This window comes from Vigna angularis, chromosome 8 (assembly GCF_016808095.1).
Source record: "Vigna angularis cultivar LongXiaoDou No.4 chromosome 8, ASM1680809v1, whole genome shotgun sequence".
Taxonomy (NCBI): Eukaryota; Viridiplantae; Streptophyta; class Magnoliopsida; order Fabales; family Fabaceae; genus Vigna; species Vigna angularis.
The window spans coordinates 26,326,158-26,398,246 of NC_068977.1; the positions used below are offsets into that span (position 1 = coordinate 26,326,158).

The 72,089-nt window shown below is 34.4% G+C and overlaps 2 protein-coding genes and 2 long non-coding RNA genes across 6 annotated transcripts; 1 reads left to right on the forward strand and 3 right to left on the reverse strand.

The window, feature by feature from the left end:
• Nucleotides 1–13,631: 13,631 nt before the first annotated feature.
• Nucleotides 13,632–19,027, reverse strand: LOC108343705 (uncharacterized). Of its 2 annotated transcripts, none has more exons than XM_017582043.2 (3): nt 18,741–19,027; nt 15,353–15,562; nt 13,632–14,132 (listed from the first exon to the last, which is right to left on the reverse strand). In XM_017582043.2, exons 2-3 carry the CDS (start codon nt 15,533–15,535, stop codon nt 13,869–13,871), a joined length of 447 nt encoding a protein of 148 aa, XP_017437532.1. In that variant the 5' UTR covers nt 15,536–15,562; nt 18,741–19,027; the 3' UTR covers nt 13,632–13,868. The 2 variants fall into 2 exon arrangements, with proteins under 2 accessions (XP_017437532.1, XP_017437531.1); XM_017582042.2 differs by having other exon boundaries at nt 15,353–15,566; nt 18,741–19,026.
• Nucleotides 19,028–36,852: 17,825 nt separating this feature from the next.
• LOC128193565 (uncharacterized) lies at nt 36,853–38,990 on the reverse strand. Its single transcript, XR_008244888.1, has 3 exons — nt 38,920–38,990; nt 38,743–38,806; nt 36,853–36,943 (listed from the first exon to the last, which is right to left on the reverse strand). It is a non-coding gene; the product is annotated as an uncharacterized LOC128193565 (long non-coding RNA).
• Nucleotides 38,991–44,597: 5,607 nt separating this feature from the next.
• On the reverse strand, nt 44,598–46,735 carry LOC128193590 (uncharacterized). The gene is made up of 3 exons (XR_008244921.1): nt 46,665–46,735; nt 46,488–46,551; nt 44,598–44,688 (listed from the first exon to the last, which is right to left on the reverse strand). It is a non-coding gene; the product is annotated as an uncharacterized LOC128193590 (long non-coding RNA).
• Nucleotides 46,736–64,324: 17,589 nt separating this feature from the next.
• Nucleotides 64,325–69,017, forward strand: LOC108344188 (receptor-like protein EIX1). Of its 2 annotated transcripts, none has more exons than XM_017582653.2 (2): nt 64,325–67,774; nt 68,729–69,017. In XM_017582653.2, the coding sequence occupies exon 1, from the start codon at nt 64,370–64,372 to the stop codon at nt 67,700–67,702; it is 3,333 nt and encodes a 1,110-aa protein (XP_017438142.1). In that variant the 5' UTR covers nt 64,325–64,369; the 3' UTR covers nt 67,703–67,774; nt 68,729–69,017. The 2 variants fall into 2 exon arrangements, with proteins under 2 accessions (XP_017438142.1, XP_052723247.1); XM_052867287.1 differs by having other exon boundaries at nt 64,325–65,138.
• The last annotated feature ends 3,072 nt before the right edge of the window (nt 69,018–72,089 follow it).

Consider the following 72,089-nt stretch of genomic DNA (forward strand, 5'->3'; position numbering starts at 1 on the left):
ACTATTTGAGATAGGAAGGTAAGAAATATTGTGGTGCTTATTAAAAAAGAAATTTTATGAAAAAAAAAGTTATGGTAGGATTATTATATATTTAGATAACTTGAAACAAAGAAGAAAAAGTAAGCTAATGTGGAAAAAGAACAATAATACAACAAGTATAGAAATATTAACACATAAATCATTCATATCAATCTTAGCACGTACAATCTTGCTAGTTATGCACTTGTGGTGGTCTTTATTGTTTTTCAAAGTCATTGTTGACGAGAGGGTCGCACCTCCCACAAAAGTTGTGCATAAAAGAATGCAGTATAGACTAGGAAGTGACTCCTAGGTCGTCTCTCAAGGACCAATTTGTGGTTCAGTCTCAGATTAAACACGAAGGGGGTGGGGGTTTAATAGAGTTTTTGTTTTTGATGCGGTAAAATTAAATTTGACTGGAAATTAAATAAAACAAAATTAAAAATACTGAAATAAAATTTTAAACACGGTAAAAACTGAACGGTAAAAGATGGTAAAAATAGAAAACGTCTGAAAATAAAATGAACGGTAAAATGCAATGATAGAATTTAACAGTGTAGAAAATCATGAACGGTAAAATTCAACGGATAAAATAAAAACACTTAACTGAAAATGAAATTTATCATGCATTCAACACTTAAATTAAAATTCTTGAACAGTACAACTAAAAATGAAACGAGCAAAGGTGACACTCCTACTGCTTCAGAAATTAAAACTAGGCACTGTTTGAAATTAAAATACAGAGAGCTATTTGGAAAAAGAACAGGCGTGGGTGTCTTCCTAATTCCTACTCCTAATCTCTAATGATTTGCTTCTCTTCTCTGCTGCTGCTCCATTTTATAGCCACTTCTCTGACACATTCCCGTAGGAAGTCTGCCTACCATCCTTGTTTGCAGCAAGGTTTTGTTTTTGTCTCCATAGGTTCCTGATTTTCTTCCCCTCCAAGCCGTGCCAAAAAAGTAGGTAGGGGCCCTCCATTTTGCCAACTTGTCTTCTTCTTCCTGCCGTGTACACCTCTACTTCCTCTCCATCCAGCTCCATCTCCTTCATTCTTTCAAACGTGAACCAATGGAGAAAAGTGAGGAAGTTTTCTCGGTGGTGGCTGCCCCATCTCCAAATTGCTTGTCTGTTTGTAGGTGTGTTTGCCGGATGGATGCTTTCTCTGCTGTACCACTTCAGCTCCTACTACTATCCTTTCACCTCACGGCCTCCTCTTTTGGCGGCTGACTCACAAGCTGCTGTGTGCTTCTTCATGTTGTTGTGGATTCTTTTTGCTGCACCGTTCTTTTCATGTGGGCCGTGACGTTTGCCAACCTTTCTACAATTCCAGAGAAACCGTGAACTCCTCTCCTTCGTTCCTCATCTCCCAAGCTCTTCCACTCCATAGAAGCTTTTCCCTTGAACGTGAGCTGCTCCCCCGTGATGCTTCCCATCTTAGGTGGTGGCTGGACTGCCATCTTCTCTACTTCCGAGACAATGAATCAACTCCTCTTCCTTTCCACGTCCGGCCCCTCTTCACTCTTGGTGGCTTCTTCTTCTTTCAAGGCCGTGACACCATCTTTCTCTTCTCCCCTCAACGTTGCAGCTGCTGGATGTTGGTGATGCTTTGCTAAATGTTTTTCTGAAACCGTGAATGGCTTTCAACTATATTCCTTTCTTTTAGTTTCTATTATTGGCGGCCCCCATGTGTTGTCCAACAAAGAAAATAAATGTTGCAAGCTTTTTCCAATTGCCAATTCAATTACAATTCACGTTGCAAGCCAAAGGTGTGGCGGCTCCCACATTCAAAAAGATGTTTTTGCTGAATGCTTCATCAAAATAACTTGTCCATGTGCCTAGGATATGTAACCGTGACATGGCAAGGGAAACAACTTCCCAACGTAAATTTCCACTAAATGTGGCACCCTCTTTGACTCCAATTGCCCTTAAATTTGCTTTGTCCTTTTGCAAGATTTTTCTTTTGAAAGAAATGAGTTGCAGATATGTAATTGCCGTGAGCTTCCAAGTGTGGACATCAATTTTTGCCAAATGCTTTCCAAAACCGTTTTATTCACATTAATTTTCATTGGCAAATTTTCTTCAATCCAAAAGATAAAAGACAAAGGGGGCTGTGTGCCATTATACCGTGATACTTCTAGAGGAAAGGAATGAAAATGTGCTTCCTCCATCATTTTATTTGCCAATTAATTCCACCAACAAAACCGAAACCCAGCTTCATGAACCAAATATCGTAGCTTCTTCCAATTAATACAGTGTGTAAATGAATATTCTTCCAAATGTCCTAAAATATTTACAGAATTTTCCCTGCACTCAATAACGTAAATAATTAGTCTCAGACAATTCAAATTAATTAAAATAAGAATTTCTGATTGAATTAAGCACAATTAAGAAAAATGGGAAAATACTGGACAATTAAGCATAATTCTCCGATTAATTCTAACACAATAAACTAAGTGAAGTGAAGAAAATAATGATTCATCAATTGTCAATGGGTTTCACCCTACCACACACAAGGTTAATCCTTAACATCTTTGGTCAAGGTAAAACCCCTAAATTGGGACCTTCTGCTCCTTTCACCACTTGCCCCACCCCTCTTTATTTGAGAGTAGGTGGTTATTAAAGCGACAAGATAACTCCCAATACGGAGTTCTTATATCAATACATGCACTACTAAAATCACCACTAGAAACTTCTTGAAATTTCTTCCACAACATATATCACACATATTCCCAACAATGTTATCACTCATTAAAAATTTCATAATACATCTTAAACATAGATAAAAACCATGGTAAATCTATCTCAAACAAAACATAAGAAAATTACAACATATACACTAGCGCTCCATAAGAAAATTGGTATTTCCCTTCATAGTACTTGGGGGTCAAACATAGTTTTAAATGTTAGGGCACACACCAATTGGCTTAATTGATCATATCTTTGTTTTCTAAAGCAACTCGACTCAACCAATCAATTCAACAAGGCAACATTTAAAAAAAAAACAATATCAGCAAAATCAAACATTATCATACAACTCATTTCTTGGGCCAAAGTAAGAGTAATACGAATATTCCAGATTATATATGTATACTACAAAGAATAGGATTTTGTGAGTGTGAACTTAGAAACAGAGAAAATACGGATAAGATAAATATCCCACTCTAAGTAATAACATAACTTCCAAATTACAACAAATATTATTACGAGTGTAAAGCACAAGCAACATTTAAAATTCCAACTAAACAATAATTAAAGATACCGATAGAAGGAAAAAAAACAACAATTAAAGACCGGAAACTAGAATATCATCATTTATTTGATTATCACTGTCGATTTATACAAGTACACATGGACCCTGACCCTAAGTGCAAATAACAAGCTAACCACAATGAATCCATCGGGCTCTAGGCCCTCCACACAATGTAAAAGTGAGTTATGAGGTGAGCTTTGGTACTTGAGTTTCGATGAAAGACCCTTCCAAAACACATTTCATCCTCTTAATCCCTCACAATCACCAACATAGTATCATATTGATCACACACCTTCTTCATTCTTGTGTTGTCGCGGAATCCTAATCGCCTAAACATAGCAAAAGAGAAGATCTAACCCTTCTAGAGGAGTCGCAATTCAAGAGCACGAGGGTTTTGACAATATGAACTCTGCCCTTAATGCAAAGGAGAAGAAGACGCTCCAAAGAGAACTAAGAGAATACATGAAGCAAAGGAGAAAAAGTGAGAGAAGACGCGCAGAGAAAGTGAGAAATGATGTGGGGTAGAATCCATACCAGTTTTTAGTATAATCGGTGTAAAAAATTATTTTTTATACCTGCTCTCTGAATATAACCAGTGTAAAATTATTTATCATTTATATTTTATACTTTTTTTAGTGTAATCAATGTAAAAAAGTTTCCCTTATTTATCATTCTGCCACCGCATTATTTTCTATACATGATAAATTTCAATATATATAAACAGACGCTATAAAAAGTCTATTTTGCACTTGTTTATTTCTGTGTTTTAACTATGTAATATACATTAATTCTTTTATCTTTTATTTTTTACATTTTATTTGCTAAGAGAAACTATTTGAGATAGGAAAACAAATATTGTGGCGCTTATTAAAACATGTATACAAATTCTTTTATCTTCTTATAAATGAACTTTTAATAATATCATATATAAGGAAAACATGTATACAAATTGAAAGAGCTAATTTCAAACCGTTAGAATAAATAATACGTAATGTATACAGTGATTATGATATATATGTTTTCATAGTTTTTTTAAACTCGGGATTAAGTGATTCAAAATCAGCCAAGTCTTGTATATCAGGTTTTCCAAATCTAATAAAGATGATCTCATTGTGTAAAATTCGTTAAGGTAAAATCCACAGAAGATAGTCTACTAAGGTCTAATTAAATTTTCTCTCCCGTATGGGTTACCATAGCATTCTTTATACATAAGTTGACTTCATCATATGGATAAAATTTAGCTCGTTTTTCATTTTCTAACGTAACAAGTAAATTAGACTTCTAGACATTACCTCTTATTCGAAAGACAATAGCACATCATCTGAATATTCTTGGTTTAAGAAAACCTTGACAGCAACACCTTGACATCAATGGAACACTTTAAAAAAAGGACTTTAAATGACAGTAATTTTAGTTGCAACATAACCAATAGTGTAATGTATACAAAAACTTAAACATCTTAAGCAAGATGAAATTTAAAACATCCAGGACCACCATTGAGACAAGATGAAATAACACCCAGGAAATTTTTAAGTTGAACTTGGAACATGTTACCAAACAGTAATTTAAAAATCTAAGTGATATATTTCTACCTGGTATGAATAAAATGGTTATTGCTAATCCAGATACAAATGCAAATTTGACTTGAGAAACCAGCATCTCCCATACACCCAATTAAAATAGATATTATAAACTAATAGATATTCACAAACGCTTATTGAGAAACTATCGTTTGAAAAAACTGAAGTTAGTACATTTATTTCATTTTTCCTAATAGATTAAGAACGCCTTTGACCCTAAATAACTCTTTGCTTAAAAAGTTGCCATATACGTTATCATGGAAAATAAATCTAAAATGTATTAAGTTTTTCATTATTAGATATCTATAATATATAACTAACCCCTCTTAAATCCTTTTTACATAAATCTTTAATTCAAAATAGCACACCATGACTAGTTCATTATTAGATGCCCAATAGATTCTGTGCTAAAGCAATGCGTAACACAAATAAAACAAACAGAGCAATGTGAAGCCTGAAATTTAGTAACTTATTTTCATTCCACCTTTCTTTGTGGACAATAAAATCAATTTCAAAACTCAATATTTTTTTTCTTTGTCTTATTTTAACTTTTCTAAAGAAATATATATGCATTTATAATCCTAAATAAAAGAAGAGTTGAATTTCATAATCACTTGTGAAATGATGTGTAAAATAAGTCAAAACTATTATCACAATTTTAAGGGTATAATCATAAAAAATGTATGGATAAAAAAAATGTTATAAGGTGTATCACTTTATTAATGGTTATAATTATTTAAGAAAATTTACTTATATAATATCAAATAAAATAAGAGTTTCATTTTCATAATTACATATATGACAAATGTACACAATAATAGAAGAATTGATTTTTTTTATTTTAAAAAGTAAAAATATAGTTATCACAATTTAAATTAAAATTTTATTTATTTAATTATTCATTTCTAAATTTAATCATATCTCTGAATTATTTCTCTATATACGTAAAATCTTTATGGAATCTAGTTACTGATAAAAAATATTACATCTATTAGGGTCTATGTCACGCGTTAATAACTTCCTTATAGCACATTTTTAAGTGTACATTTCTAATGCCGCTGCTTATGGTGTTTTCATAATGGTTCTTCAGAGGATTTGAGCATTGCAAACCCAAACAAGAACTTAGATGCAGGCATCTATTGATCTTTTGAGAAACTGCTGTAGAATGCTGAACTGTTGGGAAAATTGGAGTTTGCTTTAGCAGAATGATATTATGGAATGGGTGACAGCTTCTCTTTCTTGTGTAGTGACTGTCCTCAGAATTGAATTTTCGATACCCTGACTCATAAGAACTCCATGGTTAAGCGTGCTTAGCCTAGAGTAATTCTGGGATGGGTGACCTTCTGGGAAGTTTTCCCGGAAAGTGTGCGAGTGAGGACAAAGCACACTGGAAAGCTTCGTGGTGATCTGTGGGGGCAGTTGATGGTCCCTGTGAGTTGCCGGGACGTTACAGATGGTATCAGAGCCTAGCCTCTCCCAGTACGATGTGGTTCGAGGACGAACCAAAGCGAAAGTTGGTGGGCATGTGACATCCGGGCACTGACGAGGGCGGGGAGTGACGCCGGTGCAAGAGGCATGGTGCAGGGGGCACAGACAAGGAGCGGCTCCTGGTAGGCTTCGAGTGGAAGGGGTACATGGACGAATCGAACATACACCGGAATGAGAGGGATCTGGAGACTGTGTAGGTATGGGACTATACAGTTGAAGGATAGCTTAAAGGAATTGATTTGACTACTCATCACCAAATGCATTTGCTTTTCGGTAGCCTGACTCATAAGAACTCCATGGTTAAGCATGCTTAGCCTGGAGTAATTCTGGGATGGGTGACCTTCTGGGAAGTTTTCCCGGAAAGTGTGCGAGTGAGGACAAAGCACACTGGAAAGCCTCGTGGTGATCTGTGGGGGCAGTCGATGGTCCCTGTGAGTTGTCGGGACGTTACAGATGGTATCAGAGCCTAGCCTCTCCCAGTACGTTGTGGTTCGAGGACGAACCAAAGCGGAAGTTGGTGGGCATGTGACATCTGGGCACTGACGAAGGCGGGGAGTGACGCCGGTGCAAGAGGCATGGTGCAGGGGGCACAGACAAGGAGCGGCTCCTGGTAGGCTTCGAGTGGAAGGGGTACATGGACGAATCGAACATACACCGGAATGAGAGGGATCTGGAGACTGTGTAGGTATGGGACTATACAGTTGAATGATAGCTTATGGGATGGGTGACCTTCTGGGAAGTTTTCCCGGAAAGTGTGTGAGTGAGGCCAAAGCACACTGCAAAGCCTCGTGGTGATCTGTGGGGGCAGTCGATGGTCCCTGTGAGTTGTCGGGACGTTACAAATGCTCTCACGTTCGAAGAAACTAAAAGAAATTAACTTAGTCTACGAATACGACACCAACAAACTTAACTAATTGTGCTCAAACACAAATTCATTACATGTTCTCAATAACATGTATCAATCGACCAATAGTAGTCCAACAAGACAATCGTGCTCAATCACAAACCCATACATGTTCTCAATAACATGTATAATACCAAACAAAAATATACCTAACGAAATAATTGTATTAAATCACGAACTTATACATATTCTCAATAACATGTATAACTCGACCAAAAGTAGGGCAAACAAGACAACCGTGCTCAATCACGAACTCATACATGTTCTTAATAACATGTATAATACCGAACAAAAATATACCTAACAAAATATTTGTGCTAAATCACAAACTAATATATGTTCTCAATAACATGTATAACTCCACTAAAAGTATATCAAACAAGACAACCGTGTTCAATCACAAACAAAAAAACGTTCTCAATAACATGTATAAAACATGTATAAAACTAACTAATTCTCAATAATTGTTTAAAACAACTTTATTGAGGTATCTCTCTAAACTTATTAAGTTTACACTCTTAAAAGAATAAAATTATTTTCTAACCAACGTGGGCCCACGCAAGTCCACAAGTTCCAATTTTCCAGAATTACTAACTCTTTCCAATCTCTCCATTATCACATTTCCTTTTCAATCTCAACTATCAAATATTCAACCACTCATCCTTCTCCCTTTTTAAACTCTAAGTAACCAATAACATGTATAAAGTCGACTCGAATCATTCACCAACAATTAACCAAAAAATTTCAAATTAAATTAATTAAATTTCTACTAAAACACTCCCGCACTCTCATGTCAATTAGAATAATATTTTTAGTGCAACCCCACTTTTCTTTTTTCTAATTTCACAACACATAAGAAAATCACTTTTTTTATGTACCACTTTTTCTCACACTACCATTTTTTTTTACAATAATCTTCTCTCCCATGCTACCAACCCTCACGGTCCCACCATACTTCACACTCTTTTATTTTGCTTTTTCACTCACATTCTCTGCCATTTACATATCAACACTACCACACCCATTTCTTCTTTTGACTTTTCAACTCCAATCCTCTCTCATTCTCCTCCTCAATTCACGTCAACCACATTGCCACCTATTCTTCCCTTTCTTTCTCTATTTCCTACGTAAATCAACACTCACACACTTGCCACTTTGTTTTAATTTTTCTTTCTTCCCCAAAATTACGTAACCAACCCATGTAACACCTTTACCATCTCTCCCTTTTATTCTTCTTGTTTTACGTCAACCTCCATCAACATCTCTCTCCCATTTTCTTTTTCTTTTCCCCTTCCACACTTACGTCAACTTTTTCAAGCATCAACCGCTCCTTCAACATTTTATTTCTTCCAAGACCTATTGCCTCCTCATGGTTTCTTCATGTGTTCACCTCCACATTTCCACTTCCATTATTCTTCCTTCATGTTCTTCTTCCCATGACCCCAAGCTTTTTCTTCTTTTTTTTTCACTATTTTCATCAATCCCATGCACCCTAACTCACCAAAACATCACTTTCACTCCACTCATTCTCATAACTCAATCCTTTCTCTTCTAACAATGGAAAAGAACTCTCAATACCCTCTTACCGACACTCTTGATAAAAGAGTGTAGATAAGTGTCCCTCAATATATGTAAATCATGCTTGATAAAAATAAACAAGATGCACACAATAAAAGCATGGTTTTAAGTGTGCCCATGTCACTTTTTCATACATCATCAACACCCTCATTCATCCAACATGTATACCCATTCCAACAACAACATTTTTTCATAAAATATAAACATGTATAGCCCACTATATACCCCATATAATATCAAAACGAAAATGAACATGTGAATACACATTTTCCATGCAACAACACATGAAACTTAAACACAAAAGAAGAAAGCATGCAACAACATTACCATGTTACCTTCTACCCATCATGCACCAATATCCCAAGTTAAACCCCTTACATTTAACAACCAACATATTTAATGGTCATTCCCTGATAACTTTCAAAGTTTGCATATTTTTATGTGCTTAGGAGTCTAGGATAGTGTATTTTTGTTTCTAATTGTCTAGAATTAGGATAGTTTTAGGTTTTTCTTTAAATTCTCTAGTTTTGCATAATTTTAGTTAAAAATAGGTTTTTAGGAGTATTTTTTAGTTCTTATTAATAATTAGAGAATTTATATTTTTTTTAGAAAATCTTTAATAAAAAAATCTTTCTTTTTAATTGTTAGATTTTATTTTATTTTCTTTAATTTGGTGTTGATTTTTTTCTTTGATGCAGATATGAAATAGAATGTTGGACTGCTGCCACATTTGGAATTGAGCTGCTGAAATTGGGTGCTGAAAGTAAAAATTTGGGTTGCTGCCTTAAGCTGTTTGGAAGCAAATTGGAATATATTGATTGGATTGCTGCTGCCTTGGCCAAATTGGGCTGCACACAGAAATGGCTGACGCAATTGAGAGTGGGCCACTGGACCTGCACTTGGCATTTGAGTCGCTGCATGGGCTGGTTCCAACTAAGTGGAACGGAACGGGATCGTTTTGGCAGATGTCTAACTGCTGCATTAGGGATTTTCGTATCACAACTCTCATTGGAAAGAAAACACTCACGAACAATTTACTTTGAATTTAACAATCTATTATGGAAAATATATATATATATATATATATATATATATATATATATGATAGTTTATAGTTAGATGATTGAACATGTGTAATATATTAAAATTAAAAGTAATTTAAGGGAGAGAAAAATGGAGAAGTGTATTTTTTTCTTATATTCTTATTTAATGGAGAAGTTATTATAAATAATTGTCTTCAATTTGAAAACGGTTTTTTTTAATCTTAAACAATTAATATATGTGGAACCTATATTAAATAATTAAAATTATATAATAACTTTTTTATTGGAAATACTCTAAATACTAAAATATTTTGTTAAATTGGGAAAAAAAAAACTTAGGGTTAGAATATAAATAATTGAGGTCGACAAAAGAGCAAAACGTACAGAAACCGGTGGCCTCTCGTTGTCAAGTGTGTCGTGTTCACAATACAAGTTTTCTACACTTCTCAAAACAAATGTTTGTAATTTAAAAAAGAAATCAACTTAACAAATAATTTCATTTTAACTAAATTAATTAATAAAACAGTTTGAATTGTAGTGGGATTATCTTTATAAAGTGATTTCGTTTCTTTTTCCAGTTTGGTTCAATCTATTCTACATTCATATATAGTTTTTACATATATTTGAATAAGTTTCTCAGTAATATTTTTTGAGAAAATAATAGAAAAAACTTTTTAATATAAATTAAAAATAATACTAAAATCAAGATTTGTTGGTTGACTTATTTTACGATTAGGTTAAGAATTTTTTCAATGTTAATACATATATATTAGAAATATATTTAAATAAAAAAAATTAATTTAGTTTTTTAAATAATGATTCTAAGTGAGTAAATTAAAAATATTGTTTTTACATTAAACTAATAAATTATAATAGTGATTGAAATTAGATTTGTAAACATAATGATTTAAATTACAGTATTTTTTCATATATTTACATTTTTAAATAATATGAAACAAAAAATTATAATCTTTGAATTATCGTTTTTCATTTTAATGAGTTAATTTAATATCTTACACGTGTAATTTTAAAAATAATATAGAAATATAAAAAAATTGACATACCAACTTCTAACTCGCTCTATTTTATTTATGTCTCAACAAATTCACAATTTAAATATGTCATTTTGTTTAGCCAATTTAGTGAAATATTAATTTAAGTGAAATAAATCCACATATATATTAAATTTAAGTGAAATATTAATTTCTCATTATATCTTTCAAAGCCTAAGTTTTACTTAGTATGTTTGGACCTAAAAATTAAATATATATATATATATATATATAATTATATATTTTTCTGACTAAAATGCTTTCAGACTTGAATTTTCTGTCTTGAAGTATTGTTAACTTTGAATCAAATTATTTACTCTATATTTATTCTCCAATTTAAGGCAATCAGTATTTTACCAGAACAATTGCACTAATTGTCATTTGTGTCAGTGTGGTTCATTGGATCACTGATATGCAAGATGGATATCTAGTGTGGTCTCATTCAACAGGTGGCTAATTAAGCATCAGATTCTACTAATATATATATATATATATATATATACGGGGTTTGCTAACGCGCGTACGCCTGTTTTTCAGTTGGTACGTTTTAACAATGTGTACCGGGTTTTAGTAGACAAAAATACCCTTATATATCATGGATTCTAAGTTTTAAGGTTAAGGGTATTTTAATAATTTTCATTCTCAAAACTTTAAAAAAAAAAACCAAACCCTTACTCACCTCTCTCAATCCTTTCTCTTTCATCTCTCTCACTCCAACCTTTTCTCTGTCATCCCTAGTGTAGCTCCAATTGAAAAAATCAGAAACATTTGCCTTTAAACAATTTGCCTTTGTAAAGAGTTAAGTCATTGACATATTCACCTTCAGGCAAAGGTTCATTCAAGATCTCTTCAATTTCACCATCTTCACTAACCTCTCTAATTTCATCATCTGCATATGTTGAATCATCATCTCTAAAAAAAACCCTCCAGGCCAATTACAAATTCTTTTGGATGTCATTATGCTTGTGAAAATTAGATAAAATTATATACGACAAAAATTATAAAATGAAAACTCATTATAAAGTCTTTTTTTGTAAGAAATTGTTTAACAATGAGTGTTTCTGATTTTTTCCAAGCCAATTACCAATTCCTTTGATGTCATTATGATTGTGAAAATTAGATAAAATTAGATAAGGGTTTTGGGGGTTTCTTTTTTTTATTAGTTTTGAGAATGAAAATTATTAAAATACCCTTAACCTTAAAACTTAGAATCCATGATATATAATGATATTTTTGTCTACTAAAACCCGACACACATTACTAAAATGTACCAACTGAAAAACAGGTGTACGCGCGTTAACAAACCCATATATATATATATATATATATATATAATTGTTTATATGAAGATCGTAAAAATATTTATATCTATTGTATTTTCATATAATATTTATGATTATTTATTATTTGTTTATAATGGACATTTCAATATTTATACAATAACATATTATTCGTATAGAAATTAATTACCTGTAAAAAATTAAAATTAAAATTCTGTTATTAAATTAAATTAAATTAAATTAAAATTAAATTAATTTTTATTTTATTAGATTAAATTTATTTAAAAATAAATTTTAGTTTTTTTTAATTTTATTTTAAAAATTTATAAAATGTTTTTTTTTAAATATCTTTAGTATCTGTACAAATATATTTTAAATAAATATTTGACAAAATTATAAAATAAATAACAAATAATTTTTTTTATTGTGGATTGATAACAGATGAGCATGTTATTCAAGCTGGTTGAGAGAGTCATTAGGACATTTGTAAAAAAAAAAAATTGGAAACAGGTGGCAGAAAATAATGGGTTGGTGTCGGTGGAAGAAGTAAACTCAATTTTATTCATTTGTTCTCATGTTTTATTATCTCCCACGTGCCCAAATTCATCTTATCTTGTTTTTCTTCTTTGTTTCTTAATTGAATTTGAATAAAAGTTAGAAAAATAACGACGTTGTTATTTATACATAGTTTCGCATGCATTCTACTACACTAGAAGTTTTTTTCTTTTTTCAAAAAATTCAATTTATTTTGGTTCGTATGTTTTTTTGTCAACTCACCTTTGATTTATAAAGTTATGGGAATGAACACTTGCAACTCTTATTAAAAAAATATTGATATGTTTATCGAGATAATTATGATAAAGCTTATTATTTAAAACTATTTTTAATGTGTTATATAAATAAATAAAGGATACTGATATTATCAGATAAGAATATTTTTATGTTGGCAATTGAATTGTGTATTAATATTAGATTAAAACTGTTTCATTTTAAAAAAAATGGAAAACTAAATGTGTAATCAAATTTTTATAAAGACTAAAACTAAATTTTCATAAAATTGTAGAATCTAAGTTAGATTTAAATATAATATTTATAATTACATTGATCATGTTAAATTGTCCAAAAGAGTAAAATAGACACAACATTTAGTAATAGTTGTTTGTGACGTGGACGATGAGATGATGAATTTTATCTTTAATATTGTTTTAAAAAAATATGAAAAATAAACAAGAGACGAATTGAAACAAATTAACCTTTTAAAGATTCTTAGTGTTATTTTAGAACTATCATTTTTTTGGTTTTTAGATATCTAATAATGATGTCAATAGCTTTTATTAGTACAGCAGGAAAAGAACAAAACCACAAAAAGGAAATGTACTGGGCCTTAGTGGCCCTATACTTTTTATGAATGTAACTCAAACAAGGTTGTTAGTTGGTTCTTTCTGCACCTCCTTTTCTTATTTTTGCACTACCATAAAATTCATATATCTTAAATTATCCCTCATTAAAAATGAACTAACATAGTGTTCAATAAATAAACATGAATTAAATCTATTTGACACTGTAAACATAGTGTTCAAATATGAACTAAATTCATTCATCCTTTACTTGGCATTGAAAATATAATGCAAACTGATTTTATGGAAGGAAACAACATAGTCAGTTGTCTTTTAGTTTACTTCGTCTCTTCTTCCTCCAATTGGTACTCCTCATCGTCATCAATCTCATCTTCATCCTCTTCATCCTCTTCATCAAGTTTACTCATTTGGGAAAAATTGCTTAACTCCAACCTGCCTTCATCTTCTAAAACATCAAGCCCAAATTTTGTGTTACGTTGTTTGACCAAAAGCCAACGCAATAACCGGTCTTCTTTGTTTAGGTAATGCATCTCTTTGTTGATTTCAGGTGTAGCCATCATGCTCATTTGCATCAGCGTCCCCTACATCCATTTAAAAATGAAAATGGCACACATGGATCATTTCCATTCAAACTCAAAAGAAATTTTAATTTTTAAGTCATCGTGTTTCACTAAAGTCACACTCTCAAACTAAATAAAGTTCACAGAAACTTCAGTAGCTGCAAGCTTAAAACAGAACATTCAATAAACATTTCTCAATCATATGTCCCAATTCATGACTAACACTTGTATCTTATAGTTATTATATTTTTGGATAGTTGTTATATTTTTGGGCTTAGGAATATATGATGTAAAACCTTGGAGGGCAAGAATAAGAAGACAGCTCAAAGGCTTTCCGACTTGAATTTTCTGGCTTGAAGTATTGTTAATTTTGAATCAAATTATTTACTCTATATTTTTATTCTCCAGTTTAAGGTAATCAGCATTTTACCAGAACAATTGCACTAATTGTCATTTGTGTCAGTCTGGTTCATTAGATCACTGATATGCAAGATGGACATCTAGTGTGGTCTCATTCAACAGGTGGCTAATTAAGCAGCAAATTCTACTAAATATGCTCATTTTCCATATAGTCTAATGCCACTTTGGCCAATGTATCTCTCACTTGTTTTCCCTCATAGATTTTAGTGTTTCTTTTTGGGTAATCTCCTATACACCCTAAAAATTAACTTATTCGGAATACTTCAAGCGAAGAGCTATGCAAAACATTTCCAATGATCAAATACATAAACTACCAAAGAATTTTTTATATCAACCTCTGTTATATTACTTTAATGATGTTATACACACAGTTCTATCCATGACTAACACAGTCCAAATTAAACAGTTAAAGCAATGAAATTTTGACATAAATAGAACAAGAACTATGAAGGATTCACCTAAATGATGGTGGTCTAGCTACATACTACTAGTGCAATGGTAGTTCAGTTACCGCAATGAGGTTAAATGACAAGACAAAAATTTCATGAATGTATTACCACATAAATACTCTATCAGAATTAATGTTACAAGAAAATTTAACTATATTATTAGAAAATGAATTCATTAACTGACAACTGTTAAATAAAATATGAGTTAATTGAATTGCACCATCTAAATAGTAGAGTAATTTAGTGAAGTTCTTGAAATATTCTCTAGGCTCAAAATTACGTCAATACTTATATAAAAAAAGGTACTATAAACAGCACAACAACCAATGATGCATAAACTCTCTATAATGTATCACAAACAATCAACCTCACCTGATAATATCTACCATCCAACTTCTTCACACCATATCCCAACTGAATAGTTCCGAGATTCTTAACATCAGTGACAACCCCATTTCTTCCAGACACATGTTTTCCCACCCTTACAACTAAATCCAAAATAGCTTCTTTTGCGATATGAGGTTTAAAAAGAAACATACAGTCGTAAGGAGGCATCTTATTCCTCCTACTTGAGCTAACAATCTATCTGCATGCAAAAAATAGAAGTTGGTCAAGAAGATTAATCAAACTTTTTCACTACTGTAACACCCTTAATTTTAATGTCACAAAAACGTGTAAAAAAAATTTCGCAATCATGAATAAAATCATTCTATTTTAATCTATAAGAATTCTGTACTAAAAATTCTTTCATATTCTACCACATGTAATTTTATCAATTTCATAGTTCAATAAATATACTCATTTAAAATCACAACATAATTAAAATTTTCCAAAAAAAATTAAATTTTTACAACATAAAACTAGAAATTATCCAAATCCAACAATAACGTAAAAAGTTTGATACAACCATTTACATAAATAGATCAACTTTAAATAAAACTCCCATAGTCGATCCCCTCTCTCGTCAATCACACTGTTCCTGTAGAATCTACATTCCCATCTAACATGTTATACGATCATTGCACAGGTGTACACGACAAGTAGAATCTAATAAAATCATAAAATAGTATAATTCTACACCTTTCCAAAATCAGAAAATAGTATAATTCTACACCTTTCCAAAATCAGATATATGACGTAATACCATTTCCCTTTTATACATCATGCTTAATACGACAATTCACGGCAAGTCATCCAGTTCATACTTTAGTCTCTTCAAACAGCATCACCACAAGTTTATGAACATATCTCTAGTGCCAAACACATCCCATACGTACCCTATCTGTTTTATTTTAATTTCCCTGTTCCTACTTAATGTAACTTTAACCTCAAATACTCATTAATTTACAGTAAGATTAACTATGTGAACCTAATTATAACTTATCAGCAACATTTTCTAATAACATAAAACCATTTACAATTAAACTTCTACTTATACTCCTATACAAATAATTTCAGCACCTATATATATATTATCAATCATAAGCAAATGTCATATTACAAGAAACACATACATCTCACTTACTTATCCAAGTTACAAGCTATATACTTACCTCAGTCCACACCAACGTTCCCTCCCTGCACATTCGTTAAAGCTATACTAATTCTAATAAAATGATGCAGATTAATTTTTCAAGCAAAAAAAATATATATATATATATATTATGCAACCTGAACCGGGTTTGAGACCTACATTATCCCAATCACTTACTTCGATAATACCCGAAACCTCCTCCTATTCAATTAACTAATTTTATCTTTACTAAATTATAATTCTAATCACGAGGTATCGGTTAGAATATTTACTCTATTTATCATGATTATATTACATTTAGAATTACTTTATTTATCATGATTATATTGTGTCTAGAATTATACTATCTATCATTATATTGTGTTTAGGACTACCTTATTTATCATGTATATTTGTAACAATTTATTCTTATAAATAGAAAATTAGGAGAGAGATCAATTAAGCCCTCAAGAACTATTTTACAGTTTCAATCTCAAGTGTATCCAAACAATCTTCATAATATATTTCCTCTTATCGAATAATTATAAATTTAATTTATTTTACTATTATTATTATTATTTTCCAATTATGCAGATAGTTATCTGCACAATTTAATATTATCCTGGCTGTTGGAATGTATTGTTTACCAATCAAAACCTTAAAAATTAATTTTCTACTGTTATTCCCAAATCTAATTTCAATTCTTTCACTTTATTAGCCTTTATAATTGAAATAGCACACAGACATAATTAGTCTAAGTTCTAATATGCATACTTGCCATTTATTAATTACCATAAACCATCCTTTGAGCATATTACTGTAACATGAATTATAGCCTACCAACCCACATCAATGATTGCCAACTCTTTTTCAAAGAGTTTATATTACTGGACAGGGTTTCATAATACTCCTACTGCATTTTAGCATCAAATAAATTCATACAAGTAGAATCTACACCCCCTAATAACAACAACCGTTGCACCAATTTTATTTTTCATTAGGTTATACACACCAACCAGCCAATATACACATCATTAACCATTGATTTAGAGATGTTAATTTATAACCCAACAACATGACTTCCTCTCAAATAAAAATTTCCAGTTTATTATCATCTCAATTATAAAACCCAATAAAGTTGCAAAACATCAATGTTTTAGTACAGAAACAGCAGTAAAAACAACCTAATACAGCAAAGATGTTAATGCAGTAACAACAATCAAAACAGCTCAATACAGCAAGGATTTTAGTCAAAACAGCAAATAATTTTCTGCAGCACTTTAATCAAAAAAGTAAACAATTTTCTGCAGCAATTTAAACCCAAAGAGCCAACAATTCAGCATTTTAATCAAAACAGCAATGACAGAATGTGCAGAATTCTGAAACAGAAACTGCAATGACAGCAAGTAGTGACAGCAAACCTCTTTGATAAGAAACCACAAAGTGTCTTATATAGATTTTATAAGAGAGCACTTAACACACAAGCTGGAATCTAACTTATACACAACCAAAACCATTTTGGAACTTATACAGTGACTTAAGGATGAACTAAAAATATACAAATGCATTAGAGTCTAATTCGCCACCTAAAACTTCCAAACAATTAGTCATAAAATCCATGCATCAACAACCTCACCCTTCAAACCACAATTATCCCAAACATTATACAATATTTTTTTTAACAATACATGATTTCCAACCCTTACATATTCAGACAGTTAATCACAGTTATGTAAAGTTTTTAGCAAGAATTAGTAATCCAATCAATCATTTTACAAGTCCCAATAACTTCTACTCTTTGTTGCAGTACAACTTTCCAATTACAATGTAACTCTTTGCTTTTAACTAATTGGTGCTCATTAGATATAATACTACCCTATGCCTATTTATTTCCGTTCAATTAGAGTATGCAACATAATTATAAGTTCAATTAATCAAAAATAGCGTAATTACTGAAAAACAGAACATGATATGAATTAGCATGCCATACTCTTAAATTCAAGACATTTTCATTGCGTAAGCATTACTTAGAAGTGAGAAGAACCTATCATAAGCTATTCAATCTTATTATTTAAATTTGGATTTTCGATCAGAAGGGTAGTGTATACTATTTATTCAAAAAGCTTCTCAGTACAAACTTAAACTTAAGAAAACTTTTGGATTGATTCAACGTCTATAGGCTGAACAGAAATACAACAATCGAATAACCCAATCAAAAGCTAACAAAACAAGTTTAGCTCCCTATACCTTGATCCGAAGTCCTGTCTTTATGGCAACCTCTCAAATCGAAAACTCTTCGAATACCTCACGTTCTCACCCTCCACGCCCACAGCTCACGGTTCTCCTCCGTTCTGTGTCCTCTTCTCCTTCTTTCCCAAAACGCGTTGATATTCCTCTCTATTGTTCTCACACCGCAGAACCTCCTCTTCCTCTAGGGGTTTTTTTTTCCTTGGGTTTTGAAGAAGGAAAAGAAAAGGGAATAAGAGAGGCGAAGGAGCTCTTGTACCTAGTGGATGCAACACGGTTTCCCCTTTTTCCACTCTCACCTTTTTTTTATAAAAAAATAAAAAGAAGGTAAAGCAAAATAAAACACCCTTCAGACAAGTACACATGGAAACGCACTTAACACTAGGTGAATCTTATTTTGCTGATATTATGTTCTCTTTATTTTTATTTAATTTATTCTGTTTCCCCTATTTTTCTTATTTTCATATATTTAACTCAATTAATTATTTCACATCAAATATATATAGTTTATTCTAATTATCCACTTGGTATTAAAATAAACCTTTAACTTAATATATTTCAATTACTGATTTATATCTAGATTTTTCGGATCTTACAACTACTGTCTTTCAAAGTTAGTATAACAATGATAAAATGTCAAATTTTAAAAATAATGTCACTATTGAGATAAGCACAAAACTTAATAATGAATCAGTAGGGGGTCTATTAACTAGAATTTATCATAATAAAATCACACTATTATTGTTCTTTTCGACTGTACAACAATTATGGTCATTCATCGACATTTGGTGTAGGATTGCGATACAATATTTTAAATATTGTTTCGGATTTATTGGTTCGGATTTATGTTGAATTATGTGATTATATTAAATATTTTAAAAAATTTATAATAATTTTTTTTAATATGATGAAAATGATGTATTAGATTTTTTTTCTGTGTTCAATATATACCTTTGTTTATAATAAGAAAATATGAATTAAATTCAAAATATAAGTAAAAAATAATAATATATAAACTAAAATTAAAAATAAAAAGAAAATAAAGATAATATTTTAACAGATCAAAATTAAATATTGTCTTTAAAGTTTCTTTCGTCAAATTCTTTTTAGATATTTAATTTTTATTATAATTTTTAGTTATTGAAATTAGGATCTTTGAGTCCTCCATAAAACTCTACTTATTGATACATATTCTAATCTTTTTAATTGCCTACCATACAAATATTTAGTTGGAAATTAAGTAAATTTTCAAATTCCATAAAAATTAGATTTAGATTAGCACAGAGAAATGAAGAACATAATTACTTAAAACAAAATAAAATAAAAAATCATATGCAAAAATTGTGCTATTTTATTGAGTATATAAAAAAAAATTGATTCTTTGACGTTACATGCCAGTGAGTATATACAAAAGATTTGAATTCTTTGATCACGGAGGCTGCGGGGAGTCACGAAGGCTGCGTTGATGGGTCACTGCTGCGAAGGCGGACGAAACCATGCTCGCGGCTGCGGATGAAGCGAAGCCGGCGGCGGCTCTGGACAAGGCCAAGCAGCCGCCAACTGCTGATGAGGCCATCTTGCCGCCACCGGCGGCTGACGAGGCCATCCCACAGGCTGCAAACGAGGCGTTGTCCCCGGCGTCCTGACTCTTGTTGCAGTGTCTTCAGAATTTTCAAGGTGGGAGAGATTTTCAGAGACTCCTTATGGGCGTCAATGTAATTTCCCATGCGAAGGAAATTGAGAGTTAGAGTAAGTTTTAAACGTTTTAGTTCTCCTGAGTTTTTTCTTGTTTGATCTTCTTTTAACTAGAATTACCAATTGAGTTCTTATAAATACTAATTTGAATTAATTGAGCTTCTGTTGTTAAATTTAGTTAACGGGGTTAAGTTTTTGTACAGGTAAAAAATTGATGTATCAAAATTTTAAGACGTGACATGATTTAGGCTAGCGTGAAATTTTGGTAAAATGTAATAATATAATATTAGGGTTCAATCAAATTGAATGGGATTAAAAATTTGAGAAGTGGTTGTAGATCAGACGAAGGGATGGAGATTAAGTGGTTGTAGATCTGAGAAGTGGTTGTCGATCAAATCCACCCCAATTGCATTTCAGCAAATTGGGTAAAATTGCTTGTGCTTCTACGCCACGAAGGGGAGATAGTGCACTATCGCGACGTGGGTTTGGCTAACTAATGAAGGATTGCGGTTTCAGGGAGAGTGGTGATTTCAGCAAATTCTTCTCTTCTCTTTTCCTTTCTTCATTCCTCATTACCATGGTTTCCCTGTCAACCACCACCCCTTTTCTACCCTTCACTGCACAAAATGCTTCCACCAGAATCCCTCCTCCCAACACCTTCCGTTACACCAACCACTGTCATAGGTATCACCAGAAGGTTGTGTGCGCATGCATCGCACCTCCGCAGAACTTCAAGAGCCAGGACTCTTCCCCTATTAATTTCAATGTAAATGTCTATACTTTGATTTCGCTTTTTTGTTCAGTAATCAGATTTTGTTGTTGGGGTTGGTGTTAAGTGAGTCTGGGGTTTTGGGTACACACAAAGTTTTGTTTTTTTTTCTTCCAATGGATATCTGGCTGACATCAAGGTTGTTGCCAGGGTTTGCACAAATCAGAACAGTTGAGCGCGGCGCGGGATCAGGATGATGATTCTGATGTTCTTATTGAGTGTAGAGATATGTACAAATCTTTTGGGGAAAAGAAAATCTTAAATGGTGTCAGCTTCAAGGTAAGGGGTTTTGTACTTGACAATGGTTTTGGTTATATCACTTTGCTAGTGATGGAGGAGAAGACTCGCGATTTCAGGGAGAGTGGCAGTTTGGTTTTTTTTTTGCGTTTTTTGGATTTTGGGAATTACATGTGAAAGAAGGAGATCGCGCGAGGAGATTTACGGTGGTGCTCTGGATGCTGTTTGGGTTTTTCTGGGTTAGGTTTTTACTAGGAATATCAGCAAAGTCTAAGTCTATTATATTCTTCTCATATATCAATCTCCTTTCTTCTTCTAGAAATAAGATTCTCCAACCGCGTGTTCCTTTCCAGCTCAAAATTTCTTAGATCCATGAGGTTCTTTTGGTCATCCTCTGTCCATTTAATGACAAATTTACTTTCATCTTCTTTGCCACCTGTAGCTTCTTCTTCCTCTTCTATGAACCCTAAATCCCATTTCAGAAATTCATATTATTAAAATTTAAAAAGTTGCTAAATTCCACGTTCAACTCTCAGTATGCCACGTTTTAAAAATTTGACACATCAATCTTCCACGTGTGCAAAAACTTAACTCCGTTAACTAAATTTAACGGCAAGGCCTCAATTGATTCAAATTAGCACTTATAAGGACTCAATTGGGGATTCTAATAAGAAGGGGATCAAATTGGGAAAAGCGCACATAAACAGGGACAACTAAAGGGTTTAAACCTTCGAGTAATGTAGATTTCGGTAAGTTCAATTTTGAAGTTCATTTTCTGTAATCACTAGTATAATAAGAAGAAAATATACCAGTTATTTTTGCTTATAGGCATCGATTCTGCAATCGAGACATATATGGACGAGGTAAAAAGGGTAGGCTTTATGCCTTGGTTACGGACCGAGATAAAACAAGATAGGATTATGCTTTGGTTCTTAGATAACCAAGACAGTAGCGTGTTTTTTTTTTAGATTTTAAGACTTGGTTCATACTGTCATGCCTCGTTTTACTTTATCAAGTTGCAAATGAAATGGTAAAAACAACATCTGACCATCCTATTTTCAATTATCAGGAAATTAACAAAGTGAAAGGTGAAATAATATGGTAGCAAATCAGTGAGATTCTCAATTGATACCTACGCTGTTTCAATTTCTGAGGCTGAATCTGAATGTCAAAGGATAGAGGTTCCAACATGCACACAAGAAAACCCAAAAAATTATCAGCAGGAAGACAAGAAAACCCTCACCACCGTCACCGGTTTCCTCTGCTCCCCCTCCTTCCATGAATCCTTCGGCGTTGTCATCCCGTCCGCCCTCCACCCTCACTCCTCCGTCCTTGGGTGGTTCTCTACTCGCTGCCGATCCGCACCGGGGTCCAGTGGTTCAAGCCCCGTTCCTCGACGTCGTCAACATCAGTCCTGCTTTCCGCGGCCACTACGGTGCTTTCAGCCCCACCTCGAGCCTCCCCGCACTCGACTATGGGCTCCATGGCTCCCCAATGGATGAAGCTGGTGACGAGAGGCTCGCCTGGATGAAGCAGGCCGCCAATGACCAGAGGGAGCTCGACGGACGACGGGAACACTATCTTGACCATGTGACGACGAGGCAACAACGGGGAGGTAGCGGCGGTGACGTTGTGGACGCAGCGGGGAGGGAGCAGCAGCAAGGCAACAACGGGGAGGCGCGACGGTGAGGCAGTGGTTGGATGGCAGCACCAACATCTAGATCTTGCGCGATAAAAGGAATAGCGAAGCAATGCGAGAACACTGTAGCGGCGGCGACCACCTATTGGTGACCCTGTGGTGGAGATGATGATGGAGAACTTTTTTCTTGGATGTAGCAGAGAGAAGAACATTGCAGTAGTAGGTAAGGTAACTTGCCTCGGTTATACCTTTAACCGAAGTAATACACTTCTACTGCCTCGATTCCTTCCTCCAACCGATGCCTATACGCAGATTATACGCTTTGGATAGTTTCTAACCGAGGTAATATGACTATTATGCCTCAGTGTCTGTTGAACTGAGACCTATAAGTTCACTCAAATTGCAATACTGCCATCGCATTCATATTTGCTTCGGGTTTGTGCAAACTGAGACCTATTAGCCGCGTTAAAAAACTTTTTTTTTACTAGTGAATATTTTGTTTGCTTACTTCTATTCGTACAAATTTCTAAATACGTATAAATTTCAAAATCTAAGGATAGAGACTAACTTTAAAAAAAGAGAAAAAAACTAAAGAAATATTAATTAAGATTAAAAATAAAATTTTTAGAAGTGTAAGAATGATTCAGAATAAAGTACACCTAACAAGTAATGGACTTTTTTTTTTTAATAATAAAAATAAATATCCTAATAACTCATCACTTCTAGGGTAATGGGTTTCTCAACATGCAATTTCCTCTTTTTATGTAATTGATGATAAAAAGTTTGATAATAGTTAAATTTTAAAATGATTATTTTATAAATAATGTAGTTAATTGTTAAGTTTGATAATAGTTATAGTATATATTGCTAACTTTAATAATGTGTTTATATAGTTAAATTTGATTCATTAATGGTTAAAGTTATTTTTTAAAAATAATATATAAATATGTATATTTTAAGTGTTAATATTTATAATTAGAGCAACTTATAATGGTCAATTAATTAACTTCTTGAAACAAATTAATTGCATGTCATTGACTTGCAATTAAAGATGTAAAATAAACAAAGAAAGACGCTAAATCAGACATGAAAGGATAACTTCTTATTAATAATAAGATCAAATAAACAAATAAACAAACTGTTATGCAGTCTGTTTGTGCTTGAAAACTTTTATGTAGGTCTGTTTATGTTGTTGGTTTTGCCAGAAATACAATTGTCCCTTACATTTCCCTTCAACTTACCGAAGGCTTTTGCCCTTCGGTAAATACCCACGTTAGGTAATTACCGAAGGCTTTTGCCCTTCGGTAAATACCCACGTTAGGTAATTACCGAAGGCTTCAGCCCTTCGGTAATAATCGAAGGCTTTTGCCCTTCAGAAGTTACCGAAGGCTTTTGCCCTTCGAAAATTACCGAAGGCTTTTACCCTTCAGAAATTACCGAAGGGCAGAAGCCCTCGGTAATTACCGAAGGGCAGAAGCCCTCGGTAATTACCGAAGGGCAGAAGCCCTCGGTAATTACCGAAGGGCAGAAGCCCTCGGTAATTACCGAAGGGCAGAAGCCCTCGGTAATTACCGAAGGGCAGAAGCCCTCGGTAATTGTCAGAGCGGCTGCAGCGGAATGGTTAGCGTGGAATAACAAACCAAGAGGGGGGGTGAATTGGTTCTTACTAAAAACATGTGCCTTAAAAATTTCTACTCAATTAAACTTACTTAGCAAATAATAAAGACAATTAAATAGAGTAAGGTTGAGAGAAATTTGCACAGATGATTTTATCCTGGTTCGGATCTTACCAATCCTACGTCCAGTCGCTTATCTCAAAACAAGATAAACACTTCACTAATCACAAAACAATTACAAACTACAATCACACAGATACAATTTGTAAAAGTTTAGAAAACACCTCTCTTGATGCCACAAGAGATGAGACAACACCTCCTTTGAATCTTCACAAAGGATGAAACACTTCCTCCGAATACTTCACGAAGGATGACTTTCTCTTCCGAACACTTCCTTAGATACACCAAGGATGAACCAACTATTCCTCTATCACCATAGCAGTATTTCACCAACTCTACAGACAGAGTTTCCTTAGCTGAGCAAGAGCACACAATTCTCAAGAGTTTCTGAGTATTTGAGCACAAGGGAAGAGATGTAGATAATTCCCTTGAGAGGAAATGAGAGTCTATTTATAGACTCATCCAAAAGCTCTTCCATTTTTCGTTTTCAGCCTTTCTTACTGTGTTAATCGATTATCTTAAGTTGCTAATCGATTAGTCACTAAAAGACAAAACAACGGATAGTCGAACGGCTCGAAAACGGCTAGTTTTTCAAACGGTCACCTTGCTAATCGATTAACAGCCCATGCTAATCGATTAGCGCTAATCGATTAACAGCCCTTGTTAATCGATTAGCATGCAGTGCTGAGCTTTTCCATGGCTCTCTGGAATAATTGATTATTTACCCCTGTTAATCGATTAACACTGCACAGTTTTGCTACTTGGTTTATTTTTACATCACTTTTGAATGCATACATAAAACCACTAATTTCCTATGTTTATACAGTTATTACAAAAGTTATAAGTCTTCAAAAAATCATTCTTCATGAGTCTTGATTGTTCTTGATTTGATTTAGATATCATCAAAACTTCATCTTCATCATTTTGCTAACAGTAATTGTTAGCGACAAGGGATTTACCGAGGGCTCATTGGCCGTCGATAAGCCATCTGTAAATACCCTTTTCCGACGGCTTATGGCATTTTCCGAGGGCTTTTGGCCTTCGGGAAGGCCCTTCTTTTTTGTAGTGTATTGAGTTGGGGAAGGATAATGTAATGAGAGGGGACTTCTCTGTATTCTTGCTTGTAAATTCTATCATTATAGTAGTTCCCTTCGACTAAGGTTGTTAGGAAGACTGGATTTAGGCTTGGCCTAATCAATATAAATCTTTGTGTTGATATTTTTCTCCTTCTCTTTTATTGTTATTCATATACTTGTCATATTGATTTCAAGAAAACTTAAATATTTTGCAAAGCTTTTTGAAACAACTATTTTTTAAGCTAAATCCAATTCAACCCCCCTCTTGGCTTGAGATACAAGGCATTACTTTTTCTACAAATTCATTGTGATATTTTGGTGCATACTAAAAAGTTACAAAAAGAGAATCAGAAGTAAGAATTTGTTTTGCATATGTAAGGATAGGAGAATTATGAACAATCTCCATACAACTCGTGGAGATAATAAACAATCTCTATACAACTGAAAATATTGTACTAAAAGTTCTCAACATAATTTATTTGAAAGAAATAAACTTTGAAAACTCCAAAAATAATATCCCACTCGCCTATCGATCTACACCGCATCAGCATCATCAACAATGTCTTCTATAACATTATTTGCTCTTGTATAAATATGATCATTGCAAATGGAAACCGTCACTGCAAATGCAAGCATGAACTAACAACATCAACATCCAAAAACACATATAATAATACAATTATTATAATAAAGTTAACTAATAATGTATAAGGTCATAAAATCAATCCATTTCACAACACAAAATACATTGTTAATCCAAACTCTTATCCAACAAACCTGACTAGTACAACAAAAGTAGGCATACGCATCAACATTTTTTGTTCACCAAAATGGGGCCCATGCACCAACGCGGGTATTACCTGCTCACCAAAAACAGGACCCACACACCAACGTGAGACTTTCTTGTTCACCAAAACAAGGTCTACTCACCAAAGAAGGGACTTTCTCGCATTATGACTAAAAAGTACGTAAGATGACATAAAATTCATTGTCTCAAACATAGTTAACACAATAACATGGTTTATCAAACAACAGTAAGGAAAACCAATTCAACCAACATTACAAATACTTCAAAAAACTCGGCACATATACACAACAACTTGGAAATCACATCACGCAACTTAGAAAATAATTAAAATAGCTCAGCCTCACCTAGACTACCTCGGTAAGGTGCTCAAAGAGCTCGACCAACTCCATATATAGCTCGGCCAAGTGCTAAAACCCTTAAGTTGACCTAAACCACACTCAAAAACAATTTTTAGAACCCTAAAATCGAGGTCCCCAAATAGCATGGCTATTAGCTTAGCTAAAACATAAACAATTCAAACAAAACCTCACACATCTTAGCTAACATCCCCTGCACATCTGTCAGCATTAAAAACCCTCAAAACGACCTTAAGAACGTCCAAATCCAAGCTCTAGAATCTCGAAACCGAGGTTTAGAACATCCCATACCTAAACAGCCCGACCAGCTCAGCTTAACAGCTCAGCCAACTTGGCCTGACAACTTGGCCAACTCAGCCAAAACTCGAACGACCTAATTTCACACCTAATTTCCCCCCTGAATAGACCAACAAGGCACAAAACATGGAAACACACCAAGTAATCATCAATACAATCATAAAACATAACTATAGCAAACATAGGAAGCATGTAAATCAACTATAGCAATGCATATAGTTCATCCATCCCTTAAACACCATAACCTCATGTAATTCAACCCAAAAGAATTCATCATAGTCTATTAACAATATGATCTAGGCATATATCAACAAGGCATTACACATACATAACCCGACAACCACATAACATACAACATAACCCAAAACCATCCCTACACAACTTGGTCTTGGAAATTAATAATCCAATCAAATCATATAATATATAAAATCATATCTCATGTTTATGCAACACGTAAAACTCTAAAACCCTAACACATGCAACATAATAATATTTTCGTTAAAACAATTAACATGACTCGCATGATACATAACATCACCTTCACGGCTCACACAACAAACAAAAGGAACATGCACCCACACATAATATCTCATAAATGTACGTTGACGGCTAGGCCCTCTTACCTCTACTGCAGGCAACCTTTATTTGTACTCAACCTCCAACAATTTCAACTTCTAGACCTTGGCATGACAAACCCGAAAGCCCTTTCTCTTTCTCTGGATATTACCTCAAGGGGGTAGTTTTTAATTATAAGGTTAACCTTTATTAATTTAGTATTTATATCCCTAAATTAGACCTAAAACCTGTTCCAACTTTGGCCAAATCCAGAAAAAATATATTAACCTAAACTCACTATTTTGGATAAAAAATTTAAACGAATTTGGCCTCTTTAGAAACTTTAGACCGAGTTCTTTTTGTATCTAGACTACCACAGCTTGGCAGGAAAGCAGTAATCCAATCAAATCATATAATATATAAAATCATGTCTCATGTTTATGCAACACGTAAAAATCCTAAAACCCTAATACATGAAACACAATGACATTTTTGTTAAACAATTAAGATGACTCACATATACATTGAAAGTTAGGTCCTCTTACCTCTACTCCAAGCTACCTTTATCTGTACTCAACCTTCAACAATTTCAACTTCTAGACCTTGGCGTGACAAACCCGAAAGCCCTCTCTCTTTGATGGCAACCCCTTTAGGGACTTCCCATCCTAAGAAGTATCAACTTAAGACTAAGAAAGGGAAGTTGAATAAACAAAAGTTCTTTTCTTTCTAAGTCTTAGAATGTTTACTTTACTAAATATATCTACATTGTTTTGTAGGACAATAATAAGGCTTGGAACCATAACCAAGCAGCCAAAGAAGCTTGCAGCCACTGCCACTCACCAATGTCCAAGTTTGAAGCACATGTTATATATGAAATACAAAGCAACCATGTAGTTTCATCTCTTTTGAGCACGTTTTCAATGTTGTGCACATGGAACATGTAGCTTAGTCCGTATAGCTTATCTGGCACGTCTCTCTTACATTTCCAGTAGCTTGCTAGGCACGTTTGAAGGCCTCTCTTCATCTATAAAAGAGAACCTCAATCCATTGTAAGAATAACTTGATTTGAAGTAAGGAAATGTTGCCAATTTTCAGCTTTTACTCTCAAGTTCAACCTTGTGCATTGTTATCTTGCACCTCCTCTAGCTTCTTTCTCCTTTGGAAAGCCTACTGAGCTAGAACTCTACCAAACACAGCCACTCAACACCTCTAGCATATTCACAAACACGTTACGTGCACTCCGTAACTCTACTGATTCATTCAATCCGCTGCCAGTTCTCTGCATTGTGGAGCTTCTTCTACGCATCCTGGAGTAGCTTCCATCATTCTTTCTCTGAAAATTCTCTCAAGGGGGTAGGTTTTAATTATGAGGCTAACCCTTGCTAATGTAGTATTTATTTCCTTAAATTAGACTTAAAACTTGTCCCAAATCTAGAAGAAGAAGAAAAATACTAACATAAACTCATTGTTTGGCCTCTTTAGACACTCTAGACCGAGGTCTTTGTGCTCCTGGAACACTATAGATTGGTTGGAGCTCGACAACACTCAAAAGGGATTTAATTTCCCAAATTTTGTAGCAAGACTTGAAGTTAGGTCCCTCATGCGTAGGAAGGCTAGATCAACACCTATACCACCAGATTAGCTTGCTCTAAACTAATAAATGGTGCATAAACTAATATATAACTCCTTTTTTAACTTCTTTGGTAACCCTCCAACATCATAAAAATTAACAATCACCTATAGGATATCACATGCATTCACCTAACATCTTTAAACTATAGTAAATTCATACAAATATTATTTATAATTATTCTTAATTTTCCTAGGTCTATCCTGATTAATTTTGAGAGTAGAGGAAGAAATAATGTATGAGGTTGAATTTGTATAGAGGAGTTGTGTGTGCTAGAATTGAATGATGATGTGTAGAAGATGTGTCTTATAAAAGAGTGATGTTGTGGGGAAGACAATATGTATGTCTTACAATGGAGTCAAAAGTTTTTTTTTTTTGTAAGTAAAAAATGTGGATATTTATAGAGTGATTGAACTGAGAAAGTGATTCGAGAAAGACAATGAAAAAAAAAAAGAGTGGAGAAAGTAGGTTGAAAAAAAAATCTAATTTTAAAAGTGAGAGGAAAAAAATAAGAAAAGTTAGTGGAGAAATTAGGTGGAGAAAATTATTAGAGAACAATTTCATCTCTTTTCAAATTGAGACCCAATTTAACTTTTATATAATGATAATTTTATTAAAATTGATATTTTTATTAATTATTTTAACAATATTAAATTTATTTAAATTTATATTTTTTTATTGAACTTTATTTAAATTTTGTTTCAAATATTTATATCAATAATTTCTATACAAATATTAGATTTGGTTTAAAATTAAAAATTTTATAAATTTGAATATGAAATTTTAAAATAGTTTTATAAAAATTTAAAATTTTAAAATTAAAATTAAAAAACTTTCAATGTAAAATATAAATTAAATAAACTTAATCTTATTAAAAACATTAATAAAAATATGAATTTTAATAAAAACATCATTATAACAATTATAATATTTATGTAAAAGTTAAATTTGGTTTCAACTCGAAGAAGAATGAAAATGCACCAATTTAAAAGAAATTGAGGATAAATTAAGACAAAATATAAATAAAGAGATTAAATTAAGATTTTTCACATCACACTTCACATAGTCACTACTGTCACTCTCAAATCACTACATACACTAGTAAAAAAAGCGTTTTTTAACGCGCTATATATACCTCGGTTTTACTAAAACCGAAGCATATAAAAATGCGGTGGTATTTTCGTAAACATTGAGTAGTTATATGCCTCGGTTGTATATTAACCGATGCCTATAAACTTTACTGTCTCGAGTAAAAGGCGAACCGAGATAATTCCCTGTGATTGAAAGACTTTAGGCACCGGTTTAAATTTGACCGAGGTAATACTCTGAAATTAGGCACCGATTTAAATTTAACCGAGGCAATACCCTAGGTTAAAACACGAATTTCTCTCTCGCACTCTGCACTCTCGCCCTCTGCCTCTGCCTCTGCCCTCTCACCCTCTCACCCTCTTCCCTCTCCCCTCTCCCCTCTCGCCCTCTCGCCTCTCGCCCTCTCGCCTCTCGCCCTCTCGCCTCTCGCCCTCTCGCCCTCTCGCCCTCTCGGCCTCTCGCCTCCAGTTTCTCTTCTCCACCAAACCCCAACCTCAGGGCACGCCGCAAGCCGCGTTCATCCCTTGCCGCAAGTCGCCGTTCATCGTCACGGTAAGCCTTCTGCCCTCAAACATTCATAGATCTAAACCCTCCGTTAGGGTTTCTTCTCCTTTTCACCATTTCCCTTCGATTCCACCGATTAAAACCTTGTTTTCACCGTTAGAAACCTTTTCCATCGATTAAAACCTTGTTTGCAGAGGCATGCGGGACAGAAGTGATACGAGCTGTCGCGGCCCATACAAATTTTATTGTGCAATAATGAATGCAGTATAGCTAGGATCTGACTCCTAGGTCATTTCACAAGGACCAATTTTTTTTTTTTTTTGAATCAGGTTTAAAGTCTATTACGAATTGTGGGGGGGTTTTGATGGTTGTTTTTGGTATAGAAAATGAAATTTTTGTTGTGAAATGCAAATGACGAAATTAAAAATTAAAAACAACCGAATAAAATTAAAAACATTGAATTGCATGAAAACATCAAACTAATTCTATAACAGATAAAAATTCATACAGAGCTACACAGTGAAATTTTAACACTTAAATCTTAGACAGAAAATACACAAGGTTTTGAAAGTAAATGTTCAAAGTTTGAATTGCAAATTAAAAAGCTTGGTTACACAGTTAAAAACAACAAAACATTACAAAATGCACAATTGACCAAGATTGAATTAAAATACAGAAACTGTGAATGCTCAGAAAACATACAGAATCTTATTACAGAATTTAAATTTTAAAGAGACATTGCTTCTAAAAATTCTGGAATTTGCCGTGTTTGTTTTGGTTTCATTGAGAGCAAAAATCAAATTGAGACATCAATTGCCGTGAACTTCCATCATCCAACCTATTTTGTTTTACAAAGAAATCATATGCCCCTTTTTTTTATTCAACAACCGTATTCCTTCCTTCTTAATTAACACTTATCTTTTTTTTTTAGAATTCAATTGAAAAACAAATCTCCACCGAATCTCATTGCTAGCCACGTTACTACTTCTTCAAACCAAGAATTGAAAGACAAAATTAATACAAAAAGATGACCCACATGTTATACTAATGCTAAATGAAATTTCTAGAAGAAAAATGATGACTTCATACAAGAAAAAGAAGGCTTTTCACGTAACCCATGATCATCCAATTAACAACAAAACTTAAAAACACAAAATAGATGCTTAAATTAAACTTAACAGAGAGTTTCTTTGCTACACATACAAAACAATTCATTCTCTTCTTTGGAAAGCCGTGAACATTAAGCATTAAACAATAAAAACATTCAACAAAGTGCATCAAATAAAACTTCAATGAAAGAAACATGAACAACCCTTAAATAGCCGTGACTTTACAGCATAAAGTAAAAGAAGGAAAACACTTCCACAATGAAATTACAAAACTCTAAATTTACAATAAAACTTTGCACAAAACAGAATACAGATTACAGTTCAATGGAATACAAGATTAATATAACAGAAGATGATTAAAGCTTTAAATAAAAAGGTTGTACAAAACCACATGAGAAGACAACAAGAACTTCAAGTCATCCTCCATTCCAGCAGTGACGGTTTCCCTTCCTTCTCCAACTCTTGTCTCCTCTGGTCTAATGCCCACACACTACTCACGTTCACACACCTTCCATCTCTGTCTACCTCTCTGGAACCTCACGGCCCTCTCCTCCCAGACACTTTGGGCACTTGAGAAAAATCTCAATAAAAACGTGCACCACGTTCCTGTGCTAATTGGACTCTCCACTCATTTTGCAAGATGATGATTATTTCTTAAGTGAATGGAGCCCTCAGGATTAATGGATGTAACACTAAGGATTAATGCATGGAGCACTCACTTATATGACCCACTTCCACTACTGACTTACTTGCTGTTCAACGTTTGACTGCTTCTTGTGTATGCTTCTACTTTTGGCTTCCATATCCGTGTGAAGTGTGAAGGCTGGATGAGTTTCTGCTGCAGCAAGGCCGTGAAGAATTTCTTGTGTGATGGCTGGACTTCTTTTGTGGCAGCTGCGTGAACTTTGTGCTGTACCTAATGTCTTCATTTGAAGCTCATCAATAGAAAGAAGAATAATAAATTCCAATAGTGCAGCTGGAGAGAAAAAACCGAGAGGTGAAGCGTAGTTCCATGTCATGATGCACCAATGAAAGCAAGGAAAGTCTCCACTTTGAAAAGAAAATTGAAATGAGATTATGTGTGTGCTGACTGCCGTGTGAGATGTGCTTCTTGCATCAATTTCTTTCAATCACTTTAATCAATCATATCAAAACAAGGGGGCCCTCCACTTTGATGTGTGCAGCCGTGTATGTTCTCCTTGGTGGTCCACCTTTTCCATTGTGTGTATCCACTTAAGTAAAAGAAAGAAGATTCTCCAATTTTGCTGACTAATGTTTCAATCCAATTATTGCTTTAAAAATTCAACAAAGAAGGACTTGTTCCCCTTTCTTTTACGTGGAGCCATGTGAATTTCCACCCCACATTCCTTTGCTTTGGATGGTGCAAACATGTGTTGACCATTTTCATGTGTGATTCCATGTCATGTTTCCACTATGAAAAATAAAGCCAAAGGCTTCCCATGAATTATGTGCCGAACATTACTCCTCCACTTCATCACATAATGTCTATATATCAATATACAAAGAAAGGAAACATTGGCTGCCACGTGCACACCCATTCATGGCCGTGAGATGTAGCCAATTTGTGCTTGAACATTTCAAGAAGGGATTTGGCCCTTATTCTCACGTGGAAGCATGAGCTGATTTGGATATTGCCAATTTGACTTCAACCGTGCACCTCTTTGCAACCATCAAGAGTTCTAAAATTTAAATCATGTTGCAGCCGTGAGAAATTAAGAGATCAACAAAGAATTAAGTTGTTTTCTTCCAAAAGAAAATGAATTGGAGGTGCTTTATTTTAGCCAAACCAAACTGCAATTTTTCTTGAAGTCTCCAGGATCTGTACATCTTTCTTTTATTCAACACAAAATAAATCAATACAGTGTAGCATATTTCAGTCAAATAATACACTGTGTGAATGAATATCCTTTTAAATGTCTCAATTTCTATTTCCAAAATTTTCCTTGCAAAGTAATTAGCTCAGATAATTCAAATTAGTTAAAATAAGAATTTCCGAACAAATTAATCACAATTAGGAAAAATAGGATAATACTGTATATTCAAACATAATTCCTTGATTAAATCCAGTACAATAAGCTAAGTGAAATCAATAAAATATTAATTCATCAAAAAGCCGGTGAAGGCTTCGTCGGGGTGGCGGGGCAGGAGGTGGAGGGACGGCGGGCCATGCCGTTGGGGGAAGAATAGAGAAACTTGGCTTTCTGTTTCACCATGTGCGAAGAGGAAAAAATTTGGCTTCTTTGACTTTCTGTTTCATCCATCTCTGAGTTTCTTCTGCTGTAATATTGCTTCTGAGAATGTAATTCTACTGCATTGCATCTGTAGAGAGAATTTTGACATTATGTTGTAATATTGTGTCTTTTTTGATTCTGTTATGAAATTCTTGATTGTTTTAGATTTTTGAACTGTAATGGAAAGAAAATAGAATGAATGAATCAAGTTTGGCGTGACTGAATGAATGAATTTTGTTATCTGACTTCTTTCATTTTTAACGTTTTTAACGTTTTCAATCTGGGATTCTGGGGTTTGAAAATAGAATGAAAAAAAAATCCTACTACCTCGGTTTAGGTTCTAACCGAGGCCGTAGAGACCGAAAAAATAACCCGGTTTAGAACCGAGGTAAAAGGGTTATCACTTTTTGCCTCGCCTGAATATGCCTCGGTTCAAAAACCGATGTCTATCAGTGAAATTAACCGGTGCCGTATCGTTTTCCTGCACTAGTGATATACCATGCACTACAAAAATAACTAACTTTATGAGGGATATTTTTCTGTATTACCGACGGTTTTAACCTCTGATACATACATTTTCTGGGGCTGGCAAAACCATTAGAAAAATAACTGTCACAAAGATTTTCAACAATTTTAGTGGGGGTTTTTCTAAAACCATCACTATTTACAGGAGTTTTTCAAAACCGTCGTTATTTGTGAGGATTATACAAAATTGCCAGTAATTTATGGATTTACGTTTCGAAACCCAGTAATGCAAATAATTTAATTTTTTATAATTTTAATAATTTAATTAACATGAAAAATGTTTAATAACAAATTAGACTAATTTAACTATTTAATAATAAACTAGAATAATCTGAAATCAAAAATTAATTACTATTATATAAAATCAACTATAAATGTTAATCATACAACTTAAACAAGTTTAATCCTAAAAATAAAAATAAAAATACATGTTCTAAATAACAATGATAAAAATTAAAAATTAGAATCTTGTTATTCTTCATTTGTCTTTTTCATTTCATATGCTTCCTTAATCAAATACCTATAACATAAAATAATAGTTAGTGAATAATATGTTAAAAAAATCATTAGACAAATTTAAATTATTATTAATAATAACAATTTATTTAAAATTTTAATGTTCATTTTAAATATATTAAGATTGTTTTATTTTGTTTGAAAAGTATATGTAAATGTATATTAATATGTATAATATGATTTTATTATTCAAATGAAAGTAAATTATATAATTTCTTATTTATAATTGAAATTTTATACTACACTGAGACCAATACTAGAGAAAAAGCATTATAACTTACTCTTTTTGTGATAGAAAACTTGTGCTTGCCAGAGGAATCCAAAAAGACATTGGTCTTTGCAACATTGAGACCTAATTAAGTCCGTGATAAATTTCCATTGGCTGAAAGGAACAAATTTCACAGTAAATCATATTAGGGTCCTTCCTCAAGCTAAACGAATCCACAACGAAATTAATGAATATGTACATAAATAAGAAATTGTACGAAGAATAGATAAGATAGATGTAGCAGTGAACACCAATAATGAAACAAAAAACAAGATCCTATTGTTTGTTTCTCACAGATTTTGAGTTGTTTTATGAACAACAATAAACTCGGTGACTTATTCTCGTGAGTGTGAATCTTTGATGAGAATGCAGAGATGCTTTACCTCTCCATCCCGGTGGCTCAACGATTTTCCATTTCAATTTCATCTGAGGCATCGCGACAGTCCCTTTCTTCCTCACCGTGGCAGTTTGTAGGTCAAATTTTTATGTTACCAATGAAGAGCATTGGTTAATTTGAAGATAAATGATTTTGATGATGCTGCAAGAAGATATGTTATTCTAATTATTTTAAAAGCACTTTGTAGATTATAACTGTATTAGTAAAGACTTTGAACATGTAATACTTAGAAATGTTATGCATTTAATTGATTATTAGAAGTTATAATCGATTATCCTGAGCTCTTCTGAAAAACCTTGTTGCTCTGGAATAATCGATTATTACACAGGATAATCTATTATCTGTGACATCCCAAAAATACAGCATAACACCATAAAATCAGAAAATCACATTTAATAATATTTCAATACAGTTTTCCAACTAAAAACAAAATAAAACCCGAACGAACGCTCAAGGACGAACGTCCTTGAATACAAATCCAACATAACGGACGAATGTGCAAAAGTCGCGTCACACATAAGAGTTTTACAAATTTAAGATAAACGTACAAGAAACCTGACCGAACGGTTTACACAGGATAATTACTGAACGGTCGAATTAACTCAAAAGAAAACAAGAGATGGTCGAACGACCACTCAATTAAACTAAAATACAATACTGGCCGAGCGATCTCACTGCTCGATCTTCACTTCAACATCAACCAGGCTCTCTTCATTCAATGCTTCTTCCAAACGCTCATCTCCCTCTGCTCACACCCACACGGATGATCATTGCAATGACAAGACGGACGTACAAGTACAATGGACAACACAAGGAAACGAAAGGGTAAGCTTACGTAATTTAACTCATGCATCAACATATAATTTCTAGCAAACAGTTCATTTCACACATACATATCAACGTACGCATTCATCATACATCACATAATTTAACGCATGTACAAAATAAAACTCAACACGACTGACTGTCCGGACTGTATGAAATCTGCGTAGTTACAGGCGTTCACGCACCCGGGTGGTGTGGTAACTGGCATCCTCATCAGCTGCCACCCGAGGTTAGTCCGTTCTTACGTCGCCCATGTTAACTTATGGACTAAGGACCTCCTGCCGTTCCCACGCATGACGTGCGTCCTCTACTTGAGAACGAGCACTCACGGAACATCAGGATGAACAGCCAGCATTAACTATCCACAGTCATACTTTACAACTTTCAACATTCAACCATGAGTCGTTCCTGCCTGGAACGCTCGTTCAATATTCATAACTTTCATATCATCTCAAATACTCCATATCATTTCAAATACTGTTCATCATTCATCAATTCATAATCATTTTCATCATTCATAACAAAATGACAAAAAGCCGAACGTTCTGTCCCCAAAGACCGAGGACGAACGCTGTAAGTGAGACCAAAAGGACGCTCGTTCGAATCAAAGAACGAACGGTTTAAGTTCAGAAATGTCCAAGTCTAATACTGTTCACTGGACGAACGCTATTTAGTGGGAAAAGAGAACGAGCGCTCAAAATGATACCGAGCACTATTCGGACGAACGCTCAATTCAAAACCGAGCACTATTAGGACGAACGCTCAGTTGGAAACCGAGCACTATTAGGACGAACGCTCAGTTGGAGACCGAGCACTATCAGGACGAACGCTCAGTTGGAGACCGAGCACTATTAGGACGAACGCTCGAGGCCAAGCACTATTTGAACGAACGCTATTCTGGGCGAACGTCTGGTGTAAGACCGAACGTTCAATAACTCAGATTGAAAATCTTGAAAAATAAACTAAGAGAAGTTTGGAGAAGTAATACGAACGGAAATATGCACTGCTACGTATATATATACAAGTACAAAAAAGAGGGAAGTTTATCAGACGTACAACATTTCTACAGTGCCAAACCGAACGCTCAAACAGAGCATTCTAGGGTGAGGACGCTCGTCCTCAACCAGGGAATTTATCATGTTGACCAACAAACACCGAACGGTCAGAGACCGTCCCAGTAACGAACGTAAAATATCATGGGAATTACAAAGAGAAGATCAAAACAGTGCTTGGCCGAACGCTCAAGCATGGCAATTTAGGACGAGGACGTTCGTCCTCAAACAGGGATTTATTAAAATGACAGGATCAACATTTCAAACCTTTTATTAGGGGAAAACCGAACGGTAAATGACTGTTCAGTACGAACGTACATGTTCATAAAGTCCTCTTACAATTCATTTTTCATTTCCAGTTCCTTTCTCATAGTTCCACTCGTTCACATAAAGAAAATCTCATTTTTCAAACGATTCATATCATGTACTTTCATATATTTCATTTCATCCAAGTAACGAACGTTCATGCATCCAAATCAACATATAATATTCTCATACTTTCAAAATAACGAACGTTCATGCAAATCAGTCATGGCAACATCATACAGTGAAATAACGAACGTTCATACCATCATTTCGTCATTCATCATGCATCTATACAGTAAAATAACGAACGTTCACACCCACACATACAACAAAACAGTTAAATTAAGTAAGCTTCCCTTACCCGGAAATGACGAACGTTCACAGATTCTCTACTCAAATTCCAATAACAAGCGCTCGTTAATCCACTGTTCAGACGAACCCCAATAATGAAAAATCAGAACCGCTCTACTCTAAGAAATACGAACGTACAACTCAAACACAGCTAAGGACGAACGTCAGAGAGGAAGGAAGAACCTACCAGCTTCACCAGTCGAACGTTCTCTCTGGAACTCCTACGCCGAGCGTCCTTCAATCTTGCCGGAGTGTGGACGGAGGAGGTGCAGTGGTGGTTTCTTAGAGAGAGAAGGGTGCAGAGAGTGAACAGAGAAGGAGGAGAGAATTGAGTCTGAGAAACTGAAGGAAAGAGGGTGAAGAGAGAGATCTATCAGAATTAATTTAGGAGGTGAGTGCTCCACTCAACCGAACGCACGTCTCCACTATGCCAGTGCGCGCTCGGCCGGACGCACTACACCAACCCACTCTGGACGGTCAACCACTGTACTGTTGCCACGCGTCTTCCACCATCGCGGACGCTCGTTCAGTTGGCCGACAGGCCGTCCTCCACTACCGAACGTCCACTGCGCGTTCGCCACGTGTACTCCACTACACCAGACGCACGTTCACAGGCTGGCAGGCGGCGCTCCACTGAAGCGGCTGACTCACCTGGTCGTGCAGCAGCTGGCGTCCGTCAGTGGCTGTCGGGCACTGTTGTCGGCCATGCAGACTGCTGACGTGGCGCGCTCTCCTGCCGCCACGTGAACGCACGTTTTTTTTTTTTTTTTTTTTTTTTTTTTTTTTTTTTTTTTTGAGTCCTCACATTCCCCCCAACTACAAAAATTTTCGTCCTCGAAAATTAGGACGGAGTCTCGAACAGATGGGGATATAAATCTTTCATAGCATCTTCCACTTCCCACGTAGAGTCTCCCGTCTTCTCGTCCCAGACGACTTTCACCAATCTGACGGCTTTCCTCTTGTAGTACTTGGTGTCGCTATCTTCAATGCGTACCGGCTGCATTTCCAACGTACGATCTTGACGAAGACGAATATTCTCCAACTCCAATACATGAGAAGGATCGGATACGTACTTACGGAGTTGAGAAACGTGAAAGACTGGATGCAAGTTTGATAACTGAGGTGGCAAAGACAACTCGTACGCAACTGGCCCAATCTTTCTCAAGATTTGATAAGGTCCGATGAACTTGGGAGACAACTTCTTTGGTCGGATGGCTCTCCCTACACTAGTGGTCAGATGTAGTCTAAGAAAGACATGATCTCCTGCATCGAACTCCAAGGGTCTTCTCCTCTTGTCAGCATAAGATTTCTGTCGACTCCTGGACGTCTTCAGTCTCTCTTGAATTATCTTCACCTTCTCAGTCGTCTGCTGAATGAGCTCTGGTCCTGTTAACACTTTTTCCCCTTCCTGAAACCAACACAAGGGCGTTCGGCATCTTCTCCCGTACAGAGCTTCAAAAGGAGCCATCCCTATACTGGCTTGAAAACTGTTGTTGTAGGTGAACTCCACTAAAGGCAAGACTTCATCCCAGACGCCCATGTGATCTAGAACACACGTCCTCAATAAGTCTTCAAGCGTCTGAATGGTTCTCTCGGACTGACCATCCGTCTGAGGATGATAGGCCGAACTCAAGTGAAGTCTGCTACCGAGCTCACTTTGTAATGATCGCCAGAACCGAGAAGTAAACCTCGTGTCTCGGTCTGAAACAATGCTGGACGGAACTCCATGTAGACGAACAATTTCCTTGATGTAAAGCTTAGCCAGGTTCGTCATAGACATCTTCAGGTTGACTGCTAGGAAATGAGCACTCTTCGTCAGTCGATCTACAATTACCCATACGGAATCATGATTCCTGACTGTGCGAGGTAAGTGAGTCACAAAATCCATCGCAATACTGTCCCACTTCCATTCTGGGATTTCTAACTGCTGAAGTAATCCACCAGGCCTTTGATACTCAGCCTTGGCTCGCTGACATGTTAAACAAGATGCCACAAAACGTGCGACATCACTCTTCATTCCCGGCCACCAGAAAGATTTCCTGAGGTCTTGATACATCTTAGTCATACCAGGATGTATGCTAAGACGACTGTGATGTCCTTCCTCAAGAATAATCCTTTTCAACTCGCCATCATTCGGAATGCACGTTCTATTCATGTAGCGTAGCATACCATTAGTTCCAGTGTTAAAATGTTTTGCTTGATCTGTACCGAGTGCGCTCAAGATCTTCACCAACTCTTCATCCTCTCGTTGCTTCACTCTGATCCGGTCGAATACGTCACTGGAGATTCTAAGAGTACAACACTTGATAAAATTCGGTTGTAAGTCAAACTGTAACCTCAGATCTCTAAAACTTTCTACCAAACTCAACTCTCGGACCATCATAGAGGAGACGTGAACTACCTTTCTGCTTAAAGCGTCTGCTACAACATTTGCTTTTCCCGGATGGTAGAGTAGTTCAAAGTCGTAATCCTTTAAGAACTCCAACCAACGTCTCTGTCTCATATTCAGCTCCTTCTGATCAAACAGGTATTTGAGACTCTTGTGATCACTGAATACTTGAAATGTCGACCCATACAAGTAGTGTCTCCAGATTTTCAAAGCAAAGACGACTGCTGCTAATTCCAGGTCGTGAGTTGGATAATTCTTCTCGTGAATCTTCAATTGCCGAGAAGCGTACGCGACCACCCTCTTTTCTTGCATGAGTACACAACCCAAACCTTGATGAGACGCGTCACAATACACCACGAATGGTTTAGCCGCGTCGGGAATTACCAATACTGGGGCGCTTGTTAACTTATTCTTCAATTCCTTGAAACTTTCTTCACACCGATCGGTCCAAGCGAACGGTTGATCCTTTCGGGTCAGCTGAGTAAGCGGAGCCACTATTTTGGAAAACCCTTCAATGAACCGTCTATAGTAGCCTGCGAGTCCCACAAAGCTGCGAACTTCAGTTACCGAACGTGGACTCTCCCATTCCAACACTGCTCGTACTTTAGCCGGATCCACTGAGATTCCTCCAGCTGAAACCACGTGTCCCAAAAATGGCACTTCCTTCATCCAAAATTCACATTTAGAGAATTTGGCATATAACTCCTTTTCCCTTAGCACGCCTAGAACGATCCTCAAGTGATCCTCATGCTCTTCATAGCTCTTGGAGTAGACAAGAATATCATCAATGAATACAACCACAAACTTATCAAGATACGGCCTGAAGATACGATTCATGTAGTCCATGAATATTGCTGGGGCGTTTGTCACACCGAATGGCATCACTACATACTCGTAGTGTCCATAACGAGATCGGAAGGCCGTCTTCTGGATGTCTTCTTCCTTTACCCGAATCTGATGGTATCCCGACCGTAAATCAATCTTCGAGAATATGGTCGCGCCATGTAATTGATCCAGTAGGTCGTCTATCCGAGGCAAAGGATACTTGTTCTTGATGGTCAGCTTGTTTAACTGCCTGTAATCAATGCAGAGACGAGAACTGCCATCCTTCTTCTTCACTAAGAGTACTGGCGCTCCCCAAGGTGATGCGCTTGGTCTGATAAACTGCTTGTCCATTAACTCTTCTATCTGTTCCTTGAGTTCAGCTAACTCTGCTGGCGACATCCGATATGGTGCAATAAAGATAGGACCCGCATTCGACACTAAGTCGATAGTAAATTCCACCTCGCGCGGAGGAGGTAATCCAGGCACTTCATCAGGAAATACATCAGGGAATTCATCCACAACTGATCGTTCTCCACTCGACTTATTGGGCGATCGCTCATGATTCAAACCTTCAAGTCGTTCGTCCGAGTGCGTCATGATCAGAAAACAACTAGCACCATCCACGATGTCTTCCTTTAGCTGACCGAGCGTCACTGATAGTTCTACTTCGTACTCGTCTGGAAACACCAATTCCTTAGCACCACAGTCAATGAGAATGCGATTGGCAGCCAACCAATCCATTCCTAGTATCACTTCCAAATCCTTTAGGGGTAGGCAGATGAGGTTTACCTTATAGTTACGTCCTTCAACCTCTATAGGACATTTAACACATACAGTAGACGTCCTAACCTCACCCGCTGCTGGGGTTGATACTACCAAGTCGAACTGCATCTCGCGTTCGGCTAATCCCAATTTCTCAACACACGCCTTCGAAATGAAGGAGTGTGTTGCCCCCGAATCATACAACACACAAACAGGCATTCCATGTAATGAGCAAGTACCAGTGACGAGCGTACCTGAACTGGCAGCTTCCGTGGCCGTGATCGCATAAACTCTACCAACAGCCTGTGCTCGTCCACCCCTTCCCTGTTGCATTCTTCCAGCATTTGGCGGCCTCATTGGCGCTCGTCCGCCCATATTACAGTCGCGCTCTGTGTGACCATTCCTTCCACAACGAGTGCAAGACTTTGCTCCCAATAACTGAGGGCATGAAGACCGGTAATGTGGTCCTCCACGTTGGAAACACTTGACTGATCCGTGCTGTCCAGATTGTCCGGCAACAACCATAGCCTGAGAATTAGATGGTTGTGCTGGACGAGCATACGGCAACCTGTCCCGATTCATATTCGGCCTGGACATGATCGGCCCTCTAGTTGGTTGTTGCTGCTTCTTCTGACGTTCTGCTTCAGCCATATTTTTCTCCAACACTTTTGCTCGCTCAATCATAACAGGAAAGGACTTAATGCAGAGGCTGGATATCAATACCTTAAGATCACTTCTCAGTCCATTTTCAAACTTCCTGCACTGCCACACCTCACTGGTGGCAAGGGTATTAAAGCGAACCAGATGTTTGAACCTGTTGGTGTACTCTGAAACAGACATATTACCTTGTACCAACTGGAGAAATTCCACCTCTTTGCCGAATCGAACACTATCCGGGAAATACTCCTCATAAAACTTTTCCTTGAAGACTTTCCAGGAAATAGGGCTGTGAGATTCTGCTAGTATCATCTTCGCAGTCGACCACCAATGACTGGCCTCTCCAGTCAACAAATACTCGGTGAATGCCAGTCTTCGATCATTAGGACATTCCTTGGCATCGTAAATCTGTTCCATGTCCCTTATCCACTGATCAGCTCCGTCGGGAAGGCATTTCCCATCAAATTTTGCAGGACGATGCTGTAGGAAATTTTCCAAACTCCACTCAGCCTGATGGGTGGTGTTTGAAGTAGATGCTCCGGGTGTACCCCTGGTAGCTGCAAGAATCTCCATTAGCTGCCTCTGAGTCATTTCAGAATTGGCGCGAGCAGCTTCCAAATTTTGTGAATTAGTCGCGTTCTGCTGCATCAGAACAGCATTCTGCTCTTGTAGCTTCTCGATCACAGATTCCAACAGCCTCGTGTTATTGGGCACATCATGTTCATTGGTCTGCGGTGGAGGAGGAGGGGGAAGTCTAGGTGCCATTGGTTCTCTGAGAAACAGAGAAAAGAAACGAACGTTAGCCCTGTTGAAAGAGTCGAAAATAACTCATTGAACGCAATTTAAGCACACAGCAAAAACACAGTGTACTCATAACCTACAGTGTCCTTAAGAGGACAAAACTGCTCTGATACCACTAATGTGACATCCCAAAAATACAGCATAACACCATAAAATCAGAAAATCACATTTAATAATATTTCAATACAGTTTTCCAACTAAAAACAAAATAAAACCCGAACGAACGCTCAAGGACGAACGTCCTTGAATACAAATCCAACATAACGGACGAATGTGCAAAAGTCGCGTCACACATAAGAGTTTTACAAATTTAAGATAAACGTACAAGAAACCTGACCGAACGGTTTACACAGGATAATTACTGAACGGTCGAATTAACTCAAAAGAAAACAAGAGATGGTCGAACGACCACTCAATTAAACTAAAATACAATACTGGCCGAGCGATCTCACTGCTCGATCTTCACTTCAACATCAACCAGGCTCTCTTCATTCAATGCTTCTTCCAAACGCTCATCTCCCTCTGCTCACACCCACACGGATGATCATTGCAATGACAAGACGGACGTACAAGTACAATGGACAACACAAGGAAACGAAAGGGTAAGCTTACGTAATTTAACTCATGCATCAACATATAATTTCTAGCAAACAGTTCATTTCACACATACATATCAACGTACGCATTCATCATACATCACATAATTTAACGCATGTACAAAATAAAACTCAACACGACTGACTGTCCGGACTGTATGAAATCTGCGTAGTTACAGGCGTTCACGCACCCGGGTGGTGTGGTAACTGGCATCCTCATCAGCTGCCACCCGAGGTTAGTCCGTTCTTACGTCGCCCATGTTAACTTATGGACTAAGGACCTCCTGCCGTTCCCACGCATGACGTGCGTCCTCTACTTGAGAACGAGCACTCACGGAACATCAGGATGAACAGCCAGCATTAACTATCCACAGTCATACTTTACAACTTTCAACATTCAACCATGAGTCGTTCCTGCCTGGAACGCTCGTTCAATATTCATAACTTTCATATCATCTCAAATACTCCATATCATTTCAAATACTGTTCATCATTCATCAATTCATAATCATTTTCATCATTCATAACAAAATGACAAAAAGCCGAACGTTCTGTCCCCAAAGACCGAGGACGAACGCTGTAAGTGAGACCAAAAGGACGCTCGTTCGAATCAAAGAACGAACGGTTTAAGTTCAGAAATGTCCAAGTCTAATACTGTTCACTGGACGAACGCTATTTAGTGGGAAAAGAGAACGAGCGCTCAAAATGATACCGAGCACTATTCGGACGAACGCTCAATTCAAAACCGAGCACTATTAGGACGAACGCTCAGTTGGAAACCGAGCACTATTAGGACGAACGCTCAGTTGGAGACCGAGCACTATCAGGACGAACGCTCAGTTGGAGACCGAGCACTATTAGGACGAACGCTCGAGGCCGAGCACTATTTGAACGAACGCTATTCTGGGCGAACGTCTGGTGTAAGACCGAACGTTCAATAACTCAGATTGAAAATCTTGAAAAATAAACTAAGAGAAGTTTGGAGAAGTAATACGAACGGAAATATGCACTGCTACGTATATATATACAAGTACAAAAAAGAGGGAAGTTTATCAGACGTACAACATTTCTACAGTGCCAAACCGAACGCTCAAACAGAGCATTCTAGGGTGAGGACGCTCGTCCTCAACCAGGGAATTTATCATGTTGACCAACAAACACCGAACGGTCAGAGACCGTCCCAGTAACGAACGTAAAATATCATGGGAATTACAAAGAGAAGATCAAAACAGTGCTTGGCCGAACGCTCAAGCATGGCAATTTAGGACGAGGACGTTCGTCCTCAAACAGGGATTTATTAAAATGACAGGATCAACATTTCAAACCTTTTATTAGGGGAAAACCGAACGGTAAATGACTGTTCAGTACGAACGTACATGTTCATAAAGTCCTCTTACAATTCATTTTTCATTTCCAGTTCCTTTCTCATAGTTCCACTCGTTCACATAAAGAAAATCTCATTTTTCAAACGATTCATATCATGTACTTTCATATATTTCATTTCATCCAAGTAACGAACGTTCATGCATCCAAATCAACATATAATATTCTCATACTTTCAAAATAACGAACGTTCATGCAAATCAGTCATGGCAACATCATACAGTGAAATAACGAACGTTCATACCATCATTTCGTCATTCATCATGCATCTATACAGTAAAATAACGAACGTTCACACCCACACATACAACAAAACAGTTAAATTAAGTAAGCTTCCCTTACCCGGAAATGACGAACGTTCACAGATTCTCTACTCAAATTCCAATAACAAGCGCTCGTTAATCCACTGTTCAGACGAACCCCAATAATGAAAAATCAGAACCGCTCTACTCTAAGAAATACGAACGTACAACTCAAACACAGCTAAGGACGAACGTCAGAGAGGAAGGAAGAACCTACCAGCTTCACCAGTCGAACGTTCTCTCTGGAACTCCTACGCCGAGCGTCCTTCAATCTTGCCGGAGTGTGGACGGAGGAGGTGCAGTGGTGGTTTCTTAGAGAGAGAAGGGTGCAGAGAGTGAACAGAGAAGGAGGAGAGAATTGAGTCTGAGAAACTGAAGGAAAGAGGGTGAAGAGAGAGATCTATCAGAATTAATTTAGGAGGTGAGTGCTCCACTCAACCGAACGCACGTCTCCACTATGCCAGTGCGCGCTCGGCCGGACGCACTACACCAACCCACTCTGGACGGTCAACCACTGTACTGTTGCCACGCGTCTTCCACCATCGCGGACGCTCGTTCAGTTGGCCGACAGGCCGTCCTCCACTACCGAACGTCCACTGTGCGTTCGCCACGTGTACTCCACTACACCAGACGCACGTTCACAGGCTGGCAGGCGGCGCTCCACTGAAGCGGCGCTCCACTGAAGCGGCTGACTCACCTGGTCGTGCAGCAGCTGGCGTCCGTCAGTGGCTGTCGGGCACTGTTGTCGGCCATGCAGACTGCTGACGTGGCGCGCTCTCCTGCCGCCACGTGGACGCACGTTTTTTTTTTTTTTTTTTTTTTTTGAGTCCTCACATTATCACTTTTGAAAAACCTTGTAATTGATTCAAATAATCGATTATCACTAACAATAATCGATTATATGTGCAGTTATAATTCATCTCTGCGAATTCAGAATAGTTGGCTATATAAGGTTCTACCAAAACGTTTAGAAGGCAACTCTGAGCTTTTGAGAATACAGAAGGAAGTTCCAAAAGCTAGTTCATTGCACTACCTAGTCTCGTGAAAAGGAGAAACTCGCGCTTTGTGGGTCAAAGGTCGGAGTGATTCTCTTCGAGTTGGCAACGCTGCTGTTCTTCCAGTTCGTTGGTCGAAGGAAGAACTGTTTTGCATTGTTCCGGTTCGTCAGTCGAAGGAAATTGTAGATTGCTTGCTTCCGGTTCGTTGGTTGAAGGAAGGTTTTATCTCTTTGTTTTTTATTCACTCTTGTTGTAATTTGGTAAACTGTTTTTTTAGTGAAAAGTGATTAACAACTGAACGTAGATTCTTTTGAATCGAACCAGGATAAAAATTCAGTGTGTCAATTTTTCTATTCCTTATACTCTTTACTGTTTATGCATATCAATTGTTTGATAAATTTTCTTTAAGAAAATTATTTTTCTAAAACGGACCATCAAAACTTGATTTGTGACCGTAACACATTTTCCGAATATTTTATTTCGTTGCGCGACTCTATAATGGTACCGATTGTTCCGACATTTTAAACCTTTTTTAAAAATCTTTCCAAATTGAAAGTCTTAGATCCTCAGGAGGTAGAAGAATACCTTTTTCAATTAATATATCATCTGGAAAGGGAGGACATGTCAAATAAATAAAAGTGAAACACAAGTAGAATATGAAAAGAATTCTAGAAGTGAACTTACTGAGAGATGATGTGTGTAGAGTGACTCTTAACCGCAGCATGAACAGAAGAAATGGATCTAAAATGATATTTTTAGCATCTTCCAACACTGCAATCAAACTTCACAACTTGCTGAATGAGAATGGATCTACTTCATTTTTTACTGTCCTCAAGAATTAGAGTATCAAAAGTTCAAACAGATTCCAGGGGACTTACAATCTGTTTTTCCTCATAGTGTTATGCCAAATTCAAAAACAAGTTATATTATTTATTATCAATTGGCAGTCATAGATAAACAAAGATGCACCTCCTTCCATTTATTACCAAATGCAACGACGTAGGAAATAAACTAAAACCCCCAAAATCCAAATTTGGAAGGGACGGTGAGGAAACAAATTAAGGGCGTCAAAAAATTCATGATAGAAGAAAAGGCAGATTACATGTTTCGTAACAATAGCTATAATAACCATTACAAGTCTAAAATGCTCCAAAATCATCCTAATAATAGCAGCCCGACCACAACCTAGAAAAGCAATAACTGTAAGTGAAAGATAAAGATAGTTTGCCTTCAGAAGGATACTCAAATCTCGAGTCTACAATAGCCCGAAGTAGCTCTGGTTTCAGAAGAAAGTTTCTAAATCATGTGAATTCCAACATAGCCCTACAAGAGAAATTAGAGAAAAAGGGAAGATTAATACCTAAAAAAAAAAGTCAATCGTAGATTTATTATGCCTTGACTTAAGAAAATCGTACACTTAGCTCCGACCGAGTCGGGAGCCTTGTCTTCTTCCTCCTCGTAGTTAACAAGCTCTTCCTCGTATACTTCGTCTTTGGTTTCTCTCATTATCGGCGAATTACGGAGTCAATTAAATCAAACTTGAACCGGAATATTATGAAAATCGAGTGAATAAATTGAACTAGGGTTTTGGAATAGGGAAATACCTGAGAGATGAAGGATTGAAAGGAAGGTTGGAAAGTTGGGTGTTAGGGTTAGAGATAGGATTGAGAGAGAGACTGCAAAGTAAATTGTTAGATGAAAAACAATTTGGGAAAAAGAAACTAAGAGAACGAAACCTCCACGGAACGGTGCCGGTGAGGTCAGAAATGTGATGGTTGGCCTTCTCTGTTGGTTACAGAGTCGTGAAGGAGAAGAAAATCAAACAACTTTTTTTTGGAGAAGATGAAAAAATAGAAAGAAAGTCAGATGAAAAATATAAGCGGAAAAATTAAGGGGAGAAAAAAAGTTTTTTCACCTCACCAGGCGGTTTCTATTTGAACCGTCGAAAAGTTTTCTAATAGAAAGAAATATTTTTAATTTATTTGATGTTTTAGTAAAACCGTCAAAATTTTTTAGGAGATTTTAAAACCGCAGGAAATAAACCCCTCTTACATCACATTATTTTTGTAGTGATGTGACAGGATCTCTCATTCAGCAGATGGAAAATTAAAAAAGTAAATAAAGATTTAAAAATTACAAACTAACATGTACGACATAAATTAACCTATAATAATGAAAATAACCAAAATTGTATTACATTTAAAAAAAATAAAAAATGCAATTGGGACTAATTAAAATCGGATAACTTAATTGAAATTTTTGAATAAGCACGAAGATGTTTAAACCTTAATTAAATTATGATTTAAATTCAGTTCTTCTAGTTTAGAGTGATGGTTGATTTGTACATGGGACGCCCTAATTTAAAAGCGTAGTAATCCTTGTAGACGTAGAAATTGTTATCTGTGTGTTAGCTTATCCAGCGAATAAATCCTTAAGATTTTGTATGACGATGCAGAAGGGTGAGAGAGAGCATGCATGACGACTTAGCATCTATAACAAATACGACACAAATTCAAAACTATTGATTAATTATTGTGGACTTTAAAAAAAAACATTAAGTAAAACTGACGCTAAATCTGTATTTTTTTTTTTATTGTGGGTTGAATATGAAATGTATGGCATACGTGGTTCTATTTCGTCAATGAGATGACCCAATTTTAAAAATCTTTTTGTTTGGTTCGAAAAAATTGGTATATAAGGGACCATTCCACCATACAATTTACAAGTCTTTTTGTTTCTTTTGTGGAATGTCACGTATATAAGAGGTCAATGCACTTCACAAAAATTGACATCTGGAAAGGGATTGCTAAGTCTTTTTTAAGTTTTTTAATTTAGTTACATGATATTATCTAAATAAAATAATGTTCACATAAAATAGTATAAACGTAATAAAAATCATATGATTTGAATATCATAATCAATTGAAAACAAATAATATAAGATATTTTTCTTTTATAAGCGACTTGTGTAATTCACTTTTATTACGATGTTTATGTTGTTTGTAACATTTTCTTTTGAAACATTAAACTAAAATATCATATGAAATATTTAGACTAAAAGAAATAATATCATATTTTGAAATTATAAACTTGATGTTCAGAAAATATTTATCCTAACACAAATCAAAATTTGGACGTGAATTAAAAGCAAATATCCGAGGACAACATTTTCATATTCAGACCATCGTTTAAGTCGATTACATATGTTTACAAATATTGTGTTTATGAGTAGATAATATGATTTAGTATATACTTTTTCAGATGTATGATCACTCCAAATTGCTATGTTTAGTGAGGTGAGGCGGGAAATATTATGATATATAGTCTTACGTTGTCTCTGATTTAAATTTTAAAAGTTATCATAATGGTTAGTAGGAACATATACTGTTCATGAATATTGGAAGTGAATATTTGCAGGTTGCATCAATGGTAATGAGAGAACAGTTTAAGGACTGGTTGGACAATAACAGTACTGTTCGTATTTGACGGAGTCAAGACACGGTGGAATCAAGCTATCAGGAAAATATAGTATATACAGTCTTTCTCAATGTTTGCGGTTTTAATAATCAAGCAAATAATAATAAAAATACAACACAATTCGTAATATGTATATAAATTCAAAATTATTTATGTATGGATATTAAATTGTAAGAAAAATACAACACAATTCGTAATATGTAAGTTAGTGATTACATGGTTAATACTTTTTATAATAACAAAATAAAATAAGTATTAATATTAGTTTACAATTAAATATTTATAATTACAATAAACCTTTTCCAGTTTAAAGTAGTATAGATTTCTATATATTAGCCTATTTTCTTATATTGCTTTTATATTATAATAATTTAGTTATTTAAATTTATTAATGTTTTAGACATGTTTAAGAGTGTTGGAATACGGTAGCCTTATCCATTTTCTTTTAAAACTATCGGAAACACGCATATTGTTGCCTTAATGTGTTCAAATTAATTTATGATAGTAAAATATAATGAACATGATCAAATTTTTATACAAATATTATTATAATAATCAATAATGAAAATATAAAATGTAAAAAGTAAAATTAAAAATACGCGTACTAAATAATTATTTATCTTTTCGTTATTTATCTGTAAAAGAGTTTATTAAACTATAAAAAGTTGTACGTTTTTTTTATTGGTCTTATTTTAATATCTTTAAATATATATATATATATATATATATATATATATTTATAATCCTAAATAAAATAAGAGTCGAATTTCATAATCACTTGTGAAATGATGTGTAAAATAAGTAAAAATAATTATCACAATTTTAAGGTTATAATCATAAAATAAATGTATGGACAAAAAAACTGGTGTATCCCTTTATTAATGGTTATAATTATTTAAGCAAATATACTATATAATATCAAATAAAATAAGATTTCCATTTTCATAATTACATGACAAATGCACTAAAAATAGAATAATTTATTTTTTGATTTTAAAAAGTAAAAATATTTATCGTAATTTAAATTTAAATTGTATTTATTTAATTATTCATTTCTAAATTTAATCATCTCTCCAAATTATTTCTATATAAATTCTTAGTAACTCGAAAAAATTTATATATATGGATGAGTTTATATTTACATTATAGGTTCATGGAGAACTTCCCAAATTGTATAACAATATTCGGTATGAACTAGTAATTGTAGGGGAAATGGAATACAAGTATTTTGAAGTTTAACGGTTATAAAAAATATTAATTATTTTGAATTAAAATAAATTGGAATTTGGGAAAAGAATTAGATTTGGTTTATATTGAATGGTTAAATTGAGTTGAGGTGGATTGAACATGAATGTGATATAAGGGACCAATGCATCTTTTTTGTTTCTTTCTGTAGAATGTGATATAAGGGACCAATGCACTTCATAAAACTTTTCACGTATGGAATGGGATTGCTAAAGTCTTTTCTATTTACTTGCATCATACTATCTAAATAAAATAACGCTCACATAAAATAGTATAAACGTAATAAAAATAATATGAAAGTGAACCTCATAAACAATTGAAATAAATGAATATTAGATTTTCTTACTTTTTTTATTGACTTGTTTAATTCACTTTTATTAAGATTTTTATGTTATATATATATATATATATATATATATTGTTTTTCAACATCACACTAAGAAATCGTATCTAAAACATAGTTCAAACATTACACTAACAAAAATCTAAAACTTAAGTCATAATCTTTAATTATCAAAACGTATATTTTATTTTTATTTTAGTACACTAAATTACTGAAATAAATTTTGAAGTCGAGATACAAATTCCTAGATAATTCTATTAGGTTTTAGACGTGATATAAATAAATTTGATAGAGTTTATATATAGTTTTGGATATCATTTTTACACTAAAAGAAAGCTTAAAAAATAGAATGGTTGTATTTGCGAGTAAAATTTATGGTTTCTTCGATCGAGATATAACTATGCATTGGTCCGATATGAATTTTCTATATTTGTGAGTAAAATTTTCTATAGTACTTCAAGGGTTTTCACATGATGATCCGATATGAATTTGAAGATAAAAGAATTCTCAATTTGAATAACTTAAGAAATATTTGTGACCATCCATCTTATTTATTTAAGTTAATTTTATTTTAAATAGCTGCTTTGATTTTTATTGTAATTTTATTATTATAATTGTAAACAGCATTTTATAGTAAAAGAATTTTATTTTGAAACTTTTATTTCTTTATTTCTATACGTTTTAATTAGAGATATAATATATATGAATTCTATTTTTTTTTAATTTTCACATTTTGTTATTAATTTAAGAGAAACGTTGAGATAGTAAGATGTCATAAATATTGTGTATAAGAAAAGTATTATTGTCTTATTATATATTTGAAAAATTATACTTGGACACACATAAATCTTTTACATTTGTTTGACACTACTTTTTTTTATTTTTTTACTCTCTTCTTTCTTAAAAATATACAAAAATTCACTTTTTTATGACCATTTTACCCTTATACCGTGTGTCAGGTGAATGTCAAAGTGTGATATCCTATCATTAGTCTATATATTTATATAACTTAAACTTATGGATGAATTGATATAAACTTTAAAAAAAAAATACATTACTCTTGATATATAATATTAAGTTAACAGTTGTATTGTAACATGTCATTTAATAGTGTAAGATTACTAAATAAAAGTTATACAAATGATAATCAACAAACAAGAGATAGAAATATAACTACTATATTACAGTCATTCATAAAGTATGCAGTGAGTATGGCAGGTTATATATACACACTAATAGGGAACTAAAATTTTCAAAGAAAGAAGGCTTATACATGATAAAACAAAACCTAACTATGTTGTGACATCTCCCTCCCCTACTCTAGATCAACTAGAATATTTTCATTTGCTCACACTATTAAGGTGATCATTGTTGAGATTGATATCGCGCAGCAGAATGTTTAAAAGCGTCAAAACGATCAATGACCAAGATGGGAGGGATGAATTGGTTCTTTTAAGAATTATGATTTTCTTTCAATAATTTTACGGAACAGTTAATAAACAAAAATTATAAGGATAAAGAAAAACACAAAGGATTTTTATCCTGGTTCGAATCAACAGATTCTACGTACAGTCGTTAATCACTATAAAAAGTTATTTATCTTTTCATTAAAATTCAGTTTCAGTTTACAATCAGAATAATGTAAAGATGAGGAACAAAATACATTTTCCTTCGACACACGATGGAAAGAAACCAGCTCAATCAACTTGAAGAGAACCACTTGGACCTTAGACGCACTAAACACAAGCTTCTCCTTTTTACAAGACTTGATTGAACTCTTACTTAAACTCAGAAAACTTCCTCAAGACTGATCTATGCTCTCAAGTAGTGTAGTTAACTTCTTAAAGGTTTAGGAGGGTTGTATATATAGACCAAGGGTCAGAAAATGAAAAACATGCTTCCAACTATCAGTGATAATCGATTATCATAAGTGATAGATTATTTCAGGCCGTTATGGGTTTTTAGAAAATGTGATAATAAATTATCCTTAGTGATAATCGATTATTGACAAACCCTGAACAATATTAAACTTGCAGTGATAATCGATCATCCCCTATGATAATTGATTATTTTCGCGACCAATCCTTTTCTGTTTTGGCTTGTGATAATTGATTATCCCCTGTGATAATTGATTATTGACATAATGAAACACTAAGTTATGAAACTCCTAAGTGCTTTATAATTGCAAAAATGATTCCTATACAATGAATTCTACAATGTATGCTTTTAACATTTATAATATGGTTCTTGAAGATTTCAAGTGTATCATCATCAAAATCACTTCAAAGCAACAATGCTTTATTGATAACAATGATCATTACAAACAAGAAAGACAGATAAACAACAACACAAATGAAAGAGTAAGCTAATGTACCAAAAGGTTTTTTCTAAACGTTTATAATGTATCCATTCATCAATCACACATGCCAAACATATCACAGATTCATACATCCATACAACAATTTACACGAACTCAATTATCTGGATACATGCCTTTGACACAGGGCTTCACTGTAGGTGTGCACTTGTAGTGATATTTATACTCTCTAGAGTCATAAACAAAAAGGGTTATCACCATACCACCTACAAGGTTAGTTCCCTTCATCGTACCACTCTTACCACAAAACTCATTCTACTTTATTTAAGTGTTAATAGTTATTACAGTTCAAGATACTTCCTTGCTAACCTTTCCATATGTCAATGCATACACTCACATTACCACATTACATAATTTTTCCTTGAAATTCTCTTAACAACATCTCAAATCACATTCTTCATCCATAGAAATGACATCATACATATTAAGCATGCACAAGTCCCATAATAAATCCCTAATCTATAGCAAACATGCATAGAATACAAAAGTAAATCACTTCAAAAAGACAAAGAATTAGAAAAGTCAGAGAACAACACATTGATGCTCAAGCTAACACTTAGTGCAAAAACTCTAACAAAAAAGAGCATCAACGCCAGGTCTGATCACTCAATGGTGGAACAGAGGCTCAACGCCATACTAGAAAATACAACAGTCCAATTTTTGATCTAATATAGTCTAGCTTTGATCTGATGCATTTAAGGCTTATTCAAATGACCAATTTAGTATCACTAACTAATAGTTAGGTCTAAAAACAAGTTTTAATGACAACTGGGATACCAATTTGCCCAAATGACTATAGACTTAGTGCATCAAATTACCACCAAACCAAACCAAATCCAAAACAACACATATCATCAAATTTCTGAACAAAACTTCACGATCAAATTTCAGAACAAATTTTATAACAAATTTTAGCATACAATATCACTAATTCAAGACAACAATTTTCTTCAATCAAAACCATTTTAGACTCTTAAATTCTTCAAAAACAGAATTTACAATCCAATTACAAAGTACAGTTCAAGTTTAACATGCACAAAAACTAAAAATGTGCCATTGATATTCAAATACAATAATTAGCTAATTGATATTAAAATACATAAATTAGCTTATTGATATTAAAATACATAAATTGGCTTATTGATATTAAAATACAATAATTAGCTAATTGATATTAAAATACAATAATTAGCTTCCCTTGTCTAAGAGAAGACCAAACTGCTCTAAAAAGCCTAAAACAACTCCACAAGCACGTGAAGTTCTATTTGTTCCTACGAACCACAAAAACACAATTAGGACCATTGGTTATTATAAAGTCTTATAGACGACTCAAACATCACATGCATCCACAACAGACTCTCGCATGCAAAGTAAGGCAAAATAAACTAAAAACAAGAGCAAAAAACCAACTTACTCTACAATCAGACGAACATAGGGTAGAACCTTATAGAGAATTCATAGAACTCTAGAAAAATGATTTTTAGAGAGATGATAGGTTTTAAATTAATGAAACTTCTTCCTAACAAAACTATTTATATTACAACTTTTTAATATCAAAATAATCAAGTTTCACTACCTTTAAACTACCACCACTTCTAAAATATCATTTTCTATGTCTTTACGTATACATTGTTAATCAACTTTTATAATAAAAATATAAAATTAATATTAATATAATTTTCAATTATAATTATAATAAAAAAATTCAAATTAGTATTTATTTTTGTATATATTTTAAATATTTTCATGATTTCTTATCCATTGATACTAGAATTGAATTATTGAAACTTAGTAACTTATTTTATTATTCCACCTTCTTTGTGAACCATACAATAAATTGCTTGCAATAATATTATCTCACTTTATATGAATACTTGATATACATCACTATAACTCATTTCATTCCTCTCTACATATATTTTTCTCAAACCATTTTTCTTTATGTTTGCATATAAATATTCTACAGCTATCTCACCATCTTATAGATTCAAAAGTTTCTAGTGACCTACGGACTCAAACCTTAACATTTCATTCTATGCTCCCAAACTCAAAATATTTTTTTTTATTTCTCTTATTTTAATTTTTCTATAGAAATGTATATACATTTATAATCCTAAATAAAATAAGAGTTGAATTTCATAATTACTCGTGAAATGATGTGTAAAATAACTAAAAATTGTTATCACACACTAGTGCAGTCAAGAGAAACGAAAGTGTTTATTTTTGCCTATAGGTAGTGGTTCTGCAACCGAGGTATATTCAGGCGAGGCAAAAACGGGTAGGCTTTTGCCTCGGTTGTGAACCGAGGCAAAAAGGTGTAGGCTTTTGCCTCAGTTCCTACTAACCGGAGGTAGTATGTTAGACTCTATTGCCTCGGTTGGGACCTGAACCGAGGCAGTAAAGTGTTTTTATTCCATTTTTTTTACGTTCGGTTTTGCCAGCTTTTCTGCCTCTCGCGAGATCGATCGATTGTGACTTGCCTCTACCGTCTAGGTTGATTTGAATGTGGAAACAACCACAGCCAGACCGAACCGTAAAAGAAAATACACGAGCAAGACCATGAGATCAAAAACCCAACTCAAAACGAAAACCCTAAATCCTTAAATCGCAAAATCAGATAACAAGAACAAAAATTTCCAAAACCAAAGAATATTTAAATCCCTAATTTCAAATCTCAAGATGCGCCTAAGCTGTCGAAGTCACCTTCCTTCCTGCATAAACAAACCAACGCCGAGAAGCAAAATGGACTTTTCCCTTTATGCGAAACACGAACCAGAGTTGGAGAAGAGGAAAAGGAGGTTGACGCCTCCCTTATTGCAAGGCAAAACGAAACGAGAAGAAAAGAAAAAGATGAAGATGGGTGCTTCTTCCTTCTTGTGAAGTCGCGACAGAGGAGTGAAGAAGAGAACAAAACATTGTGCGAAGAGAACTCCAAGGGCGAGAGAGAATAGCGACGCAAAACCTAAACGAAGGCATTATATCTAAAAGTGCCTCTCTTCGCGAAATTTAAACCTAAACGCATGTTATTACCTCGGTCCGTGAGCAAACCGAAACATAAAACGCGTATGGCATCGACTAAGAGGGAACCGAGGCAATAGAGGTTACCAAAATGGATTTTGGAATGTTCGGTTTCAGAGGATGTGTGCTTGTGACAGGACATACTGCCTCGATCCATGGGCAAACCGAAGCATAAAGAGCCTACGACATCGGCTACGAGGGAATCGAAGCAATAGAGTTTACCAAAATGGATTTTGGAACGTTCGAACTGCCTTGGTTTTGAGCAGCAATAGAGGCAGTATACTCGTTCAGCATCGGTTCTTAATGAACCGAGGTAAAAAGAGCCTACAACATCGGCTAAGGGGGAACCGAGGCAATAAAGGTTACCCAAATGAATTTTGGAACTTTTGGTTTCACAGGATGTGTGCTTGTGGTAAGACATAATGAATTAGAACATTCGGTTCAGAGGATGTTTGGTTCTGGAAGGAGATACTGCCTCGGTTCTAAGCAGCAACCAACCGAGGTAGTATACCCGTTCGACATCGATTCTCAATGAACCGAGGCATATAATGTCGCTATAACTACGAAAATGCCACGACGTTATTATATGCTTCGGTTTTTGCGAAACCGAAGCGTATATATGTGTTAAAAAGCTTGTTTTTAACTAGTGACAATTTTAAGGGTATAATAATAAAAATGTATGGATAAAAAAATGTTGTTATAAGGTGTATCCCTTTATTAATGGTTATAATTATTTAAGAAAATATACTTATATAATATCAAATAACATAAGAGTTTCATTTTCATAGTTACATATGACAAATCTACAGAAAAATTGAATGATTGAGTTTTTACTTTAAAAAGTAAAATTATTTATCACAATTTAAATTTAAATTTTATTTATTTAATTATTTATTTATAAATTTAGTCATATATCTATATAATTTCTCTATATATTCTTAGTAAATCCTTCCTAAGATATTAAAGATAATTCTGATAATTTTCTCAATGAAAGAATTCCTTTGGTGATAGTGAAGTAAAGATTAATTCTAATATATTAGAATTATAATGAAAATAAAATTTTGTCTTATTCCATACTAATAACGCTAATTCTTATCGGTATCTAAGTCCCATTTTCTTGGTAAATCAACTCTTTTCTAGCTTAAAATTTGCTTAATCCTCTCTTATTAAATTCTATTTTGGGCTACACTTATTAAATATCATCATTAATCCCCTTGTTTGTATCTAATTTTGTGTTATGGAAGAACCTTCACCAATTTAACACTAGTAAAAAAAAGAGGTTTTTAACTCGCACATTACACTTCGATTTCAGAAAAATCGAAGCGTATCAAAATGTAGTGACAATTTCGTAGTTTTTTCGAAACTATATACCTTGGTTTAGTGGGAACCAATGCCTAGAGGGTATAGTGTCTCGGTTCTTGAATCAACTGAGGCATAAAACCCTACAGAAAACCCCTAAGGTAGAATTTTCATCTTACACCTTTTTTGTAAGGGGGTTATTGCTTCAATTCCCATGGCAACCAAGGCATATAACCCTGCAGAAAGAACCTACGTCAGACTTATCATCTGACACCTTTTTCGCAAGGGGGCTATTGTCTCGGTTCCCTTGCAACTAAGGCATATAACCCGGTCACACTTGCAACCTCTGAATCTGAACTTTCTGAAATACTTTTGTCAACTCATACTGCTTCAGTTCTGTGACTAACCAAGACAAAAGACTCTACCAAATCTGTAGAGATTGGTATCGCGCAACGGAATGTTTTTAAAGAGCGTGAATACAGTCAATAACTAAGAAGGGAGGGGTGAATTGGTTCTTTTAAAAATTATGATTTTCTTTTAGGACTTTTGTCAAACAGTTTAAAAGCGAGAGTTATAGAGTCAAACAAAATCACACAAAAGTTTTATCCTGGTTCAAATTAACATATTCTACATCCAGTCGTTAATCACTATAAAGAGTGATTAACCTTTTCCACTAAAATATTGTTTCGAATTACAAACAAATTTGTGCAAAGATTAAGGAAAAGAAAACACCTTCCTTTGACACACTATTGGAAGGAACCCAACTTAATAAACATGAAGAGAACCGCTTCGAATTTAGACACACTAAACACAAGCTTCTCATTTCCACAAGACTTGATTGAACTCACACTAAGACTTGAGAACTTCTTTAAAATAAATCTGTATTCTCAAAATGGCTTTGTTACTTCTTAGAGGTTTAGGAAACATGTATATATAGGCCAGGGGTCAGAAACTAAAAAAATATGCTCCCAACTGCCAGTGATAATCGATTATAATAAGTGATAATCGATTATTGGAGGTAGTTATGGGATTTCAGAAAAAGTGATAGTCGATTATCCTAAGTGATAATCGATTATTGCCGCACCCTAGACAATATCAAACCAAATAGTGATAATCAATTGTTCCCTATGATAATCAACTATTTGTGTGAGCAACCTTTTTCTATTTTGGCATGTGATAATTACCGCTCAGCGCCACTCGATTACAACTTTTTCTGCATTCTGGTTGACTTTTCAGCATTCTGGTTGACTGGTTGACTTTTCTGGTTGACTTTTATGGTTTTTGGTTGACTTTTCAGCATTCCCATCATTCGGTACTTCAATTCTTCTTTCAAATCATTCAATTAGCCTACAAAATCAAGGGAATCTTGCACAAAACCATTAAATTCACCTTCAACTGTCTTATTCACAGAACTAAAGCAAAAATATGAGTTCAAGCTAGTTTCTAAGTCTTAAAGGTTGCTTTTGGTATCAATTTTAAGCATAAAAATAATAGTTTTTCAACTGTTATCAACTGTTTTCCCATGCAATGTATGCTTTTTTTTTGCTTATTCCTTCTTCTGTCCTGATTGTATCTTTCATCAGCTTTCTGCTTTGTCTTTAAATCTGGACAGTCAGGCTTTATGTGTCCTTCTTTTCCACACTCATAGCAAGTAACAGTTGTAGCTTTTGCTTTCCTTTTTCCACCTCTAGAATTCCCTACAAAGTTAGATACAATATTTCTATTCTTATGAATTTTGTAAATTTCTTTACCATCATATTCATGGCTTCTTTTTCTGAAATGTCTATATCAGAATCTGCATCAGACTCGTTTCTCTTGGAGGCTTTCTTGTTGGTTGTTTTGAGAGCAATTGACTGTTTCTATTCAGTCTCCTCTTATTCTTTCAATCTTCCCAGCTCTAATTCGTGTTCCCTGAGCTTACCAAATAGTGTGGCCATATTCATAGTGGTTAGATCTCTAGATTCAGATATAGTCATTACCTTTGGTTGCCAACTTCTGTTGAGACTCTTTAAGATATTTATATTGATTTCTTCTATCTCAAAAGACTTTTCCAAGTCCAATCAGATGGTTGACAAAGTGGGTGAATCTTTCCTGTACATCATAGATGGTCTCTCTAGTCTTCATCCTGAACATTTCGTATTCCTCGATTAGAGTGTTCTTTCTGGCTCTTTTCACTTCATTCGTCCCTTCATGAGTCACCTCTAGGACTTCCCACATATCCTTGGCACTTTTGCATGTTGACACCCTGAAAAACTGATCAATCGTAAGCGCAGAAGATATAATATTTCTACCTTTAATATCATATTAAGCTCTCCTATTTCCCTTTTCATTCCACTCAGAAAAGCTTTTCAAAACAGGTTTTCCATCAACTAGTTTTGTGGGTTCGAAAGGACCATTTAAAATAGCATCCCATACACCCTTGTCTACAGATTCAAGAACGATTCTCATTCTGATTTTCCAAAAAGGGTAATTTTCACCAGCAAACAGCGGATGTCTGTTTGTAGATGTACCTTCACCGAAGGTTTGAGAAACAGAGGCCATCAGGATCACTTAATCGATTTTACAAAAAAAATTAATCGATTAGTTTTTCAAATAACTTTTGAAAACCAGCTCTAGTACTAATTGTTAGAAAATAAGTGTCTTGTTTCTCAATACCAAGAGGGAGTGAATTGGTGATTACTAAAAACGAATGTTTTTTAAATCTTTTTGCAAACTTTGAATGATCTTTAATTTTTCCTGTAATCTAAGCAGTAAGTGTATGCAATTGGGCCATAATCAGGCTCGAGTTAATCAAAAGCCCACTATGAAACTTATAAATACAGGTTTGAAGTAAGGAAGTACGTGATCTACATTTACTGCACCATTTATATTTAAATTGTCGAACGTTGAGTTGACTTTGACATTAGAGTGCCTTTTAGAAATACATTTCGAAAGGTTTGGGCAAGCAACTTGGACGATCGATTCAACCTAACAATAAAACTTCTAGACAACTTTCAGACTTCAAACGACCCACCAAAATTTAGACCATTTACCTCTAACCCTACATCCCAAAGTGATATATAATTTGTCTTTCGAACACTACACTAAAAAGTCGTATCTAAAACCTGGTTCAAACATTACACTAAAAAGAATCTAAAATTTAAGTCATAATGGTTAACTATTAAAAAAAATAGATTTTAGATAAAGTAAATTACTGAAATAGATTTTGAAGTCAAGATACAAATTCCCAGATAATTGTATTAGGTTTTAGACGTGATATTAATAAATTTGATAGAGTCAATATAATTTTGGATATTTTGCACTAAAAAAAAGCTTAAAAAATAGAATGTTGGTATTTGTGAGTAAAATTTATGTTTTCTTCAATTGAGATATACAATGAACTATGCATGTGGATGTTGTGATTTGCTCTTCAATCTGATCTCTTTATGAATACTTTGACATTCATCATTGTAACTCATTTCATTTCTCTACTTTATAATCCCAATCTTCTTCTCTAACCATTTTTCTTCATGTTCGCATTAAAATATTTTCCAATTCTTATACATTATGGTAAGAGTCTCTTTCATCCATGGGAAGCTTCCATTTTACTATTGGATTACTAGCGTCGCACTGTTTTGGAGCAACACTCTAAGTTTATCTTTTCCTTCGTACCAATCACAAATTTTGACAATCTTGAAAGTTCAAAGGCATTGCGAAGCTTGTTCAATGAAAATCAAAAGACATATATATAGATGAACGATAGCCTGATTTAATTTTTCCTAAGCTACAATCCATCAACGTTCTATTGTTTGTTGTGTCAATTTAAAAGAAAAGTACCTTCCCTTTTTGAATCTGAATCATCCATGTAAAAGGGATTATTGGAATTACTTTTATTATTATTTCATTATACTCCTTTCATGATTCTACTATCCCGTAACTTTAAATTGAATTAATTAAAATATTGAAGTAGTCAGATTTAGATTGAAGTAACGTTGTTGTGGTGTTTTGGTGTAACTTTTTTTATTATTACTATTAAAATTGTGCAAGAATGGAGTCAATTGAAGCCAATCTTAAAAACTCAGTGGTAAGTGTGAAGGGCGTGTTAGATCTAGAGAAGTTGGTTAAGTACACGTACAAGAGAACTGAGAATTATGTAGCGATCGTGAAGCTGGAGGTAGAGAAAAAGAAGAACAAAAAAGGATTAGAGTTGTTGATTTAGAATTGATCTAATATGAGTTAACAGATCTACTGTGTCGATGACATATTATATCTCTATATATTATATTGTTGAATCAATCTAATATGCATTTCATAATTTATATCTTTATATATTATATCGGTTGCTGAATAAATCTAATATAATAAATGCAATATACCTGTTTTGCATTAGAGAGAACAACAAGTGTGAAATATTCTCATGCTAATTAAGTGACAAATTTTGGAAAAATGATGGTAGAGGAGTTATAAAAAAAATTACGTTTATTAAATACCGTTACATCTTCTTGTCGGCTATGTGTTAAATGAGTGCTTTTAATGGAGGTTACACAAAATTGATTATTAACAACTTGGATATATTTAATTCATAAATTACAAAATTAAAATTTTAAAATTACGTATTTTGGAAATTAAAGTTCTCTATGAGAGACAAATCTGCTTGAGTTGAGTAAATATACTATAAAATATACAATTCTCCATCTATGAATTATGGTTGATATACTAGTGGTTTCAAATATATATTTTATTACAAAACTCAGGAGTATAAATTAAATGTCTCACTTTTATGAATATATACAAAGAAAATGTTGTACGATTTGTAAAATGTAAAATATTAAATATATTGCTAGATAGATTTTTTTTATAAATTTCATATTTAATTGGTTCAAATATAAAAAAAAAGTGAAAGAACAGGAAAAAATAAATATGGTAAATATTTCGTTCATAATTAATAACATTTAAGCAAAAGTAAATATAACGAAATTTAAAGATGTAAAAATGAAATAGAAATAATAATTATTTAGCTCTGGAAAAGTTTTATTGCTAAATAATATTGTAATTTTGTATTTTATAGTTTGAGATGTTGCAATCATAGAACTCTCTTATATATGTGGTTAGGAAAAGTGTTTTAACTCACCAACACCACTCTAGTTTTGATACTCAGGGCATTCTATCCATTACTTTTTGTGTGTGATGATAACACCCACAACCATGTCAACGAAGAATCCTGTTGGTTTAAGATTGATGATGTTTATGCTGTGTGTGGTGTCGCAGGTTGTTAATGGAGAACAGCAAATCAGATGCCTTCCAAAGGAGAGGGAAGCACTCCTCCAATTCAAGGCTGCCATTGTCGATCGCTACGCCAAGCTATCCTCTTGGACCACTCCCGACTGCTGCCAATGGGAAGGAATTCGCTGCAGCAACGTCACCTCCCATATTCTAAGCCTCGACCTTCACTGTGAAATTGATATTGGATATGATGATCAATATATAGAAATCTTTGTACCTTATCTGAGTGGAGAGATTCACAAGTCGTTGATGGAGTTGCGACAATTACAGTATTTGAACCTCAATACTAATTATTTTCCTGGGAGTCACATTCCAGAGTTTCTTGGTTCTTTCAGAAACTTGAGATATCTTGATCTCTCGTACTGTCATTTTGGCGGAGAAATTCCCAGTCAGTTAGGCTCTCTTTCTCATTTGAAATACTTAAATCTGGCTTCGAATTCTTTAGAGGGTTCAATCCCTCATCAGCTTGAAAATCTCTCCCAATTGCAGCATCTTGATCTCAGTGGCATTTCTTTTGAAGGAAATATACCATCTCAACTTGGAAATCTCTTCCGGTTACAGTATCTTGGTCTCAGTGGCAATTATTTTGAACAAAGTATACCATCTCAACTTGGAAATCTCTCCCAGTTACAAGAGCTCTATCTTTCTGATAACATCAACTTTGCCCATGGAGGTCAGTGGCTCCCAAATCTCCTTTCTTTAACCCATCTTTACTTGGATTCTGTACCAAATCTTAATCGGTCACTTACTTTGTTGCAAGCGATTGCAAAGCTACCAAAACTAAGAAAACTAAGTTTAGTTAATTGTAGCCTTTCCGATCATTTCATTATGTCATCCATGCCTTCTAAGTTCAATTCTTCTACTTCCCTCTCAGTCCTTTATCTTCCTTGGAACACCTTCACGTCTTCTTCAATGGTATTCCAATGGGTGTCAAACATAACTTCCAACCTTGTTGAGCTTGACCTTACTGGTAACCACTTGAAGGGTTCCACCTCAAGTGATTTTGGCATGCTCATGCATTCGCTTAGGTACCTTGACCTCTCCGCTAATTATTTCAAAGCCACGGATTTGAAATCTTTCATGAATATATGCACCTTAAATTCTTTATATATGCATTCAAACAATTTGATTGAAGACCTTCCCTCCATTCTCGGTAATTTGTCCGGTGGTTGCGTTATACACTCATTGCAAGATTTGGGTCTAGTACATAATCACATCACTGGCACTTTGCCTAACATTTCAATATTCTCTTCTTTGAAAACGTTGCTTCTTGATGGAAATAAGTTAAGTGGAGCAATACCGGAAGGCGTCGAGTTACCATCTACGTTGGAGGACTTGTCAATTGGATTCAATTCATTAGAAGGTGGAATTCCAAAATCATTTGGGGATGCATGTTCTTTGCTCTCATTGGACATGTCTTATAATAACTTGAGTGATGAGCTTCCGATGATAATTTTTCACTTGTCTGGATGTGCTAGATATTCATTGGAACAATTATGTCTAGGCATGAATCAAATCAATGGCACACTACCTGACTTCTCAACATTCACATCTTTAAAAACACTACATCTTTACAACAATAAGCTAAATGGAGAGATTCACAGGGACATTCAATTTCCACCTAAACTGGAAGGCCTCTACATGTATTCAAATTGTTTAAAGGGTGTGCTGACTGACTACCAATTTGCTAATATGTCTAAGTTACAAGTCTTGGCTTTATCTGACAACTCATTGGGCTTGGAATTTACTCAAAATTGGGTCCCACCTTTTCAATTGTTAATTATCGAATTGAGATCTTGCAAGCTAGGTCCAACATTTCCCAAATGGTTGCAGACGCAATATAAATTTGTCCATATTGACATTTCAAATGCTACAATATCAGATACTATTCCTGAATGGTTTTGGGTTAAATTACCACTACAAAAAGTGATGAAGATGAATATTTCATGCAACAATCTACAAGGTACAATTCCAAATGTTTCATCAACATATGTTTCCATATCCATGTTCCTTGGATCAAATCAATTTGAAGGTTCTATTCCTCTATTTCTACGAAATTCTCAACTTCTTGATTTATCATATAATAAATTCTCAAATCCTCTTTCATTTTTGTGTGGAGAAAATGCAATTTCAGTTCAAGTTGTTTTAGACATTTCATATAATCAGTTATCTGGAGATATCCCAGATTGTTGGAAAAAAATCAACTCACTAGTTTATTTAGATTTGAGTTACAATAACTTTTCAGGAAAAATTCCAACTTCAATGGGATGGCTTCTTGATCTTCAAGCATTGTTGTTGAGAAACAACAATTTAATAGAAGGAATCCCTTTATCCATAAGAAATTGCACAGAGCTAGTAATGCTTGATTTGTCAGAAAACAAATTATCAGGATCTATCCCTGATTGGATTGGGACTAATAAAGAGTTGCAAATATTAAATTTGAGAAAGAATCAATTCTATGGAAGTTTACCGTTAGAAGTTTGTTGTTTAAGAAACATTCAAGTCTTGGATCTCTCTCTAAACAACTTATCAGGAAAAATTCCTAAATGCATACAAAATCTTACTTCAATGCTTCAAACAACATCTTTAGTAGATTATGAAGGTCATTCATATATGTTGTTTTATTGTTCTACTGGAATCGGCATGTCATACAATTTGAAAGCATGGTTGACATGGAAAGGTTCAAAACAAATGTTTATGAATAAAGGTTTGTCACTTTTAAAAAGCATTGATCTCTCAAGCAATCATTTTTCTGAAGAAATTCCTACAGAAATAGAGAAATTACATGGGTTGATTTCATTGAACTTATCAAGAAATAATTTGATCGGAAAAATTCCTTCAAACATTGGAAAGTTAACATCACTTGATTCTCTTGATTTGTCAAGAAATCAACTTGTTGGTTCAATTCCTCCAAGCCTTGCTCAAATTTATGGACTTGGTGTGTTAGATTTGTCTCATAACCATCTAACTGGAGAAATTCCAATAGGCACGCAATTACAAAGTTTTAGTATATCAAGCTATGAAGATAATCTCAATCTTTGTGGACCACCACTTGAGAAATTATGTATTAAGGGTGGATCAACACAAGAACCAAATGTTGAAGTTCATGAACATGACTATTCATTGTTCAATGATTTTTTTGTAAGTATGACATTTGGATTTGTTATAAGCTTCTTCATGGTGTTTGGCTCAATCTTATTCAAAAGTTCTCGGAAACGTGCATATTTCAATTCTTAAATGACTCAGAAGACAATAATGTTCATGCCAAGATACAATATTTGATAACTTAAGCTCGACAAATATTAACAGGTAATAATTTCATAGGTTTTATATAATTTGCTCTCTCCGTATATTATATGCATATTATCATGTATCCCTTCTTTACTTTTTTTAAAATATTTTTATTTTATGTTATATATAGAATAACTTTTAGAATTCAATGAGCTGCTTTTGAAACTTATTGTGTCAAAGACATAGGTTTTATATCGTCCAAAGAGGAATTAAATGCGTAAATATAGCATGTTAACTAATCAAGATCAGGACTTCTTATTAGATGTTTCATATCAATTAGAGATAAAACGAATTTACAATACATGAGTGTATAGAAATCTCATATTACAAGTTAGTTTTGTAGAATTGATTTAGGCTTAAAATTTACTTATTAAAGTTTATCTTAGCATAATTTGTTGTTGTTGAGTTTTCTTATCATCCGTTATTGGACTCTTGTTGAACCATTTATTGACATCTAGTCTCGTGTCTAAAATTTATGTGTCTTGATATAAGGAAGTATTGGAGATCTCACATCGATTAGAAATAAAATGAAGTCACAATATATGAATAAGTAAAAACACTTTACAAACTAATTTTAGACATAAAATTTACTTATTAAGACTTCTTATATTATATATTTTTAGTAAAATTATATCCTGAACAACCTTTTTGCAAATTTAGATAAAAGTTTTGCATGACTAAATAAACTAGAAATAAAACATTGATATTCAATACTTGATAGTCTTATTAAAAAAAAGCAATGGCTTCCTTGCTACCATGAATCATGTTTTCTCACCTAGTAAACTTTGGAGATTTTTATCCATTATTTGTTTTTTCTAATTAACCTGAATATTATTCTTATTACTTCAAAATTTTAAACATATCAACTATATTTTATTTTTATTTCTAGGGAATAAGAATAAGAATTTTATTTATTTTAATGTACACATTTTCAATAACTAACATTCTTTTCATTTTATTTTTCAATTTCAGGGCAATTGAAACCTACCGATCCTCTTGCACGACTTTACCTTTGAGCTTGTTAATTCTTGGACAAGGCAATGATTTCTTCAAACTGTTAAGATATGCCAAATACTTTATTAAGAGATATTAGGCAATCAAATATTTTGTTAGTTATAATTTAGAATTATTATAATTTGTGCAGATCTGTACACCTGTCATTCATTTAATAGAAGAATTATAGGATCCTCGTATGTATATATATGGTACTCTACTCTTTGAAATAATACATCAGAATAGGAATCAGTGCTTCTTTTTCCTTCATTGAATATTTCTGATGGCTTCTTCCGATAAAAATCAATCTAACTTTGCCCTTAATCTTTTTGTTGTCACTAAGTGATATGATCATAAATGGGGCAACAATGAAGAGTTTCAAAGTGACAAAAGCACAAAAAGAGTAGAACAGGTTTCAAAGGCTTGTATTTGCCTCTTTGATTTCTTTTCATTAGTTCTGGTAGAATAATCGCTTATAAACCCTTCTTTTCCTTTAAGCACAAGCAATGTGGGACTCTCATGGCTTGGTCTTAAAAGAAAAGAAGAGGAAGAAAGGCATCTTAGATGGAAGTGCAAGGTAGCATAACTTTTCTTCTTTGTTTTGAACTTTAGGAGAACTAGTTGGCTTATAAACCCTTTAGGATGAAGGGAATTAAGCAATGTGGGACTCAAAGCACCTTAGGAGCTGTTGACCGGCCTTGAGACTAGAAGTCCCACATCTCTAAATTTCACTCTCCAAACTCACTCCAAGGGCTATATAAGAAGGCTTAGGGTCTCCTTTTGGATTAACTTGGAAATTGAATGAATTCTTTGAGTTGAATTGCAAATTTGCATTCCTCTTGAGATAGTTTTCTATCTCTAGTCCATTTTGGCCAGACCTTATCTTGCGCAAAGTGAGTGGCGATCCTTCTTCGACACTTATCTTGGAGTCCTCTCTCAAGTGGCGTGTCTACGAGTCATAAGTTTCCTCCTCCTTTCTCTTTTCTGCTTTTATTTTCCATTCATTCTTTTAAATGTCATTAGTATACTTCTCTCTAGGCATGCACTTCCCTATCACTAAGGGTAGTAATTGGATAATTGATTCATGTGTTATGCCAAAAAATCTGATTTTTCTTGCAATATTTCTGATTTTTTTTTGAAACATGTGTTATGGCAAAAAATCATCGCGTTGTGTTACCTTTAAGCAATAACAAAACTGATTTTCCTTTTTGATTAATTCACACAGATGTTTGGGGCCCTGTCCCACAATCTACACATAATAGAAAAAAATGGTTTATTAGTTTTGTTGATGATTGTACTCGGGTAACCTAGGTATATTTGCTTAAACATAAAAGTGATGTGTGTGATGTGGTTCGTTCCTCCTATCATCTGATCGTTACACAATTTAACACATATATTAAGGTTATTCAATTAGACAATGGAGGGGAATATTTTAAGACTGAATTAATAGAGTTCATGAACTCTAAAGGCATCTTGCATCAAACTACATGTCCTTATTCACCACAAAAAAATGGAGTGGCGGAGAGGAAAAATAGACATATATTAGAGGTGACAAGATCATTTTTGATAGATGGTAATGTCCCATCTTATTTATGGGGTGAGGCTGTGAGCTCTGCCATTTATTTAATTAATCAAACCCCTTCTAGTGTGCTTAACTTTCGAAGGCCTTTTGATGTGTTGTTTGATCATTGTATCCTTCCTCCCATAGTTTATTTACCACCACATTATATATGTTCACTTACACCCACATCAACGTACAAAGCTTGAAGAACGAGCGATCAAATGTGTTTTTGTTGGGTATGGATCAACTCAAAAAGGTTATCGTGTTTACCATCCACCATCAAAGGAATTTTATATTTCTATGGATGTGACGTTTAATGAACATGAATTTTGTTATGTTGATTCTCCACTTCAAGGAGGCAATGAAAGTGAAGTGCATAATCATGATGTTAGTATGTTTGATATCTCAGATATCAAATTATATTGTGAGGATAAATTATTGTGTGAGGATCATTCTGCAGGAAGTGAGCTAATCCTAAATATGGACACTTCTCTTATGGATAATACAATATCTTCTGATCATAACCAATTGGCTCAATCTTCTCCATAGGTTCAACTTGACTCTTTAGAGGTACATTCTGATCCTATCTCTGATAACACTAATTTAGATGAAATTGATCATGGAATTGATTCTTGTCTGCGTGAGACCACCAGCACACCAAACACTGAGTCTACCTTCCACCTCCTTCTAACCGTGGTCAACCTCCATCTAAATATGAACAAGACCTCCAAGCCAACGTTAAATATCCCATTAGTAAATATGTGTCATCTCACAAGTTATCTCAGTCATATGCATCATTTGTATCTCAATTATCTTCAAATTCTATTCCTAGTAATATACAGGAAGCTTTGGCAGATCCTAAATGGACCAAAGCAATGGTTGAGGAGATGAGAGCTTTAGAAAAAAAAACACTTAGGATCTTGTGTCCTTACCAAGGTGGAAGAAAATTGTGGGCTGCAAATGGGTCTTTACAATTAAGCATAAAGCTGATGAAACTATTGATAGGTATAAAGAAAGACTTGTGGCTAAAGGTTACACTTAGTCTTATGGTGTAGAGTACCAAGAGACGTTCGCACCGGTAGCCAAGCTTAACACTGTGACAATACTTTTGTCGCTAGCTGCAAACCAAGATTGGCCTCTTCTACAATTTGATGTGAAAAATTTTTTCTACACGAAGAAATTTATATGGATTCTCCACTTGGCATGACAGATTCAATTGGAATGAAGGTTTGCAAATTAAAGAAGGCTCTATATGGATTGAAACAATCCCCAAGAGCATGGTTTGGAAGGTTTACCAAGTGTATGAAGGCTTTTGGTTATAGAGAAAGTAACTCTGATCACACCTTATTTTTTAAGAGAGGAAAAGGGAAAATTACAGCTTTGATTATATATGTAGATGACATGATTGTTACAGGAAATGACCAAGATGAGATTTCTAGTTTATAACAATACCTTGCATCTGAATTTGAGATGAAACAACTTGGAAACCTCAAATATTTTTTGGGTATTGAAGTAGTTAGATCAAAACATGGTATTTTTCTATGCCAAAAAAAATATATATTATTGACTTACTATCAAAAACTGGGTTGTTTGGGAGTAAACTAGTTGATACACCAATTGAACAAAATCATAAACTCTTTCAATGCTCAAATTTAGCAAGCATAGACAGAGGAAGATACCAAAAGTTGACAGGAAAATTAATTTATTTGTGCCATACACGTCCAGATATCACCTATGCAGTGAATGTTGTTAGTCAATTTATGCATGACCCACGAAATC

Bases quoted from the DNA above. Each gene is read 5' to 3' on its own strand.
- LOC108343705 (XM_017582043.2), bottom strand. From the start codon at position 15,535: ATGCCTCCTTACGACTGTATGTTTCTTTTTAAACCTCATATCGCAAAA. The intron at 14,133-15,352 runs GTGAGGTTGATT...AAATGGATGTAG, and splicing joins TGGATGGTAGATATTATCAG to GGGACGCTGATGCAAATGAG.
- LOC108344188 (XM_017582653.2), top strand. From the start codon at position 64,370: ATGATAACACCCACAACCATGTCAACGAAGAATCCTGTTGGTTTAAGA.